The 72,089-nt window shown below is 41.8% G+C and overlaps 2 protein-coding genes across 2 annotated transcripts; both read left to right on the top strand.

Moving 5' to 3' along the window:
• Positions 1-16,663: 16,663 nt before the first annotated feature.
• Positions 16,664-32,887, top strand: LOC134465841 (GTPase IMAP family member 8-like). The gene is made up of 6 exons (XM_063219736.1): positions 16,664-16,821; positions 22,839-22,903; positions 29,073-29,759; positions 29,984-30,664; positions 31,403-32,110; positions 32,370-32,887. Exons 2-6 carry the CDS (start codon positions 22,879-22,881, stop codon positions 32,885-32,887), a joined length of 2,619 nt encoding a protein of 872 aa, XP_063075806.1. The 5' UTR covers positions 16,664-16,821; positions 22,839-22,878.
• Positions 32,888-32,896: 9 nt separating this feature from the next.
• Positions 32,897-62,505, top strand: LOC134466111 (GTPase IMAP family member 8-like). The gene is made up of 7 exons (XM_063220007.1): positions 32,897-33,054; positions 33,316-33,974; positions 35,764-35,908; positions 53,699-54,397; positions 57,591-58,271; positions 61,172-61,282; positions 62,288-62,505. The coding sequence occupies exons 1-7, from the start codon at positions 32,910-32,912 to the stop codon at positions 62,449-62,451; spliced, it is 2,604 nt and encodes an 867-aa protein (XP_063076077.1). The 5' UTR covers positions 32,897-32,909; the 3' UTR covers positions 62,452-62,505.
• Positions 62,506-72,089: the final 9,584 nt, after the last annotated feature.

Raw genomic sequence — 72,089 nt, 5'->3', positions numbered from 1 at the left:
TTTCCCTATGGGCTTTCACTTTTCACTTTTCACTTTTTCATCTCTTTCTCTATTGTATCCCCATGAGACTGCTCCATACATGTGTACTTTTCCCCCCGCATATCCCTGAAGTGTCCACCCAAGTACCCCTAGTGGTATGCAAACACCTGTTTGGGAACTACACACAGGGCTGCTGACAGCTTTGGCCGGGTGCAGGGCAAAGTCATCTGAAACTGAACCCCCAGCCGGATATACTGTATACAATGTAATGAGGACCCAATTCTGGGCCCCCTCTTTCCCTGGGCCCGGGACAACTGTCCACTTTGTCCCCCCCTGTCGGCACCCCTGACTGTACAGTGCCACTGAAAATAATAATAATAATAATACATTTATTTTGTATAGGGGTCATTCCACGCCAAATCTCCGAATCATCCCGCACGACCATCTCAGATTTGGCAGAAAAAATCAAGGAGGTTCACAAACGTCCCAATAGGAAAAGTGCAAAATTATAGCTCTCAACTCCTCATAGTTTTGTCATTAAAAATGTTTTTGTCAGGTACCCCCCTGACTCGTTTGGAACAGACTTCTCAGAGAGCCCACTTTCAGAGTGTTGTATCTAAAAAACTACTGTAAGTAGGTCCTTATGAATTTCAAGGGGTAACATTTGGAACATGTACTTGTGAAATGTGGATTTTCACACATCCTCTTGTCATTTACCACCGTTTTCTGGGGGCTTAAAGTTGCTTGAAAAATTCTCACCTTTGAATTTGTGGGCATCTTTGAAGGACTGTGGTAAGTGCAGTTTTAAAGACAGAAGTTTGATATGGACAATGTATGTTCCCAACCATTCTGTGCATGTTGTGTTGGAAGACTGATCTTCTGCGATGAACAGTTTAGAAGATATGAAGTCTTTAAACTGGAAAAACTGAAACTTGGTGCCATCTTTGCCACGTTATTAAAAAAAAATGTCACGACTCACCACCATATTATCAACAGTTTTGGAAACATTAGATGTCTGTTCTTAACATATCCAAAAACTGGGATGGTATTCTGCCTCATTTGGTCACAGTGATTTTTTAAAAACCCACTGTTGTGTGACTTCCACTGCTCTTATGAAAACCTGATATTGGGGGGCAACTTTGCCATGCTATACCAAAACAATGACAGCAATCACCACAATGAACTGATCAGTTTTGGAAAGATAGGATGTCTATTTGTAACATATCCAAAAACTGGGATGGTGTTCTGCATCAATGTCTTGTAATGACTCTTGAAAAACCCCTTTGCTGTTACATCAGCAGCTCCTGTGAAAATGCCTAAGTCACATGAATTACCAGGGGCGGAGCTATAGGGGGACAAGCAGGGCATTTGTCCAGGGCCCTCCTGAATTTGTGGTAGGGGCCATAATCATGACCTTTGCAGACTTTTGGGTGCCAATCTATTTGGGCTGACACTGTGAAAGACAGGCAGTTTGACTTGGACATTTTTTGATACAAGAAATGTGACTTGAGTATTTTGAAGCACACAATAAGAAACAGTTGAGTGATTTATATACCATTATTATTTTTCTTTTTCTTTTAGCTTTTAGGTAACTACATTTTTGGTAACTAAATATTCGTGAATTAAAGGTTATGGCCATGTGTTTAAACCTCAACACTGTAGGAGTTAACATTTTGCTATTGCAACGTAAAGTAAGTCTTGAATTGCAGTAGTGATAAATTAATTGAATCATTCTGATTTGTAAAGTAGCATTGTTAACATACAGTCTTGATACAGGATGTTTTACAGGATGAACTTTATTTCAGCACATAGTTTTTTAAACAAATTTATTTTAGCTGTAAATATATTTTGATATTTTACTTCAACACATTTCAAATTTTCCATCACTTCTGCAACTTTGCTCTGTTAGTAGAAGTGTATGTCGAATGATTTAACACATAAACCTTTGCCATGAACCAATACAATCCGCTAGGTTCCTCGGTCATGGTTAGGACTGGGGCGGGGCCAAGTTCTATGAACAGGTCACCTTTGTCATGGTTTTTTTGGGGGGTGGGACACTTTTGTAATGGAGAAGAGAAAAAAAACAGTGATGATACAAAAGGAGGAGACTGTTCGTAAGGAGGTAACCTGACTAAACAGCTGTCCTGCCCCTCCAATCACCATGACTGAGCTACCCTGAGCATGGTGCTAGACCACTGCAATACTGACTGAATGCTCGCCAAGAGTCAATTCTGCCACAGAGTTGAGGAATTTATGTATTAATGTTTAATGTTCTACATTAACCCTGATGCAATTGCACAAGCAGACATACATGTATACATGGAGTGAAACACAAATCAAATGTAGAACGACAAAAAGTAATATCTCATAAACAATCCAAAATAATCCACAGCAGGCCTCAGAACTGCATCAAAGTTGGTAAACAAGTTATTAAAATTTTTTATGAATTGTAATAAAAAGCATTGAGCTGTGGTGATAGTCAGGATGTACTTGTTTCAAGATCTACGGGGATGTTTCAGTGATTCAACATTTCATCACTTTATTCCGGTATTTGGTTTTCAGTGCCTAAAGATGAAGTTTACACACGTCTATAACCTTTGATTTACTGAAATGTAGTTACAGAAAAAGCTGAAAAAAAACTGTCAACAGCCACTTTTACTTTTTTGCCGTATTATATTGAGTGTGTCGAAAATGCTCAGGTCAAATATCTTGTATCAAAAATGTCTGACTCAAATTGCTCAAGTCATTCACAGTGGCGGAACAATTGCACATAGGGCCTCATGGCAAATACTGGTAGATAGGGCCCCCATGTAGCCTGCAAAGATCAGAGCAGGGGCCCCACCTCAATAGAGCAGCAAGCTGCAGATGTCACACAGCCGTTTTTACAAGTCTATTCTTAAAAAATGAGACGGAGCACCACCCCAGTTTTTGGATATGTTAAAAGCAGACATTGAGTCTTTCTAAAACTGTAAATGTCATAGTGGTGAGTTCTGTTATTTCTTTTGTATAACATGGCGAAGATGCCACTAATATCAATTTTTCATAGTAGCTGTGGAAGTCACACAACAGTGGGTTTTTGAAAAATCATTGTGACCAAATGAGGCAGAATACCATCACAGTTTTTGGATATGTTAAGAACAGACATCTAATTTTTCCAAAACTGTTGATAATATGGTGGTGAGTCGTGACATTTTTTTTTAATAACATGGCAAAGATGGCACCAAGTTTCAGTTTTTCCATTTTAAAGACTTCATATCTTCTAAACTGTTCATTGCAGAAGATCAGTCTTTCAACACAACATGCACAGAATGGTTGGGAACATACATTGTCCATATCAAACTTCTGTCTTTAAAACTGCGCTTACCACGGTCCTTCAAAGATGCCCACAAATTCAAAGGTGAGAATTTTTCAAGCAACTTTAAGCCCCCAGAAAACGGTGGTAAATGACAAGAGGATGTGTGAAAATCCACATTTCACAAGTACATGTTCCAAATGTTACCCCTTGAAATTCATAAGGACCTACTTATAGCAGTTTTTTAGATACGGCAATCTGAAAGTGGGCTCTCTGACAAGTCTGTTCCAAACGAGTCAGGGGGGTACCTGACAATAACATTTTTAATGACAAAACTATGAGGAGTTGAGAGCTATAATTTTGCACTTTTCCCATTGGGACGTTTGTGAACCTCCTTGATTTTTTTCTGCCAAATCTGAGATGGTCGTGCGGGATGATTCGGAGATTTGGCGTGGAATGACCCATAGCGCTTTTCACGACACCCAAAGACGCTTTACAGATAGGCCGAGGCCATAAACAAAGAACGTACAAACTCTCAAAGACATACAAAACTCAATATAAGTACAAAACAGGTACGCAACAAAAATAGACAGCAGTGGAAAGTCCATGATGAATGGAACAGTCACGTTTGGTGGAGATGATAAGCAAACCCACGACAGGAGCAGCGATGGAAGGCTGTGGGGATCTGAAAATCCGTAGCCTCCCGTTGTGGGGGGCGAGCTCGGCCAAGGGGAGGCAGGCGAACAAGCAGATAAGTTCTTTTAAACAACCGGCGAAATGCCGTGGACGGGGGCCGCCGAGACGCTGGTTAGGGAGGGAGGCATCCGAGCATGCTGTCAGTCAACAGAATCCAGTCACGAGGCTGGACGCCGCGCGACAGCAAGGTGTAGGCGGTTGGTGGTGCAGCCAGCAACCAGGGGACGGCACAAGTTGGTGATACCAGCAGCCACGCTGGCTCAACAGTAGACCACACTCCCTGGGGCAGCATTGGAAGTGGCGTTGGACGCAGCGATGGAAACAGCACGTGGTGTTGTGCAGCTCTAGACCAGCCACAGCAGCGAGCCAACACTATGTAGCAGGTAGGCCGTCACGATTTGCCCAGCCAAGCTTCGGTGACGAGTTGTTTGTCTGTCCAAAAAAGTAGGGATAATGGAGCCTAATTGAGTGGAAGAGTACGAGCAGCGGCTGCTAAAACGCGCCAGCCGCACCCATTCCGGGAAAAAACCTTACTGTAGTACAACCATAGTCCTACACCACTATGACAGTGCACAACCCTTTAGTTATACATTACAACTTGGTCATTGTCATTCTGGTAACAGTTCAGCTATAGCAGGGGCTGTGTCTTACTGGGTTAAAGTGACTGCAGTGTTAAATAAAAGAAGTTAAAAGCTACTGAAAAAGACACCACAGGACGGATAGACGCAAAATGAAGCAGCACGATTCTGATTAAAAAACAATTGTATGCAACCTGTAGGTAATCTGTGTCAATATAAAAAGGTATTTACCTCTAAAATAGGCCTACACAATGGGTTAAATATAAAATATTAGTCGCATAAAAGTAGTATAGCCGCAAAAATTGCCGTTAGCCATGCTGAGTAGCTACAAATGCTAACAGGCACGTTAGGATGGTGGCCAGACTAGGTATTGAAACTGATGTGCTAAATAATGAACTAATATTTACTAGTGTGACCAAAGTACAGTAAGTTTTGCAGCTAAAAATGGCAGACAATGGAGAAGATCCCCATTTTCACCTATGAAAAGCGCAATTTTCTCAGTCACATTGAATACTTAGAATTTGATGGTGGTGGTAAGTATTTATTCACAAAAAGGTAACATCTGTGAATGGGCTGCATGAAGTATGGAAATAAACTACTAAAAATAGTACACCTTTAAGGGTTACCAAATTACATCAAATGAAACACACATACTGGTACAAGGTAAGATCAGGGTTGCCAGATGAGTCTGATGATTTCCAGCCCAAAAATAATGCTCAAAGCCCGCCTGGAACCACTAAATCCCCACACAATTCTATTGACTTCTATGGCCATACATTTGCAGAAAATCCCGTCGAAATGCCCTTTTTGCCAATTTTTACCCGCAGACGGCCATCCTAAACAGCCCAATTGGGCGGGAAACAGCCAGATCTGGCAACACTGGGTAAGACTACCAAATAAAATGACCAGCGGCGGCAGCTGTAGCTGACACCTACTGAGGAGCTGATGCCATGCGCTGCTGCCAAGTTTTCTCAATAGACTTTCCATCCTGCTTAGACAGTCACTTCACCTTGGTCCTCACTCAAACACACACACACTCTCTCACACACACACACACACACACACACACACACACACTGAAGTGTACACACGCATGCATTAGGACACACTAAAGCGTGCGCGCACACACTCACACACTCTCGCACACACACACACACACACACACACACACACACACACACCATGCCCAATTCAATATCGCCACAGTTGAGGTTTTCGCTACTTGACAATAATCCCCCCTTCATCAGTGTGCCATGGCACACCTCCTCACGGCCCTGATTAAGTCCTCCATCCGTCCTAATTGATCGCCTGCCTCCTCTGCTTACCCTCATCTGCTTTCCTTTTCTGCTGGGCAGGCTTCACCCTCTCTCCACCTTTCTGTCTGTCTCTCCCTCTCTATCCCTCTCTCTTTTTCTGTGTGTGTGTGTGTGTGTGTGTGTGTGTGTGTGTGTGTGTGTGTGTGTGTGTGTGTGTGTGTGTCACTTTGAGTGTCCGCGAATGTTAGAGACAGAGACAAAAAAAGTGTTTGCATAATTGTGTGTGTGTGTGTGTGTGTGTGTGTGTGTGTGTACAATGCTGATGCATGCAAGACACAGCAGTGAGTTGTGCTCCACTGTAAACACATAGGCTATAGGGTCATTCCACGCCAAATCTCCGAATCATCCCGCACGACCATCTCAGAATTGGCAGAAAAAAATCAAGGAGGTTCACAAACGTCCCAATAGGAAAAGTGCAAAATTATAGCTCTCAACTCCTCATAGTTTTGTCATTAAAAATGTTTTTGTCAGGTACCCCCCTGACTCATTTTGAACAGAGTTCTCAGAGAGCCCACTTTCAGATTGCCGTATCTAAAAAACTACTTTAAGTAGGTCCTTACAAATTTCAAGGGGTAACATTTGGAACATGTACTTGTGAAATGTGGATGTTTACATATCCTCTTGTCATTTACCACCGTTTTCTGGGGGCTTAAAGTTGCTTGAAAAATTCTCACCTTTGAATTTGTGGGCATCTTTGAAGGACTGTGGTAAGCGCAGTTTTAAAGACAGCGGTTTGATATGGACAATGTATGTTCCCGACCATTCTCTGCATGTTGTGTTGAAAGACTGATCTTCTGCGATGAACAGTTTAGAAGATATGAAGTCTTTAAAATGGAAAAACTGAAACTTGGTGCCATCTTTGCCATGTTATAAAAAAAAAATGTCACGACTCACCACCGTATTATCAACAGTTTTGGAGAGATTAGATGTGTGTTCTTAACATATCCAAAAACTGGGATGGTATTCTGCCTCATTTGGTCACAATGATTTTTTAAAAATCCACTGTTGTGTGACTTCCACAGCTCCTATGAAAAACTGATATTAGTGGCATCTTCGCCATGTTATACAACAAAAATGACAGAACTCACCACTATGACATTTACAGTTTTAGAAAGACTCAATATCTGTTTTTAACATATTAAAAAACTGGGGTGGTGTTCTGTCTCATTTTCAAAGAATGGATTTGTAAAAACGGCTGTGTGACATCTGCAGCTTGCTGCTCTATTGAGGTGGGGCCCCTACTCTGATCTTTGCAGGCTACATGGGGGCCCTATCCACCGGTATTTGCCATGAGGCCCTATGTACAATTGTTCTGCCACTGTGAATAACTTGAGCAATTTGAGTCAGAAATTTTTGATACATGATATTTGACTTGAGCATTTTTGATATCAATATAATACGGAAGAAACGTAAAAGTGGCTGAGGAGTGAGAGTTTTTTCAGCTTTTACTGTAACTACATTTCAGTAAATCAAAAGTTATAGACGTGTGTGAACTTCATCTTTAGGCGCTGAAAAACAAATACTAGAATAAAGTGATGAAATGTTGGATGACTGAAACATCTCCGTAGATCTTGAAACAAATAGCCCTATCCTGACTATCACCACATCAAAATGCATTTTATTCTAATTCATAACAATGCTTAATAACTTATTTACCAATGTTAATGCAGTTCTGAGGCCTACTGTGTATTATTTTAATTTGTTCATGAGATGATACTTTTCAATTAACTTTTGTACATTTGTTTGTGTTTCACCTCATATATACATGTGCATTGACTTTGGCTAACCCGTCTAGATTTTGCAATTCATCAATTACTGTTGTGTCAATTGCTCAGCTCTGCAGCAGAGTTGACCTGTGATGAACATTCAGTGAGAATTGTAGTGGCATAGCACCATGCTCAGGGTAGCTCAGTCATGGTGATTGGAGGGGCAGGACAGCTGTTTAGTCAAGTTACCTCCTTACGAACAGTCTCCTCCTTTTGTATCATCACTGTTTAACTCTCTTCTCCATGATAATAAAAGTGTCCCACCCCCCCAAAAAAACCATGACAAAGGTGACCTGTTCATAGAACTTGGCCCCGCCCCAGTCCTCACCATGACCGAGCAACCTAGCGCATTTTATTGCTTCATGGCAAAGGTCTTTATTTTTAGTAATAAATTCCTACCCTAACAAACACACATTAATTACATCAGAAATTTATGAAGCTGCACAACCTGTGAAAGTTAATTACTTGACTCTCTGTCCAGCAACCACAGATTTGTTGAAGAAATTCAAGTGTTGAAATAAATTTAGGTAGACGTTCTGACTAAGACCTTGCGTAAACAATGCTATTAAACAAATCAGAATGGATCAATTCAGTTATCACTACTGCAATTCAAGACTTACTCTACAATATAATACCAAAATGTTAACTTACATAGTGTTGAGGTTTAAACTCATGGCCACAATCTTTGATTCAAACCTTTGATTCACAAACATTTAGTTACCAAAAAATGTAGTTACCTAAAAGCTAAAAGAAAAATAATAATGGTATATAAATCACTCAACTGCTTCTTCTTCTCTACCGCATTGCATGCTTCAAAAATACTCAAGTCAAATGTCTTGTGTCAAAAATGCCCAAGTCAAACTGCCTGTCATTCACAGTGTCAGCCTAAATAGGTTGGCACCCAACAGTCTGCAAAGGACATGATTATGGCCCCTACCAAAAATTCAGGAGGGCCCTGGCCAAATGCCCAACTTGCCCCCTATAGCTCCGCCCCTGGTAATTCATGTGACTTTGGCGGTTTTACAGGAGCTGCTGATGTAACACAGCAAAGGGTTTTTAAAGAGTCATTACAAGAAACTGAGGCAGAACACCATCCCAGTTTTTGGATATGTTACAAACGGACATCCTATCTTTCCAAAACTGTTTAGTTCATTGTGGTGATTGTTGTCATTGTTTTGGTGTAACATGGCAAAGTTGCCCCCAAATACCAGTTTTTCATAGGAGCTGTGGAAGTCACACAACAGTGGGTTTTTAAAAAATCATTGTGACCAAATGAGGCAGAATACCATCCCAGTTTTTGGATATGTTAAGAACAGACATCTAATCTCTCCAAAACTGTTGATAATACTGTGGTGAGTCGTGACATTTTTTTTTTTATAACATGGCAAAGATGGCACCAAGTTTCAGTTTTTCCATTTTAAAGACTTCATATCTTCTAAACTGTTCATCGCAGAAAATCAGTCTTTCAACACAACATGCACAGAAAGGTAGGGAACATACATTGTCCATATCAAACCGCTGTCTTTAAAACGGCGCTTACCACAGTCCTTCAAAGATGCCCACAAATTCAAAGGTGAGAATTTTTCAAGCAACTTTAAGCCCCCAGAAAACGGTGGTAAATGACAAGAGGATGTGTGAAAATCCACATTTCACAAGTACATGTTCCAAATGTTACCCCTTGAAATTTGTAAAGACCTACTTAAAGTCGTTTTTTAGATACAGCAATCTGAAAGTGGGCTCTCTGAGAACTCTGTTCAAAACGAGTCAGGGGGGTACCTGACAAAAACATTTTTAATGACAAAACCATGAGGAGTTGAGAGCTATAATTTTGCACTTTTCCTATTGGGACGTTTGTGAACCTCCTTGATTTTTTTCTGCCAATTCTTAGATGGTCGTGCTGGATGAATCGGAGATTTGGCGTGGAATAACCCTATACAGTATATGCCAGACAGGGGTGAAAGGAGATGTCGTTTATTACAGGTGCTACCCCTTTCCCCTAGCACTCCGTCAATCAGTCTGGCAAAAGCCATGAGGAATCCGTCTCCGTGGACGATAGGAGATGGTCTGATCTTACTCTATCATTTAAATTAATTGAAGTTCCAAACTCAAATTAAAACCCATATTGTGCTTTATTAGCATGCCTGTTTCGTTAAAGCGTTGCAAAAACATACAGTGGTGCTCATATGTTTACATACCCCAGCAGAATATACGCTTTCTCTGCGATTTCTCACAAAATATGACGGATTACACAAAAAACTTTTTTTCACTCATTGCTAGTGACTGGCTTAAGATATTTATTAGCAATATTCTGTGTTTACTCTTTCAAAAGCATGATCACAACCCAAACTACCCAAATGACCCTGTTCAAAAGTTTACATACCCTAATGTCTGATGCTGAATACGGCCCTGTTTAATATCAAGGACCGCTCTAAATTGTTTGCGGTAGTTGTGGATAAGGCTCTTAATGTTCTCAGATGACAAAACAGCACATTCTTCCTGGCAGAATGGTTGTTTCCTATAATATCTTTGGGTGTCTTGCTGGAACCTCACATTTGAGGTTTCCCCTGAGTGGCTCAATGATGTTGAGATCAGGAGAGTGAGATGGTCGCACAAAAACCTTCATTTTATTCTTTCTGAAGCTAATGACGGGTTGATTTGGCTTTCTGTGTCGAAATATTGTCATGTTGGCTCTGTTGGAATTTTAGTTCAGAAATGCAATATGAGGGGTTTGGTTGGAATCAAGCCAATGGGAAAGGGAATCATTGCATTGCAATGATCATTGCAAGGGAAATTGTTCAGGAGGCATAGGACAACCAAAAAATAACTTCAGGTGAAATATAGGACAACATGAAAAAATGTTTTAAACTGTACAGGGAAGAGGCACTTGAGGAAAGATGGGCTGTTGGGGGTTGCCAGGAGAAAGCCATTACTACAAAAATGCAAACATGTTATTTTGCATATGATACACCAAATAGCATAGTGAGAAGCATTAGAATGCCTGTGACAAAGTCATTTGGAAAATGAGATCAATATGGAACTTTTTTCAGCCACTATTAACAGTACAATTTGGAGAACAGTTAACGGAGCCTATGATGAAAGTTACACCGTCCCTTCTGTGAAACATGGTCATGGACCACTGATGTCATGGGGACATTTGAGTTACAAATGCACTACACTTTTGGTCCATACTCACAGAATGATGAATACATTGCCCTGTGAAAAATACTGGAGGAAACTTGACACTCATCAGCCTTGAATCTGCACATGGTCCATTGTTTGGACATGCCAACATGACAATATTTCAGCACAGAAAGCCAAATCAACCCATCATTAGCTTCAGAAAGAATAAAATGAAGTTTTTGAGCGACCGTCTCACTCTCCTGATCTCAACATCATTGAGCCATTCAGGGGAAACCTCAAATGTGAGGTTCCAGCAAGACACCCAAAAATATTATAGGACACAACCATTCTGCCAGGAAGAATGTGCTGTTTTGTCATCAGAGAACATTAAGAGCCTTATCCACAACTACCACAAACAATTTAGAGCGGTCCCTGATGTTAAACAGGGCCATATTCAGCATCAGACACTAGGGTATGTAAACTTTTGAACAGGGTCATTTGGGTAGTTTGGGTTGTGATCATGCTTTTGAAAGAGTAAACACAGAATACTGCTAATAAATATCTTAAGCCAGTCACTAGCAATGAGTGAAAAAAAAAGGTTTTGTGTAATCCTTCATATTTTGAGAGAAATCGCCAAGAAAGCGTATATTCTGCTGGGGTATGTAAACATATGAGCACAACTGTACAAATAAGTAACAAAACGAAAGTGTGAATATAGTTACCTTAACCAATCAGTAACGGAGCTCGCAGGTGAGTTCTACGTCACCACTCTCAACTGTTTGCTGATTGGCGAAACACTGAGAGAACTAGAGGTGCTTACCACGAATCTTTGGGGCGTCCGGGTTGATTGGATCATTCCAAGGAGGGAATCCGGTTTAGACGGATCACTCGGATCAGTCGGATCACTTATTTAAAATAAATAAAAATAAATAATAATAATGTATTTTATTAAAACATTTCTGCCGTTAAGTGGCTATGCGCCTTGCCTTTGTTGTAGCAATTTATCAATTCACGTTGATAAATCAAAGAGTAAGACAGTTTGATCAACAAAACTCACTTTATGAATCGTCACAGTTCCTAAACTCATGCTGCGATCCGACCCACCTGGGTCTCCTCACTAAACATGCAACCACGACTCGAACAGCCTTTGGCAGCAGTGAAACGGCATGTTCCTGATTTTGCAATAAATAATGTGTGTTTGTATGTAAGAAGACTAAAAGTCAAATATTTGGGAGCAGAAGTCTAGTTGAGCAGGGACAGTCAGGAGGCGAGCAGCAGATGACCACTCGCTTCCGCTGCCGAGTTGCCTTGCGACTCGCACACTCGTGGCAAAAACGAAATTTAAGCGTTGATCCGATCCGTAGGGGATTCGCTGCTACCAACAACTCAGTCAGGATTCGTCTCACCGAGTCGCCGAGGGCGCCGCTGCTGACTCGGACGAGGGGAGTGACAGCAGTGGCTTTAAAGTCTGTACGCTGTAACGCAGTGAGTGATAGTAGAGTCACGTCTGTAGACTATAATTTCCCTAAGAGTAGCCTACAGACTGAGATGTAAAAGCGTTGGCAGAGCACTGTTAACATTTAGAAATGTAGACCTCAACAGAGTCAGAAGCACACACATAGGGAGTGGGGATCCGCGACTCAATTGGCCACAACAGGCAGGACGAATCAAACAGGCTCGATGAATGAGGGCGGGAGTTGGTTCAGTTTTACTCAGTGAGTGTTCGTGACTGAACAGCATACTAGAGAGATTAGAGAATGGCTGTTGTAGTCAACTAAAGAGGATATATTCCGGTTTCACAATTTCTCGCGCTGTAACTGCCATTTTGTTGACATATTAATGAAATGCCGTCTGACCCGCCTTTGGCGGATCAATGCACGACAGCCATCCGATCTGTCCGGATGAGGTCTTGATCCGGCACTCCAACCGGATCGTCCGGGTTTTATATCAGCTCTAGAGAGAACCGAGCTCGAGACTTTTGCCACTCGATGTGCGGAGCCAATGGAGCCATGTGGAGTACATGAATGGCGTCGCCAGGATACCTTTCCCCCAACCTGGCAAACAAACAATAAACAAACAAACAAAATAAACATGTGGGGAGTCTCTTCATAAGACACTTGTTTCAAATGGCATAGTGTGGTTTTAAAGGGGTATGCCACTATTTTGGAGCTGAATATGGCGTTGCTCTGGATTTATAAAGGTGGTAGAGAGTCTTATTTTTCATGTTAAGCGTTGTCTTGATTTAAGGATGGAGTAAGTATCTAAGCTAGTGAGAGTGATCCATTGACTTTCAGCTTAGCTACATACTCCCTCTTTTAAAACTCGTCTTAAAGCAAGACAATGCCTAACATGAAAAATAAGACACTTAACCACCTTTATAAACTCCGGCCAAAGATTTTAACTGTATAAAGCCCCCAAATAGTGGCATACCCCTTTAAGTGTTTTCTACTTAAATAGCAGAACTACTTATTGTCATATGTGGGTTTTTGGGCAGCATTAAACCTATCCTCTTACCGGTACTGAGCACCAGCTCAACATTTTTATGCTGGTGCTACGCACCTGTCTACTTTCACCCCTTATCCCAGACAAGCTAAGCAGCTCTTAGTTCCCTGACTCTGACAGACCCAATGCTTGTTTTTAATGTTGACAAACGGACGCTAAAAATGTGTTATACTGCTTTTATTGAAAATGTTTTAACCTTCTGTATTATTTGCTGGTTCGGCAATGCCTCTGAGGCACAGAAAAAGGTGGTCAGAAAGATGGTTACTACTGCCAGCAAACTATGTAGGATCCCTCTGCAAAGCATGGACAGTGTTTATAAGGACAGACTTCTGAAAAAGTCATTGAACATACTGTCCTCTTGTTTCCAACTCTTGCCCCAACATCTTGGTGTTCATGTAGGCCTACGTCAGGTAGCCAGGCCATGCCCTCCTAGTAACGCAACACCAAAGAGGTTGGATATATAATAAAAGGAATCGAAACACGCCCACTCAATGCAAAAGCGTGTGCTCAAAATGTGGTCTCCTTCTTCTTCTCTTTTCGTGGTGTTTGCACAAGACCGCCATCTACATCGCTAAGGGGACTCCATTTATTCTCTACCTCAAGACTCCGAAGGTCTCCTAATCGAAGGTCTCCTAAGAGGGCGTTCACCCAACATAAAGTGGATTCCGGAAAATAACCCGCCTGCTTTATCTCACTCTCATATACGATTATCTGGTAACACCATAGCCTTTCTACCTATAGCCGTCCCACAGGCTATTCGCCCCATTATACAAAATTTGGCCGCAGTTCAATGGATTTGCATTAGGGGCGCTGTTCAGACAGAGCAGATTGGGGTTCCCCTATTGGGCTGGGGCTAATCGCCCACAATAAGTCCTCCCTAGCAGCTGAAACCTGGACATATTACGGTCGTCTCTGACTGCAAATTAAACATTAAAATTTAAAACACAGTAACCTAGGAGTTATATCCGTCTAGTTTCTTACAGCTTCGACATTTGTGAGTCAGTCTTCACTAGCTTCTAGCTAAGGAAATGACGACATCCAATTGGTGAATGGGGAACTAAACCGGATGCTAACGTCGGCGAGACGTAGCCTAGCCACAAGCTAACTGACAAACGTGAGGCCAACAACTCGGCCGATCGTGATGTACGCCACAAATAGACCAATCGACCTCATATTTAGACACTACAATGTTGATTTCTGCCTTCGATTTTCATCAGTTAAGAAATCTAGCGTCAGATTAACACATTTTTAAGGTAGTAAAGCGAGTTGCCGCCATGTTTGTTTTCCAGAATCACCCGGGTAGAGAGCTCACGTGCAGCATTCTGGGTAATTGAGTTTCACGTTATTCATGCACAAAATGCGTGTTTTTAAAAAAATGCAATGAGTTTAAAAAATCAAACCAAATGCCATTTGGAAGGGCAATTTACACTTCCTTTAGGAAAAATAAAATGAAAACCGGCGACCTTCCATATCGGACACATCAGTTGCGTCTATTGTGGAGCTTCATAGGACCCCCATTCATTCTGACGGCTCTCCTCTGCTTGAACATCGCCGCCCCGTGGACAGTACCACCCGGAAGAAGCTGCCAGTTTGGCCTCTCCTCTATAAATCCTCTCTGGTAACACCTTCAGCGGGTTACACCCCGCCTTTCAGATGCACCCCCCCCCCCCCTTTCAGCGTTGCTTCTAGTCAGGCCAAGAGCAAACAGTTTGTGCGCAGACACTGATTTTGACTGCACCATTGTGCAGAAATTATTCACAGACAAACCAAGGTGTTTTTGTCCACGTTTTCAGCATGCGGGGTGCCAACTTCACACAGGTATAAAACTGCAGTCGGTTTGCCCTGCTTCCAGTCTGAATAAACATTGACCTCATGAAAAACAGAACGCTAGCTGAGAAGCTGAGCGAGTTTTGTGCTCGCTGTAGAAACTATATTGAAACGGACCACGAAATAGCCCAAAGAGTTCAAACAGTCCAGTCGGCTTCTCCCGGACTGGTCATGGTACACATCAGGGCAGTTCAGTTTTAAAGAAGAAATCTGCACTCACAAACTGCGTCTCATTATTTATTTATATTACCACCATGTTGGACATGGTGGTAATATAAATAAATAATGAGACGCAGTTTGTGAGTGCGGATTTCTTCTTCCTTAAGTTGACGTTTTTTATCTCGCACCCAAAAGCTTTTCGGTTTTCCAAGAAGTTGAGCGCGTCCTCTGCCAATACTTACAGTTCAGTCTTAAAGACATTTAGAGTTGGGTGCCAGGCAGCAATAACTAAGATTGCCGTCGGTTTGACCTGTTACAAGTCTGAATAAGTGATCAGAAATGACCCAGTTCAGCACAAAAGTCATTTTTCTTATTTTAGTGCGCTTCTCACAAAACCTTATTTTCAAAACATAATAAAGTACAGTTTTTAGAAAAAAAGATCTGTTACTAGCCAACCTGGGGTTGGCACTGCGGCGAGTAGCCACTGCAGTCGACGTGTACGAGTGCCCTTATGTCCTCTTTTTAGGACATTTACTGTCACCTAAGCTCTGGAGCTCTGGAGTTCACTGTTAAACATGTATTTATCTATTTCAAACAGAGACATGCACACACACACAGACACACACACACACACACACACACACACACACACACAGACACACACACAAACACAGTTTTCTCAAATGTATCTCTAAATCAATCTCAGAGATGGTGTAACGCCGAGCCGCCATTGTTATGAGACATGCCAGGCACACACGCCCACACACACTTGCACACACTTTTGGTTTTATGTTTGTTTGTTTTTTAAACAAATTCTTCACTGCTTTTAGTTAGTGCTGGAAAGGAAAATTAATCACAACTTTTTAAAAAATATATTTTTGGGGGTCTTTTTTACTTTATTTATGATAGGACAGAGAAGGTGGTGACAGGAAGTGAGTGGGGAGAGAGATACGGGGAAGGGCCCATCGAAGGACATGGGCCGGGAATCAAACCTGGGCCAGCCGCATGGTAGACGAGTGCCCCACCGTTTGGCCACGGCAGGGCCAATTAATCACAACTGGTGATTTATTGGCCATTGATGTTTGTCACTTAACTTTTCTACTTCTTTTAATCTATCTCCTTTTATATTTCCCATATACAGTACTGTACATATTACATGTCAGATACATAAACTGTAACTGCCTCTGAATGAAGTGTGCAAAACAAATGAATGTGCCCGCCCTAGCCCTGTTTTGCCTCTTCTTTCCTTGCCAGTCATGTCATATCTTAGACATCATGTAGGCCTACTGTAGATATGAGGACATATGCAACCAAACAGGTTTTGGGCTCATTTCCTGTAAGGTAGAGTTGACGCACTTTGCAGTGTGTCAGACAAGCAACACATCCCAGTGGGAGGAACAGCATGATGTTGAATAGAACAGAACTGTATATGACTGTACGACTGTAATTATTATTATTATTATTATTTTAAACTTTATTTATAACAGGACAGTGAAGGTAGTGACAGGAAGCGAGTGGGAGAGAGAGACGGGGAAGGGCCGGCAAAGGACCCGAACCCGGGTCAGCACGACTGTAATTTTAAAAAGGTAAGACATCATGATTGCAAATAGATGTGACTGGTATAACGCCACATGTACACACACACACACAGGGCCGGTTCTAGTCAATTTGGTGCCCTCGGCCAGTGGTTCCCAACCTATGGGTCGGGACCCACCTTATGGGTCGCCAAAGATCCACAGGGGGTCGCGGAGCCCTCTTGATTTTAAGGGGTTTAATTTTAAATATATATAGCCCTTGTTGAATAAAAGACAAAGCATTTAACTAATAAATGCATAGACGCAACAAATTACATTAAACATTTATTCTGTATTTGACCAAAGACGAATTGAGGAATAAGATAACTAAAATTAGTCTTCGCAGGAAACAGAGGGCATCTTGTGACTCGCGTGGTTGGGTCACCAAAGCTTACAATAGTAAGAACATGGGTCCCTTAAGAAAAAGGTTGGGAACCACTGCCCTAGGCGAGCACCAATCTTTCCTTTTTGTGGAATTTGACATATATGTATATGTATTGAGTGCCCATTAAAAATCATTGTCAATGTAAAGTTGAATACTTTATTTTGCTTAAAATTGTAACTCTGTGGGACATGGCGCCCCCAAGACATTTGGCACCCTAGGCAACCGCCTAGTCTGCCTATGCCTAGCGCCAGCCCTGCACACAGGCCTACTGTACATTTATGCATTCTGAAATAGTTGTTAACTGTTGTTTTCCCACTGCTTAAAAGAGGTTTAATGTAATGTATTTCATTGTTTCTTGTATAATTATTAGTATAATATGAGAGCTTACTTTGCTTACACTTTCACATGAAAATATTAACATTAATGGTTGTGATATATGGTTCTTGAGATCCAAGAAGTATTGCAGTATACTACATAGCCTATAATGTAAATAACATGGGAAAGGGCAAAACAAATCCCAATGTCCCTGTGTGGTATTTGTGTGTCTTCTGACAACTGTGATGATGATATCACATCAAATCATTGGGCTCGTTCGTGATGAAGCATTGCTGCTTTTAATTGCCAGGCAGTGGGCATGCACACTTTTTCCAGTTTGATGCATTCTGGTTAGAATTTTCTAACCACAATGCATTAAACTGGCAAAGTGCGCATGCCCACTGCTTGGCAGCACTGCTTCGTCACGAACAAGCCTATTTTAGACTTTAACACAGGTTACCCCACCCACCTGAAGTAGTGCTGAGTTATGCAACTCCACACCCTCAACAAAAAGTGATATGTAGGGCCGGCGCTAGGCACGGGCGGTGACCTAGAGCAAAGATTTTCTTAAGTAGATCGAGATACATCATCTTGATTCATTTCCGGGATCCATTTCACGTTGGGTGAACGCCCCATTAGGAGACCAACGAATTTGAGAATAAATTACGCCCCTAGAGTACATGTGTGGAAATGAATCCTTGGATCACCGCAATTCCCTTAGCGCTGCACCTGGGATCCCTCAGCCCCTTAGATGGCGATAGTGCACAATCCATGTTGCTGCCACCAAACGCAACGGACAGAGAAGAAGAAGGGAGAGAGAACGCCCCCGTAGGAGACCTGACTTTGGCACATTGTTTTTGCATTGGGTAGGCGGGGTTTGGGATATCTTGGTTTGATGGAGTATCGTTGCCTAGAATCTTGAAGGCACCAGTAATGCCGAAAGTCCACCAGAATTAGAACATCAGCCAAAATACAACATTAAACATTTTACATTGACAATGATTATTTATGAGCAGGAGGTAGGGGTAGAGCAGTGGTTCCCAAACCTTTTTTATCTGTGTACAAGACAAGCCATGCCTCACCCCCAATCCAAAGTTTTACCTTTACAACACTAATTAATGTAAAGTATCAATTAAGACAACTCTTTTATATCCAAGAAGTAATACAGTATACTACATAGCCTATAATGTAAATAACATGGGAAAGGGCAAAACAAATCCCAATGTCCCTGTGTGTTATTTGTGTGTCTTCTGACAACTGTGATGATGATATCACATGTGTCCATGTGTGTAACTTTGGGCAAGATGGCGTCTGTGTGCTTGTTGGCCAGTTGTTAGCTCCAAGGGCACCTACCAGACTGTGACGGCTGAAATAAATATCACAAAGGAGCGCGTCACTGTGCTGCTAGTGTGCGTAGGCTGGTGAAGATTCTGATAGCTAAACTATGCTGTTAAACAGGATTAGGTATCGGTCTCATGCACACACGTCACAGGGAGTGGTGTAGTCTGCTTTTTTGAGGTCGGTATACTCTATATTTTAGCATTTTTGAGGTCGGTATACTGTGCTATTCTATATACTGAATCACTCAATTTTAGGTGGGTATATTCCCTGACATTTTGAGGTGGGTATACTATACTGCGTATACCCGCGTTCTACGAAGACTACACCACTGGTCACGGGTAAAATCACATCCAACCATTTTGAACTTTAATACATTATCGGGCAGCTATGGCCTGATGGTTAGGGAGGTGAAATTAAAGGTGCACTGTATAAGATTGTGGCCAAAATAGGTATTGCAACTCTGCTTCTCATTGAAATTGTGCTGCCTATTGCCAAATTTGATATTTTCATGAATATTTACCAAGTAATAAACTAGTATTTACTAGTATGACCAAAGTACAGTAAGTTTTGCAGCTATTTCTGGAAATTCAAAATGGCGGACCATGGAGAAGAACCCCCCTTTCCATGTATGAAATGTGCAATTTTCCCCAGCCATACTGAATATTTTTTGAATGGGGATGGGGTGGTAAGTGTTTGTTAAAAAGGTTTGTGAATGGGCAGCGTGGATTCTGGAAATGAACTACTAAGAATATTACGGTGCACCTCTTAGATCAGAGGGTTGCTGGTTTGAATCCCACCCTTACCTCTAACCCCACATCATTCAAGGCAGTGTTTCTCAACCAGGGTGCCTGGGCCCGCCTCAGGGGTGACGCGGAAACATATTTGTCTAAATTAATAAATTAATGCTTAGTCAGTGGAATCTTTCATCAACCATTTACGCATAATGCACTACATTTAGGACGCCCCAGTAAGCTGCAACTTTGAACGTAGGTTGTGTGACGTCTCCAAATGTGTTACTTTTCTAAGCTTATCGGATGCGATGCCATGTTATGGCTTGTTGGTTTGGGGTGCCTTGACATTTTTCATGAATTGAAAGGGTGCCTCGCCTAAAAAAAGGTTGAGAAACACTGATTCAAGGGACTATAACCAAAACCCTGTAAATATCTGAAAGTTGATTTGAGAAAAAAAAAGTGTCAGCTAAGTGTAATGTAATGTAACAGTTCACCTGTGTTCAGTGTGTTGTTAGTAGTCTTGTGAAGACTCTGATAGCTAAACTGTGCTGCTCAACAGGATTAGGTGTTGGTCTCATGGTTGGTTGGCGGTGACCTAGAGTCTTGAAGGCACCAGCAATGCCGAAAGTCCACCAGAATTAGAACATCAGCCAAAATACAACATTAAACATTTTACATTGACAATGATTATTTATGAGCAGGAGTTAGGGGTAGAGCAGTGGTTCCCAAACCTTTTTTTACTCAAAAGTCTCTCTTATCTGTGTACAAGACAAGCCATGCCCCACCCCCCAATCCAAAGATCTACCTGTGTATACATGGGTTCAGAGTGTTTGTAAACACGATGTTATGAGGAGGTCCAAGACACTGGCGGCCAACCATGTGAGCTAATTTTTTGACAGACAGCGGTTTCCAACAATCAGATGTTGAGTTGCAGTCGGGTTAAAACCAATGTTCCCTCTAAGCTGCGCGACTGCGCAATTGCGCACTGCTCTCACGTTCTCAGCGCAGAGCAAATCCATGCAGCGCAGGTAAAACAAGGCGGCAAATTTGTGTGGAGAGGCAGTTGATTGTTGTCCGAAATTTCCAGTCATTGTAGATTTATAACATCCACTCGAAATAAAACATATTCTTTAGATATGAAACATCTATCTTACAGCAGTTTAAGCGATCACACTAGACGCGGACTTCTGCTTACAATCAGCATTGCGCCTCCAGCTGCTTTTTGAATAGTGATCAGACAGAGCGCGGATACGCCGCGCTTCGAATGCTGATCTTTAAAACAGTGACCAGACAACGTTGTAACAGCTGTCACTCGCAGCCTAATCTACGGCGTTCGGTTGTGTTAAGTAGCCTACACAAAAAGCCTAAATCTATCTCTGTATAATGGATATAAGACAAGTTCTAGCTCTAGTAGAGCTCGATCGTGAATCTGATATGAATGTTGATAACGGTGTCGAGCATCTGGACCGATTTTAATGGATGCCTGTCATAGCTTTTCTCTCGCACTATTGGCATCATTGGAAGTGCGTGCTCAGCTGCTTTCTGCCAAAGAGTTGGTTTAAATTCGTCAAAATGGTGTTGATGAAAGCATTTGGAAATGTCTTGAAAACATATGAACTAATATGCCTAAACAAACTACTAGCCTACTGATAAGAAGGTCCATAAAACCCAGTTAGCCAGAAGGTCAGTCAGACTGTCCGGTAAGAAAAATGTTTGCTTCCCAAGATCTGAAGTTTCCACGAGCTCTTAAAGTGACAGTGCATACTTTTACTTCATGTAGGCCTAATTTAAGCTCAATATTTTAGTCTTTTAAATTTGTTACATAGGCCTGGCCTATTATAAAACATTTAAATCCAAATGAAATGATTCATCCTTTTAAACATAAATTCAACATTCTGGGCTATTGGGCTGCTGTAAAGATACTTTCTTTCCAACATCTTACAAATGTAGTCCTAGCCTACAATATATTGATGTTGGTGGGTTGATGATTAAGTAATAATCAAGATTTGGAAACATTACTTAACTGATTTTGTAATATTCACTATAGTGAATGACAATATAATCAACATATTATGAAGCATCAATGTTACCCCTAAAATGGAGGTGGTGGTGGGGGGGGGTGTCCGACCCGCTCACCGGGGTTATTGGCTCTGCTCAGTGATATAGTGCATTTCCTCAAGCACCGAAAAAATTAGAGGGGACATTGGTTAAAACCAAATTTAGAACCCTTGTATAGACCCTTTACACTAAATAATGTAAAGGATCAATTAAGACAACTCTTGAACTAGCAAATCCCTGAACACTTCCCCATGACTAGCCTATGACACTAAATTAATTTCATGTACTTCAGTATATTTATTTAATTGGTGAGTCTTCCTCTCTTCTTTCCGACATGTTATGAGCCAAGTAGATCTACTAACAACATTTCTATAGCCACATCTTTTGCATCTTTTTTCATTTTGATGTCATCTCAAATATCTGCGTGTATAGTATTTTGGAAAATAGCACCTCAAGTACCACAGGGATTTCGAACTAGTTCTGGCACATGGCCCATTGAGTGAGCAGACACAAGTGCCCATGGCCCAGTGCTTAACTTTTGGCTATCCACCAAAGGGCAAGGCCCAAGCAATAGGCTCCTTGTTGAAAGAGGTAGTAGTCTAAAAGGATGCGAGGCACTCTGATTTGGTGGAAAACAGTTACTTTATTGTAATGGATATCACAGTTAATTTTGTTTTCGCATGTACAGTATGTATATTTGTGGTAGTTAAACTGCATTCCAAGTCACAGATCACCTAGCCTGATTATCATCGCCTTTCAAATACGCTGAAGCTGTTGCGTCACTAGGAGGGCACGGCCTGGCTACAGACCACCAGCAATAATGACACGGATCACCAGTGGGCCACAAACTGTTGAAAAACCCCTGATGGCTAGTGGGAAAAGAACCCCAAGATTAGGAGTTGGTCTCATACATACAGACCTTACGGCTCACAGGTCACCATACAGACCTTACGGCTCACAGGTCACTACAAGTCTCTACAGGCTCCCTTGTCAACTTCAGCCGTGAGGAAAGAGGATCATTATTATGAAGGTTTATTAAGGTGTTTGAAGGAAATGGCAAACTATTGTGAGGATAGGTAACAGCACATTGCAAGGCATTGCGAAACAGGTTGTGTAGTCTAAAAATGTTGACCAATGTTACCCTTTATGGGATCTTAACTTACTTACTTACTCTGACTGTCTGTAATTGTGTATCTTAGTGCTTCTTGAATTTGTGAACATCCAAGACAGACCGAAGAGATGGCTGCAGGGGGGCTACCCAGTGGTGAGTGTAGAAGTCTACCATGTATTGTGGCATTGTCTCTTTGTACCGTGTGTGTGTGTGTGTGTGTGTGTGTGTGTGTGTGTGTGTGTGTGTGTGTGTGTGTGTGTGTGTGTGTGTGTGTGTGTGTGTGTGTGTGTGTGTGTGTGTGTGTGTGTGTGTGTGTGTGTGTGTGTGGGAGCAGGTCAGTTAGTCCTTTCCCAGTTCGACAGCAGATGTTTAGTCCTTTCTTGTTTTGGCAGCACATGTTTCATCCAACAGAGTGGTTGTACCATCCGCAGGGAGCAGTCCTTTGCGTTTGCGAAGCAACATGACATGGAAACGACAACAAAAGTTTAAAAAATTAAGGTTATTTATGGAAAGTAAATTAACAATACCAACAATCAAACAATAATGGCTAGGGGAAAATGATGGGTGTATGTGAGTGAACGCGGTGTGTGCAATGTCTGTAATGGGTCATTTCACGTGAAATCAGACACTTTGGGACAACAGATTGCAATTATACTTGTTGTGCCTTTTTAGTAGAAAGGTAGCACCCCAGAACTGCATTGGTATGACTCTGACACTATACACTTTTGACTGGGTTGTAATGGACTGATCAAAGCTATTTTCCGATCCACCTCGCATTTCCCCGTCGATCACACATATGCTGTGTAACACCCACCAATGTAATAACCTCCCACCAACGTAATAACCCTGCCAAAGTAATTAAAAAGTATGCCTTTCAAACGTAATAACCCGGCCAACGTAATAACTTCCTGCCAACGTAATAATTCTTGCCTCCTGCCAACGTAATACACAGCTTCCTGCCAACATAATAAGTGTTACATTGGCAGGAAATTATTACGTTGGTGGGAAGTATGACACCCACCAACGTAATAACTTCCCACCAATGTAATAATCCAGCCAATGTAATAAAAAAAATTGCATTTCAGACATAATAGCCTGGCGAACATAATCATTTCCTGCCTACATAATAATTCTTGCCTCCTGCCAACATAATAGACAGCTTTCTGCCAACTTAATTACGTTGGCAGGAAATTATTACGTTGGTGGGAAGTGTAACACCAACCAACGTAATAACTTCCAACCAACGTAATAACCCTGCCAATAACCCTGCCAAAGTAATGAAAAGTAATGTAAATAATTACAACCTGTAGTTAACCATGCAGTTTAACTTAAACTTTTGTTTAGTTTTGTATAAATTCCTTACAAAATTTTACCCATTTCTTTCAATGGCATTCAATACCCTATATGTCATGTTCCCCCTTCTACCGTTTGCTAAACTGACTAAAAATGAAAACAATGCAACATTATATTATTAATATTATTATTTAGGTATACTTATTATCATAAATATCTTGTAATGTGTCTGTATGCTGGTCGGGACCTGAAAAGCCGGCCTATTCTCATGCACTTGGTCAGGACTTGAAAAAGCTTGCCTATTCTCATGCACTTGACCTTCTGCATTTTCCAGGTTTTTGTCACTATACATGGGTTCTCAATTTTTGTTTTCCCCTGGCTGCGCACAACTCAACCTCTGATTGTTGGAAACCACTGTCGGTCAAAAAATTAGCTCACGTGGTTGGCTGCCAGTGTCTTGCCCCTCCTCACAACACCGGGTTTATAAACAACAACAAAAACATGTTTACTGCAGGACAATCAAAAAGTTAAGTAATTCTTAACTTTTTATTACATTGGCTGGGTTATTACATTGGTGGGAAGCTATTACGTTGGTGGGTGTTACAACTTCCCACCAACGTAATAATTTTCTGCCAACGTAATAATCATTACGGTGGCAGGAAGCTGTGTACTACATTGGCAGGAGGCAAGAATTATTACGTTGGCAGGAAATTATTACGTTGGCCGGGCTATTACATTTGAAAGGCACACTTTTTATTACGTTGGCAGAGTTATTACGTTGGTGGGAAGTTATTACGTTGGTGGGTGTTACAATGCTGTGCCTCAGAATTAATAACAGCCAATGGTGTGCTTGTTGACTTCACTTGGCAAGCGATTTTTGAGTTATGTCTGTGCAAAAATATGTAATTATTTGGACTACACAAGACGTCGCATGTCCGACGTGCAGCCACTTAAGCCGCAGTGCAGCGGTAGGGTTGGCTGTGCCTCGGTTCAAGTCAGCGCACGTGTAGTCTGTAACACAGTTTTGCACAAAAGCTAACATAACGTTTCTTGCGTGTCGAAAAGGAGTGGTCTTACGACGCAAATCCAAACCTTCCAAATTCACTGTCATCATATGTGAAATCCGGAGCACATGCCAAACGGGATGAGGATTTAGCTTGACTCGCTCCGTTAATCCTCATTCAAAATTTTGAGAGCTCCAGCCCCACGGATCGGAAGTAGAAGGGCGTGACTTAGGTGCCCCATACATTCGGCCTTGATTATATCGGTCAGTGTTAGTCACAAAAAGATGTCTGTGGTGTTGTTTGAAAGCTCTTTTCTGGCTCTACAAATTACACAATCAGCTTGGAAATACAACAACCCTCAGAGTATGAATTATGATAAATTGAAAAATTAAAAATTGAATATTTAAAAAACTCATATTTTAAAATGGCCAGTTCCGAAATACACTCACACATGGAAGCTGTTTTTCAGTTCAATATCCTGTACAGGTTTGACGCAATGTTTCTAGGAAGCATTGAATTTGATGACAGGGACCACAATGATAAAAGACTACTACTGATGCTTCTACAGGTAGTTGTACGTAAAAAGACTATTACTAGAAGATGGTTGAAACCAGATCCTCCTCAATTAAATGATTGGTTAGACCAGGGGTGTCAAACTCAAATTCACAGTGGGCCAAAATCTAAATCTGGGACGAAGTTGTGGGCCGAAATCAATGTTCAAAAAGTAGTTCTACTGAAATGGTGCATGCGCGCATATGCTTACAATACTCAAAAGCTTACATCTTAAACACTCAATCCCATGTAGTTCAAATGTGCCTGCACAGTCTGTTGTAAATGAGTGGTAGTCATCACTGATGCACTTGTATGAGCTTGTGTGACGCCCAAAATGTCATGTTCAAGTCATATTAAAACACATTCATGGGTAGGGGGGCAACTGTAATACACATTTGAAATGATCTCGCGGGCCAAATAAAATGACTCCGCGGGCCAAATTTGGCCCCCGGGCCTGAGTTTGACATCCCTGGGTTAGACGTTATCCATGACATATATGTGATGGAAAAAATGACTCATTAAGAATCCAAATTGAAAAATTCTCTGGAATTTGGATCAAGTGGACTGGATATATTTCACACATAAGAGAGGACTTTTGTTAGCTAAATTATTTTATCCTCTGTCTTTTCTTTTTGATTTTTGATTTCAATATACTAAAATTGTATATACAATGCACTGATTGAAATGCTATGTAAAATGTAAGCTCCCCATGTTCATGTTGTTGTACTTTTCACTTTTTTATTTTTCATTGTATATAAAAATGTATAAAACTATAGGCCTTCAGTGGAAGACTGATATGTGTAATGCAACTAACATATTCTTGTGCCTAAATAAAAAAACAATGACAAAAAAAGAATGAAACACAATACAGTTAAAAAAAAAAAAAAAAAAAACTTCTGCCCTTTGTCAATGGACACAGTGGAAGCTTGACCATTTTCAGCATTCAGAGAAGGCAGGGTTGAAAGAATAAGCTCAGTAAAGGAATTTTCAAAATGTTCAAGCATCAAAGGGTATGTTGTAGCTGTATATGATGGCAACTAGTAGCTAGCATGTGGAGGAATGTATGCCGAGCACTGGAGAGGTGAAACTGAACTTCCTGCATCCTCATGGACCATCTCCATCCTTCACATATTCCGATAGACATGCTGTTATGTGATATTACTATGGTATTACCATATTATTACTAGGGGATTTGTATGATGTCATATTTTTGAATCCCATTATCTCTGAAATTAATAAAGAACCAAACACTAGCATTTCAGGTGTACGGCTAGTTTTGGACAAGGAACTGGCTATTTTTAAATATGAGTTTTTTTAGATATTCAATTTTTATTTTTTCAATTAAAAATAATTCATATTCTGAGGGTTGTTGTATTCCAAGCTGATTGTGTAATATGTAGAGCCAGAAAAGAGCTTTCAAACAACACCACAGACATCTTTGACATCACATCACAGACAACACTGACAGATATAATCTACCCTCATTTGTAAACCTTCGTTAGTCTGTTTCTCCCTTAATATTCATGTCAGATTCAAACCAATGCAATTGTGGGGTGCTACCTTGCTACTAAAAAGGCACACCGATTGAAATCCTGGTCGGTCGGGTCCCAAAGTGTCTGATTTCACGTGAAATGACCCTAATGTATCCAATCAGTATCAGTACGTTAGTTGAAAAGAAAGGAACGAGGATGAGGGTGAAGTGAAGAGAGGAGAGACAGAAATGAAAAGTGCCAGCAAGAGTGAGGACAGAGTGTCTACTGATCTGCCCTGCAAAGGCAAAGTGCAGCAACTACATCAACACTGAGGAAAGGACCTTCAAAGTATTGGCATTAGGTTGGATATTGGAGTGCAAATTTGGCATAGCAATATCTGTAAACCGGGACATATTTGGACCCATTAGTGTATTATTTTTATGATTTGGACCATAAAGCTTTGTTATATAGACCATTTTCAGTCTAAAGTCAATTCTGACAAAATGTGTAGTTACTGCATTTTGCCTTTGTAGGGCAGTGATAGCTTTTGTAGCCTCCAGCTGCTTGCACAGGTGCTCAAGATCATCAATCTGTTGTTTATCCCTCAGACATCATTGTAAATTTAGAAAAAAAAAATCAAAATAAATAACACTTTTAAGGGCTAATTGGACATTCTTGGAAGTACTTACAATTGTTTCACCGTCTACTTCACCCTAGGCCTACTTTATCGATGAGCTATAAATGCGACTTGCATCTGAATAGAATTTAGATCCATCAGACATCTGCTACCTTGCCATCACCTATAATTTTTCGCGTGTTATGGCCTTTGTCACGGGTCATGACTGCGAAGTGGAAAGGTTTGCCAGTCATCCAAAGTGATCAAGACAACAAAAAGAACAAAGATGAAACAACACTTGTTTAATGCAGTAGTGTCCAGGCCAGGGCAACTAAGGGAGATCAAACTGGAAACACATCAGTGGTGAAACATAGCAAAAAATAGAATTAAAATCAAATATAAAAAAATAAACCAGGAAAGCAGTTGTAGGCTACTTCGCCCTGCTACCGCATGAATTGTGTAGTAAGGATTCCAAAAATATTCACACTGGGTTCAACATAATTACTATAGCATTTTGCATGTATATGCCTTGAAATGTTCAAGTTTGTGATTAAAGACTAGGTGAGAATCTTCAGCACACGTTCGAGACTTTGACAACTGTAGGGAAAACTTTGCATGCCACACTGCTGTGTCCATCAACAACCTATCCACAAATGACCTCCCTAACTTTTTGTTATTCCTTTACAACTGTCATATTCCAAGCAATCCAATTTTGCCCCTTCTGCATTATCTTTCCTCCTTGTCATGAAGAGAAAGGACGGTGCAGCAACTCACGGATACAAGGTTTCTGCGTCTTGTCTGCAGGCCGTTACCTCATGAACACCTTGTTTCAGGTCACCAGCTCCTCTTTAGACTATTTGTTGTGCGTACAGATGACAAACATTTCTGTTTGTGAAGTACACACAAATTTCATTTAATCACAGTTTAATTTGGTCACATTGTACTAGCATATTCAACACTAGTAAAATATTTTCATGACTACAATATATTTTCCAATCACATTGTTTTGATTTGTGGAACTGACACAATTAATAGTTGCTTCTTATTTCTCCTGAGGGGTCAGTTATAATGTTATTATGATGTCTTCACTTGTGTCCTAAAACAGAAACTTGAGGCACATGAAGTCCATGAATAGGTTTACCTACTGTATTTTCCCTTCATACCCTGTGGGTGTGTTTACTGTATCATGCTGTTATGATCAATCTTGGCGTGTTACGACTACTCCAGACCGAGTTATGTGTGATCCTACGATGATTCTTAGCTACGTAAGATGGTTTTGGGAACCATACCAGCATATCCCATCCAAATGCGCACCATAATTAAGTACTGCAAATTCTTGAATTGAGGAATGATGTGTGTCTGTCTACCTATGGTGTCTTTAGCAGGAGGTGGTCCTTATCCTCTAGACCTGAGGATCGTTCTACTGGGAAACAGAGAATCTGGGAAGAGCTTAGCTGGAAACACCATCCTTGGTAGAGAGGAGTTTGACTCCAATGAGATAACACTACAGTGTGTGAAGAGACAGGGAGAAGTAGCAGGGAGACCGGTCACTGTGGTGGACACTCCAGGATGGACTGACTACAATCTTCTGTTTAGTAAGGACTCACCAAACCTTATGAAGCAGGAACTAGTGCTCAGCGTCACTCTGTGTCCTCCAGGACCTCATGCCTTTCTGCTGGTCATCCATGAGAACATGACCTTCACAGAGGCAGAGAAAGATGCCATGTCAAACCATCTTAGTCTTCTGGGTCATGGAGCCTGGGAACACTCTCTAGTTCTCTTCATTCAGGAGAAGACTTCAGCAGAAGAGAAAGCCTTTGAGGTGAAAGGGAGAATGACCCAGAAGCTGGTAGAAAACTGTGGTAACAGGTACCATGTCCTCAACATCAAGAGCAAGGATGAACTGCAAGTCAGTGAGCTACTGGACAAGATTGAGAATTTGATGGATGCAAACAGCAATAATCATTACGAGATCAAGAGAGAGATAATGGACACAGTTGAAGGGAAGAGAAAAGAGATTACAGAGAAAGCAATGCGAGCAAAAGTGGTACCCTCTCATAAACCAACATCAGGTAATGTACATTCAAAACATTCAATTCAAAACTGATTTTGTTTTGGGTTGGGGTAGTGCTGGTGGTGGCTTTAAGAGCCTACAAAATAACTACTTGCTATTAAATAACAAAAATGGTGAAATAGCACTGTATAGAAAAACATTTCTCTTTGGTCACACATGCTATACATGTAGTATGTGGTAAAGAGTATTATTATGTAACTTGCACCATTTGCACTTCATTAGACACATCACACCTATCAGACATCAGAATTGTTTTACTGGGGTCTGACACTGCTGGGAAGAGCTCATCAGGAAACACCATCCTGGGCACAGAGGAGTTCCAGCCTGGGCGGAAATCTGCTGTCTGTGTGAAGAAGCAGGGAGAGGTAGCAGGCAGACGGGTCACGGTGGTAGACACACCTGGATGGTCTAGTTGTGAAATGTCCAAAAGAGCCATTCAGCTCAGTGCCGGTTTGTGTGACCCAGGTCCCCATGTGTTCTTATTGGTGATACGACCAGATATGTCCTTTACTGGGCACCAGCGATTATCAGCTCAGCAACAACTGGAGACTCTCAGTGCAGACGTTTGGAGTCACACCGTGGTGTTGTTTACCCATGGAGACTGGCTGGGAGAGACAACCATTGAGGAATACATAGAGAGTGAAGGAACAGACCTGAAAGGCCTCATAGAGAGATGTGGGAACAGATACCATCTTCTCAACAACCACAGCAGCACTGACGGCAGGCAGGTGACAGAGCTGCTAGACAAGATTGAAGACCTGGTGGAAGGAAACAGCGGTCAGCATTTTCAAGTTAACAAACAAGTGCTGATGAACTTAGAGGAGAAATTAAGGACGGACGAAATCAGAGCAGAGGAGAGGATAATCAAGATGAAGAAACAACAGGACTTGAGTCTGCAAAAAGGTGAGTATGTTTCAGAACATGTACAGTAGGTGTCTGCATTGAAAACATGATGCACTTTTGCTGGTGCTATCTCGAACACGACAAACCATGATCAAATGTGCAGTAGAAAACAGTTACCTGTTACTGTGCTATTAGTACTATAACTACAAGTGAAAATATATATACGCTGTATTTGTACAACATATAGTAGATTGTAAAATGATACTGTATGTCAGATGTCACTTGGTATCCATGCATCATTTATGGCAGGACAAAGATGACAGTTTTTGAGAAGAAGATACCGCACACTCTTGTCCATTGTGCTGCAATTTATTCAGAAAACATACGGGCCGAAACATTGTTTTCGGAATAAATTGCAGCACGATGGACAAGAGTGTGCGGTATCTTCTTCTCAAAAACTGATCTCGCACCCGCTACCTGCACCTCGAAACCTCTGGTGTGCGTTGGTTTCCTCCTTCAAAAGAAGGACGAAGATGACAAACATGGCCGATTTACTTTTTTCATATGTTACGTAAGAAGGCTAAATAGGGGGTATAATAGGCATCCCTATTACAAGATTCACAAATGTGTAACTGTCCTATGGAAATCTACTCATGTAGTAAGGTCAGGAACAACTTGCATAATTCAACTTGTTTCATTCAGTACCTAGAAAAATAAATCCCTGCTAAAAATCAATGCAGATTTTTTTTAGAAATAGGGGAACAAAGTTAATTGACATTTCTGGTCAAAATCCTACAGGTCAAAAACATCGGTCATCACTGAGAATATTCCTTTTTGGACTTGAGAACACTGACATGTCTTCAATAGGATACACCATCCTGGGCAAGCAGATATTTGAGTTGTGCTCCATGTCAAAGGGTGAGAAGAGGCAGGGAGAGGTAGCAGGCAGGCAGGTCACCGTGGTTACCACTCCAAGCTGGTGGTGGTATCAGACACACGCAAAAGCCCATGTTCCTGCAGTCATCAAACAGGAAACAATACTAAGTGTTTCCTTCTGTGATCCTGGACCACATGTGCTCTTACTACTCGCACCAGTAGATTATGGGTTCCAACATCAGCACAATCAAAATGTAAAGAATTATCTGACACTCTTTAGTGAGGATGTCTGGAATCACACCATAGTGCTCTTCACCCATGGAGACTGGCTGGGAGACACAACCATTGAGAAATACATTGAAAGTGAGGGCGATGATCTGAAATGGCTCATTGAGAAATGTAGAGGGAGGTATCATGTCTTCAACAACAAAAACAAGAACGGGGACACACAGATAACAGAGTTGATGGAGAAGATAGATGAGATGGTGGTAGAAAATAGGGGCTGTCACTATGAGATGGACAGGAAGACACTGGAGGAAGTGATGAAGAGGAAAGAGGAAAATGAATTGCGAGCTACTGCAAGACTGATGAAAGTGGAGGAGCAAAGACAGCATTTACAGTCGTTGATGCGTGAGTTTCTAGTCTTAAACTATTCTGAGGTGTAGTTGTGAATAGGATGAAATTAAACAATTCAGTTTGATATGGTGTTTATATACGGTATATGCATTATACATATGCATATAGTGCTATATGATGGCTATATCATCACAAATCAAACATAATTGATCTACTGTGTATTTATACACTGCTGTGTATTAATTCATAACTAATTTCCATATCATAAATCCAACACAAAACAGCTACAACAAAACACGTTTGTATTTCACAGGACAATTACCTTCACAGTCTGAGTTCAGAATTGTGCTGCTGGGAAACAGGCAGTCTGGGAAAAGTTCATCAGGAAACACCATCCTGGGCAGAGAGGAATTTGACCTGAAGAGAACTGCTCAGTGTGTTAAGAGACAGGGAGAAGTAGCAGGCGGACACCTCACTGTAGTTGAAGCTCCTGGATGGTGGGTGAATTATATTCTCAAATACACTCCTGAGCTCACTAAACAGGAGATTGTGCTCAGTGTGTCTCTGTGTCCTCCAGGGCCCCACATCTTCCTACTGCATGTGTCGGTGGGTTCTGCTACTTTACCACAATACATAGAAAACACAATGGAACATGTCACTTATCTAGGTGAGGAAGTGTGGAGTCACACCATGGTGCTGTTTACCAATGGAGGGTTGCTGAGAGACACACCCATTGAGCAGTACATAGAAAGTGAAGAGGCCCTGCAGTCTCTAGTAGAGAAATGTGGCAACAGATATCATGTCCTCAACAACAAGGACAGAAGTGACTGAGAACACAGAGCTGTTGGAGAAGATGGAGGAGATTATCTGTGGAAATGGAGGTCGTCACTATGAGATGGACATGAAGAGACAGGAGGAAGTGACGAAGAGGAAGGAGCGAGCTACTGCAAGAATGATGAAGGTGGAGGAGCAAAGGCAGCATTTACAGTCCCTGAAGGGTGAGTTCTTCCATTTCCATCTTTTGTTTAAATTGGAAAAAAATGGAAATGATTATTTCATCATTTTATAAGGTGCTGTAAACCTATTTAATATAAATAATACAATGTATAATGCAATGCTTTATATAGTCAACGAAAATGTGCATACATCACAAAAATGTATATCAGCTACCTGTCTAACATATCATTACATGGCCAGCATGTAAAATGAAAAATATTTACATTTTTGTTTCTTTTTTCTTATGTACTCTTGTTTAACAGGACAGCTAGGCCTACTACCTCAACTACAGTTCAGAATTGTGCTGTTGGGAACCCGACTGTCTGGGAAGAGTTCATCAGGAAACACCATCCTGGGCAGAGAGGCATTTGACCTGAAGAGAACCACTCAGTGTGTGACGAGACAGGGAGAGGTAGCTGGCAGACAGCTCACTGTAGTTGAAGCTCCTGGATGGTGGCGTTTTTGTGATCTTCAAACAAAACCTGAGCTCACTAAACAGGAGATTGTGCTCAGTGTGTCTCTGTGTCCTCCAGGACCCCACATCTTCCTACTGCATGTGCATATTGCTGACCCTAGTTCATCACAATACATAGAAAACACATTGGAACATGTCACTTATCTAGGTGAGGAAGTGTGGAGTCACACCATGGTGCTGTTTAGCCGTGGAGACTGGCTAGGGGAGAAACCCATTGAGCAGTACATAGAAAGTGAAGAGGCCCTGCAGTCTCTAGTAGAGAAATGTGGCAACAGATATCATGTCCTCAACAACATGGACAAAGGTGACCGAGAGCAGATCACAGAGCTGCTAGAGAAGATGGAGGAGATTATCTGTGGAAACGGAGGTCGTCACTATGAGATGGACATGAAGAGACAGGAGGAAGTGATGAAGAGGAAGGAGCGAGCTACTGCAAGAATGATGAAGGTGGAGGAGCAAAGGCAGCATTTACAGTCCCTGAAGGGTGAGTTCTTCCATTTCCATCTTTTGTTTAAATTTTAGAAAACACTATTGAAGTCAAGTCAGTTTTATTGTCAATTTCTTTGCAAGCATTGGTCATACAAAGAATTTGAAATTAAGTTTCTTACTTTCCCATGCAGACATAGACATACTTTAGGTATGGACATAGACAGTATAGACATAGACAGTACACATACAGACATTTAAAGTGCAAGACTGGACAACAGAAGACATGTAGAGAATATATATTAAAAAGAGGTATTTGTCCTATTGTGCCAATTTGACTGCATTGTTAATTAAATAAATAAATAAATATTGAAGTCAGTAATTTGTAGTGACCATTTTTTCATTGTCCTAGTATAACAGTCTAATTTAGTGGTAGTAGTATTGGCACCTATAACTAAATAACACAGTTTAAACCAGCGCTATACAGCTAAACGTATGTATATTTACATTTGTGCTTGGTAGCCTAACTAGTTGTTTCAGGACAGTCATTTCAGTATAACAGGCATGATAAGCAGCAGTAACATGTTTGTGTGTTTATGTTTTCATTTAGTGCCGGTTGAAATGTACATTAAAGGAACAGACCACCCTTTTTTGATTTTCACATATTTGCAGTATTTCCCAGCATTGTTCATGAATGTGCATATCATTTTCTTCTCTTTGTTTTCAGTACTTAGATTTATTGGATCAGAATTATTAGCATAGCTTAGCATAATCACTGAAAGTAACTGGTATCTTTAGCATCAAGCCACAAGTGATCACTGGACCGAATTTAATTGCTGTTTTATACTCTGGTGAATGTTACATTACTTTTAAAGTGGTTTATAAGTACATTTGATGATGTTTTATTTTGTACCATAGACTTGCATTACTATGCCTAATTTGGGTATACTGTCAAACAGGGCAATGCAAACACATAGACGAAAATGATATGCACATTCATGAATAATGCTTGGAAATACTGCAATTATGTGAAAATCAAAAAAGGGTGGTCTGTTCCTTTAAAATGTTACATGGTGCTGAACATCTTAACTGTAAATAATGACCTGTATAATAAGATTCGTTTTATATTGGAAGAATATATTCACAACAGAAATGTTATATAAGATACCATGACATGACCAGCACCATTATAGCATGATTATTTTTCTTAAATGAAAAGCATTTACATTTTTTTTATTATTATTTTTTTTTATAATCATGTTTAACAGGACAACTGCCTCAAGTAGAGTTCAGAATTGTCTTGCTAGGACACAGGATGTCGGGAAAAAGTTCATCAGGAAACGCCATCCTGGGCAGAGAGGAGTTTGGCCTGAAGAGAACAGTGCTGTGTGTGAAGAGACAAGGAGAAATAGCTGGAAGACAGTTCACTGTAGTTGAGGCTCCTGGATGGCAAAGTTATAACAACCTAAAACAAACCTCTCAACTCATTAAACAGGAGATTGAGCTGAGTGTGCCTATGTGTTCTCCAGGACCCCCCATCTTCCTACTGCATCTGAGTATGGGTCTGATGAATTTGCCAGGATGCATAGACAACATAATGGAACATGTTGATCATCTAGGTGAGGGAGTGTGGAGTTACGCCATGGTGCTGTTTACCCATGGAGACCTGCTGGGAGACACGCCCATTGATCTAGAAAGTGAAGGGCCCCTGCAGTCTCTAGTAGAGAAATGTGGGAACAAATACCATGTCCTCAAAACCAACAAAAATTTCAAAGATGGCGGAAAACAGATCACAGAGCTGCTGGAGAAGATGGAGGAGATTATCTGTGGAAACGGAGGTCGTCACTATGAGATGGACAGGAAGAGACTGGAGGAAGTGATGAAGAGGAAGGAGGGAGCTACTGCAAGAGTGATGAAGGTGGAGAAGCAAAGGCAGCATTTACAGTCCCTGAAGGGTGAGGTCTTCCATTCCCATCTTTGGTTTTAATTGTATTCATTATTTAAGAAATTATATGATTAATACACTGTAATGTAGAGCTTTATTGAAAAAAAATATGCATACATAACAAAAATGTAATATCAGCTACCTGTTTAAGATACCATCACATGACTAGCATGGCTGTTTTTTTCTTCAATGAAAAACATTTTTTTTTTTTTTTTACAACACTGTTTAACAGGACAACTACTGCCTCAACTAGAGTTAAGAATTGTGCTGCTGGGGCACAGAGGAGCTGGGAAGAGTTCATCAGGAAACACCATCCTGGGCAGGGAGGCATTTGACCTGAAGGCAAGAAGAGCTCGGTGTGTGAAGGGAGAAAGAGCAGGCAGACAGCTCACTGTAGTCGAGGCTCCTCCATGGTATCGAAATCAATACCTCAAAGCCAGTCCTGAACTCACCAAACAGGAGATTGTGGTCAGTGTGTGTCTGTGTCATCCAGGACCCCACATCTTCCTACTGCATGTAGATCTAGATGATTCTGCTATTATACCAGAATGCATAGAAAACACAGTGGAACATGTCACTTATCTAGGTGAGAGGGTGTGGAGTCACACCATGTTTACCGGTGGAGACTGGCTGGGAGACCCATTGAGCTGTAAGAGTGAAGGGGCCCCGCATCCTCTAGAAGACAAATGTGGCAACAGATATCATGTCCTCAACAACATAAACAAAGATGACAGAAAACAGGTCACAGAGCTGCTGGAGAAGATGGAAGAGATTATCTGTGGAAACGGGGGGCGTCACTATGAGATGGACAGGAAGAGACTGGAGGAAGTGTTGAAGAAGAGGGAGAAAGCCACTGCAAGACTGATGAAGATGGGGGAGCAAAGACAGTACTTGCAGTCATTGAAAGGTGAATTTCCTACCTTATATTGTTCTGAGCAGGGGTTGTAAATATTATATTACATACGTTAGAATAATGGATATAAAAACACTCATGATAGACATGCAAATGCCTTAGTATCAAAACATCAAATATAATTATTCATTTTACTCATTTTTGTTGTGCTGTCGGATACGAATTGAAATTATGCTTTAACTTTATAAATCCTGCATAATACATCTGCAAGACAAAAACTCTTCACATTCTTTTATTTCGCAGAACAATTACCTGCCCTGTCTGAGCTCAGAATTGTGCTGTTGGGACACAGCCAATTTGGGAAGAGTTCAACAGGAAACATCATCCTAGGTAGAGAAGCATTTGACCTGAAAAGAAGAACTGCTCAGTGTGTGAAGAGACAGGGAGAAGTAGCTGGCAGAAAAGTCACTGTAGTCGAAGCTCCTGGATGGATCATCAAAACCTCAAAGCCACAACAGAGCTCACTAAACAGGAGATTGTGCTCAGTGTGTCTCTGTGTCCTCCAGGACCCCACATCTTCCTACTGCATGTGTCGGTGGGTTCTGCTACTTTACCACAATACATAGAAAACACATTGGAACATGTCACTTATCTAGGTGAGGAAGTGTGGAGTCACACCATGGTGCTGTTTACTGGTGGAGACTGGCTGGGAGACACACCCATTGAGCAGTACATAGAAAGTGAAGAGGCCCTGCAGTCTCTAGTAGAGAAATGTGGGAACAGATATCATGTCCTCAACAATATGTATCGTGTTCTCAACAATCAGGACAAAGGTGACCGAAGACAGATCACAGAGCTGCTGGAAAAGATGGAAGAGATTATCTGTGGAAACGGGGGGCATTACTATGAGATGGACAGGAAGAGACTGGAGGAAGTGATGAAGAGGAGAGAGAAAGCCACTGCAAGAATGATGAAGGTGGAGGAGCAAAGGCAGCTCTTACAGCAAAGGCGATTGCTTCAAGAATACAAGTGAAGCTGAAAGTCCCTTGTCCTCCTGCCCTATAATATTAAAAAAAAAAATGTCCAAATACGTGTATGTGCAGTTGTGTGAATGTAGCATGTGGAAGTGCTCACGTTCCGTAATCACCTAGGGATGTCATTGATTGGTAGATGAAGCTGTAAATTAGTGATACATGGGCAGGTATGGACAGGTGAGTTCCTTGCTGCTCCCGGATGTCTGGGTTTGGCCTGGTGGTGCGGGCTGCGAGTTGGTTGCAGCCGCCATGATTGAGTGATTGCTTGTCTTGAAAGGGCTCCAGCTGATGGTCGTCTGATGTTAGGGCGTGAGCCTCCTGAGTTGCCTCAGACGCCAGCTGCGACTTCTGCATTCGCCACTCTCGGCGTGCGTAATTGGTCTTCACCTCATCGTGGAGTGGATCAGCTGTGCCAACCGTACCAGAGGTTGCTGCTTTGTTTAGACTACCCGCTCCCTCTCCACGGTGCTGCGCGTTCCACCCTGTACTGTGCGTCATAGAAGTTGTAAAGTTGTTGCCAGTGGCCATCCTTGCCACCCAGGATTGTCCATGGTGTCCCTTCTCAGACTCACGTATCCGCCTGGCGTATGACATGTACTTCTAACCAAGCTTCCATCTTTTGTTTTTGTTTGTTTTGAATGTTTATTTTATTGTTTGACTACGTAGACAACCAGGGTTCTGCCGTGGTTAACTATTGACGTGTGTAAAACTGCATGCTGTTTCCATCCTTTGAGTGAATAAGAGTAAATTACATGAGGTTGAATTCTTAATTACTGGTGCTTGGCTTGGAATTACAATGACAGTGTTTCCCACAGAAATTTTGGAAACTATGGGGGCGGCCGGGAATTATTTCTGTTTACAACACACTTTCATTCGTCCCTCATGCAGGGGTCTAAAGGTAAAAGGGCTGAACAACATATCACACACTTATGTCTATCCACATTCATTACACATTCATTTCTATGCAGCCCGATGTCTCCTCTGCTGTGTCAATGAAGGCCTGTCGCCTAACTCATTATCATACAACTGTAAAACAAAGCCTGGGGAGTGTCAGTAAACTCATCCCAACTGTCCCTTCTCCGAAGGTTTTTTATTGCTCCCAAACCCAAGATAACTACAACAACTTGACTAGGCTTTTAATCCCTCTGTCTTTCAAGCACTCATGGTTTTCTCTGTAGAATTTATTTACTCCAGGAGGAATCGTTTTTAAAATCGTTTCTTTTTTGCCATTTTTTTTTGCGATGCGCCATAGTTTCCTCAATGTATGGGAAACACTGTACTATATAGGGACAACGGGGACATGTGTTAATGTTTGCAAATATCTGTGATGAGACTACCGTGGTGTCTTTCACTCTGTGTACAAAATAAATCTTACAATATTTATGGAACTCACGTTGCTGTCCAGTGTAATATACGAACCTGTGTGCCTTGTGCATTAATTTTCTAGAGATAAAAACATCTTCCTCTAGTGGCGTAGTCAAGGTATTGTTAAAAATTGAGAATATCTGGGTTAAAATATGAAATGGTCCACAATACTGCATTAATATTTCATTGACTATGAATGTGTACCATTCAACATGAACAGGAGTTAATTCAGAATCAGCTACATACTTATGAAGTACGTAGTTAACTTGTCCGTACAGTCCCATACTGCTTTCTGGTCCATGCTATTCCCCATAGAGGTTTAGCGTCTCGGGGGCTGTATGGAGAATTATTTTTTTCATCGCCACGAAAGTCAACAGGCATTGGTAAAAAAAAAAAAAAAATGTTAGAGCGAACAACAGGTTTTGCCTCAGTGCGTCATCAGGCTCGCTCAGGTAAGAAAAAACGAGCATAAAGTCAAGAAAGTGTGCGGTATACTTCTTTCTTTTGAATGTGATGTGGGTTGCCTGCGGCTGGCCAGGACGCTGAGCAGTCCCCATGTTGATTGGAGGAATATGAATATGAATATGATTGACAGGAGAGTTGATGAATTATAACCCTCACTAGTGTTCCACTACTATGAGTCATCATCATGACCAAGGGCTTCAGTTTCATCAGTTCGATGGGAAGTTACTGAAATACAAGTTATTTACAAAAATGTGAGCACAGACATGAAAACGATTTAGCCATAACGACAGGATCCTGGCATGGACATTTGGACGAGTCCTTAAAGTGATACTGTCCCATTTTTGGAAATAAGCTTATTTTACACCTCCCCAGGAGTTTAATAATCGGGTTTTACCATTCTCCTATACTTTCAACCGTTTTCTGGGTACGGCAGTGCAAAGTTTACCTCCAAGCTAGCAGTTAACATTGACTCCTATGAGACAAGTTAGCCTCCAGCTGGTAGCATGGAGGTAAAATTTGCACTGCCATACTCAGAGAACGGTTGAAAGTACAGGAGAAAGGTAAAACCCAACTATTTAACTCAGGGGGAGGTTTAATATGAACTCATTTCCAAAAATGGGACAGTGTCCCTTTAAGATGACAGAAATGAAGGTAGGCCATAGGGCCGTACACACACATCGCTGCTTTTTACTAGCTTCTCGCTTGATCGCCTTGACTCGCCTCTATTTCATGAAAGTTCCCGCAGCTTTAACTGACAGTGAACAGGCGAGAAGTACCGAACTCTGCCTTCCAATTGGTTACTCGCTTACTCGCCTTGCTCGAAGATACAATATTTTCAACTTGGGATCCGCCCACATCGCATCGCTTGTACAGAACTCGCCTACTCGCCTGCTAGTCTCGCTGGAACACATTGACATTCTATTGAGTTCATTTGCTGAGCGAGTTACTAGCAGCCAGGCCCGTTGCATTGAGGTAAGCAATGTAGGCAGTTGCCTAAGGCCCCCAAGTACGTGGGGCCCCCAAGGACGACCGGTTATGTAGCCAACAGCAATGACGATTTTAAATAGCTTTACAATAAGGCACTGTCATCTGTATGAAGGGCTCTGCTGCAAGGAAAGCAACTGCGCCTCCCTAATACCCCCTTGCTCGAGGGGGGCCCCTTCCAATAGGTTTGCATCAGCGACAACGTGAAAATGCTAATTGCCGAACAGCGAGCGAATCGACAATTTAGTCAAAGTACCCCTATCTGGAGGGGGCCCCCTTCCAATTGGTTCAAGCGTCAAATCCAGCTCAAATACAAACTGAAAATTAATAGTCAGGGTCAATTTTCTCAAAAGATGAACCCTGAAGGCAAATTGTGTTAATTTTTGGTATACAACTGATTTAGGGGTATTCAAGGGTGCTGAATCCAAATCTGTTGTATACCGGGCGCAAAAATGTACGGAAATGCCTCAAACGGGCAAAATCCAATATGGCCGCCGACACCAGGTTAAAATCTCGCAATCCCTTTTCTTTTTGACTATACAAGGTATGAATGTGAAAATAAGACTTATTTTTATGTTTTCATATATGGGGAACCCCATTCTGTCATCAGATTTAAGGTCAGATTTGAAGAAAATGCTTATATAATTGGCTGGCAACTTTTTTAAAACAGGGAGCCTCATATTGTCAACGATTTTTAGCATTATGATCAAACTTTCAAGATCCACAGAAAATAATGTCTGATGTCTTTGTGAACACCAATACTACCACAAACTGCACTGAACTGTCTACTTTCACCTGAAAAAAGAAGTTTGTGTCTACCTATTTCCATTCTTTAGTTACTGGCAGTAGAACATGGGATGACGCCTCTAAAAAAGCACTGATTTCTGACTCAAAAATAGTACACTTCTGTGTCCATATTTTTTCTTTCAGGACAAAGTGCCTATTTATAGTGTTCATGTTTGGTATTTCCATGGGTTTTGAAATATGCTCTATTCAAATCTGTCGTATACCAGGCTCAAAAATTCCTATAATGCCTCAAAATGAAGGAATCCAATATGGCCGCTGTCACCAGAGATATACATATCTTTGATTAAACAAGGTGAACTCTTAAAAACATTATGTAGCTATATGTTTTCTTTTCATACATGGGGAAATAATGTATGTAATCAAATTTAAAATTATAATCAAAGGTAGTCAGTGTAGTCAGGCAGTTCAGTGTAGTCTGAATTCATGTTTACAACCATTGTTTTTCATGCCAATTAACTGACAGGCTAATTTCTATTGAAATGTTTTGTCTTATTTCAATTGCTTATGCACAATGAAATGTGTTCACCTCAGCCCACCTCTTCCATTATGACAAAACTATACACAGATAAATCTGTATGCCTGAATGTACCTTCATCTAATATGAATATCTAGTTTTGGGAAGTTATTGTCTGCTGATTTTATTGCCTTGTTTAGATTAAATCCTTGAACGGTAGAAAGGTGAAAGGTGGAACAAAAGACAGGTTGATGTCATTGTGAAATATTTACTTTCTTGATAGTTAGGCTATCTCCAATCATTATCAAGCTCCTCCTACTCAGTGATTTGGACACTACATGTTTAGACACTACATAACACCAGGCACTACATTGTAATTTTGCTGCAGATGTAGCGAAAGCAATGGAATTGTTTTGCAGTGATTAGTCCTAGTCATAGAGTCTTTGCTATCTACATCAGAAGCCACACAATGGCATATTGTGCCCCCTCATTATCAAGCCAATGTACTGAGGCAGGATCACATACTCCACCCTGTCCTCCTGTCAGTCACTGAAACGGGATGGATGAAATTGAATGGGGCATTAGTCCCACTACTCCTGTATCTGCCATTCACGAAGCATGAAAAGACATCACAACTTGTGCTCGCCCCAAGGAGTGCCTCATCCCCCTCTGGATCTGCAAGAAGAGGCATGGAGTACATGGAGTCATTCAGTTGCTGCAAATAAGATAAATTTGTCTTGGGCATACATAGCTGTCGCATTTAAGCAAACAACTCCTTCAAAATCACTGGAGAGGAGGAGAGGTAATTGAGAATAAGTTAACTAGGGCTCTGACTTCTACTCCAAAGGGCTTGGATCATAAGTGGGACATTCAGAGTACACCCACAACCCTAGTGATATCACGCTGCCTTCCCCTTACTTGCACTTCACCCCCATGGTGTCCCTCACACAACTGTGCTTCTCTCATCCAGTGTGCTCCATCATCTAAGCTTCACCTATCACTTGGTTCCCTCACATGGGATTACAACTCCATCACGTACAGTAGATAACCTATAATCCTGGGCAGTCATGGGTGAGCGGTTAGGGCGTCAGACTTGCATCCCAGAGGCTGCCGGTGTCCTGTCTATATGAGCGACCCGTCGAGATGTGATTCTCTAGGCTACTGAGCATGCGCACGCATGCGCACACCCTCGCGGTGGTTTTCGCGGGTGATTGCCCATCGAATTGTGAGACCGCAAGTTACGATACAGGATCCCCTGAGACTGTCAACTTTAGTGACTCAAACTGTAGCCTATGTCATCCTGAGGTTACCACCAGTCATCCATAGTCTAGGTAGCCTATAGCCTGTCCACCGACTGTCATGGACTGAAAGTTACGATATATCCCCTGGGGGGAAAACGGGAAATAGCGTGGATCATCCAGCAGATCATTGGAAAATCTGCGAAATAGCGTGGCCTCGTACATTTGCTACTTTGTTGCCTAACCGTAATCGCTCACACACTCAGCCTCGAACATTGTAACATCGATCAGAAAAGACTATTTATGTAGAAAAAATCGCCACCTCTAATTGAGCTGCAAAATGCTCCCTCCACCCTTTTCACTCAAGAATTTGCATCGACTGCATTGTAAAATGCCTGAACATGGTAAGAAATGCACTGGTGTGGGGATGTTATGAAATTATGATTCCGGTCATTAAAAGACAGACATCTGCCAAAACAAATGCCACAATACGCTATCTGCTATCTGGGAATATCTAAACCGCGCTTGTTTATCCCCATAGCACATGATTTCATGTGACAATTTGCCTTGCGAGCCCACGTCGCATTGAAACCAAACCAACAGCAAATGACTACATTAAACAACCCGTAGCCAGGCCCTGATCCCAAACACTTTCTCCAGTATTTGCGCAAACTCAACTCAGTCTCTTTCATATGGCACGTTTCTTAAGTTGCTCAAACGAGAGGCTCACGGTTTTTAGTGGTCAGCAGCCGCACGTTCTAAACTCCGCACGAAATAAACAAAGTAATGGTTATTAAAACAGTCCTACGTGGACCGATTGAAACGCCTTCCGCGGAAAATCAAGGTCGCTCATTTAGATGAGGCATCGCAAATCGATAGAACACCACTATCGAATAGGGCGACCGGTCGCTCATCTCGACGAGGCAACACATCTCGACAGAACACCGGTTCAACTTCCGACCTGCCAGGTTGGTGGAGGGAGTAATTAACCAGTGCTCTCCCCCATCCTCCTCCATGACTGAGGTACCCTGAGCATGGTACCGTCCCACCGCACTGCTCCCCATGGGGCGCCACTGAGGGCTGCCCCCTTGCACGGGTGAGGCATAAATTCAATTTCGTTGTGTGCAGTGTGCAGTGTTCACTTGTGTGCTGTGGAGTGCTGTGTCACAATGACAATGGGAGTTGGAGTTTCCCAATGGGCTTTCACTTTCTTCACTTTTTCATCCTTCGGATTCGCCCTGATCGCAAACCACAATACCGTAGAACCAATCAGGATCACTGATTTTTCAGAGATGTGACACAGTCAAAATGTATGGTGGTGAGAAGTTAAATAAGTGAAAAAGTAGTTCTTTCAGCAACAATGACTGCTCCAATTAGTCACTTTTCGAATCTGTGAATAGTTAAAGCGCAGCTCAGACAAATGTGACACAAAATGTGTCATAAGTGCAAGGATTTCTTTAAATAACTCCACTCTTTTGGACCTCTATGCCTATGGCGTAGCTCCAGATGGAAGTTGCTGTGGCCAGCAAAAGGTGGTAGTCTGGTATACAGAGAATCATTTCTGTATCTTTGAATGCAAAGAAAACCAAAGAGATAATTGCGGCCTTCAGGAGGCACACCTACAAGAGGAAAAAAGTTAGCCCCTCTCTAATCCTCCTGCTGCATCAACAGAGCTAAAACATTATCTAGGACAGCCTCCAACCGGGTCCTCAGCTCTTTGCCTTGCTGTCCTCTTGGTACAGGTGTGTCAAAGCAAGGACCAAACAACTCAACAAAGGGCCATAACCACATTTCACACGCACATGCACAGAATGACCATTCATTGGTATCCCTCAATCCAATGATCTCTTTCCATCCATCTGGTGTTCTGCAATAGACTAATTGATACAGCACAACATATTGAACTGAGGTTTGAAGTACCGTAATACAGAATGAACACGAGCCATGTAAAATAGTTGTGTTTGCAGAGTGGGCCACCGCTACTGTAATATCTACATTGAGCAAGACAATCGATGCAATAACTCTTGGATACCAATGAGTATGACATGAGTACCAATACATGAGTATGTCCTCTGTGTATATATTCACACACACACACACACACACACACACACACACACACACACACACACACACACACACACACACACACACACACACACACACACACACACACACACACACACACACACACACACACCCCGTATGCACTCCCTGCTCTGTTCATGGTTTTTTTGGCACTACTAATTGTATATTCTGCTCACCAAAACTGTTTTGTGAATTAAATGTGTGCTCTGAAGTGTGTTGCTTTCAATCTCATCGAACATGTGCATAGTGACAAACACCATTCTATTCTATTCTATTCTATTCTATTCTATTCTATTCTATTCTATTCCAATCTATTCTATTCTATTCTATTCTATTCTATTCTATTCTATTCTATTCTACACATCAGCTCACCACTCAATCCTCCTTTATTCATAGACTGAATGAGCACATCAATAAAATTGGCAAACAGTGATTTCCATTGTAAAGTTGTATAAAAAGAATTATTTAGGCAGACTCGTGTGTGCACTTACTTTTATGGTTGAAAAGATGGGAGCATGGGACGTGGTTTGAGATGGAAACATTTCATCATGGTATAATGACTCAATTATTGAATTGAAATCTGCCTGAGTGTATATTAAAGCGCCTGTATACGTACGTATGTGTACGTTGGTGTTCCAATAAGAATGTCTTCTCTGCCACACTTGTGTGTGTATGTACTCTCTCAATGTGTGGTCCGTCCGAACATTGCAATGTTATGCTTGATTGTTATTTACATTAAGAGTGGCGACAGGGTGGGGATGAGGGAGTGAATGTAGTGTATGTGGGTAGTAAGTGTTGTCTCTTCAGTGACAGTGTTCGTATTGTAATGGACTCTACCGGGGGCCTATTCGAAAACAAGATATGTTATCTAAGACCAATACATTTAATTAATGCCGGATTAAATTGAAATAGGGGAAATATTCCAATATAAATGATCAATTTATTAACAGTCTTAAACATGTATGCAGGTCTAAATCATGTGTTTTCATCCAAATCTTAAACCCGAGCACAGCAATGAATTCCCCATGTATGAAAACCTATAGCTGGCATAATATATTTAAGAGATGACCTTGTTTAATCACAGACATGTACTGTATATCTCTGGTGATGGCGGCCATATTGGATTCCTTCATTTTGAGGTACTATGGGATTTTTTGAGCCTGGTATACAGCAGATTTAAGTTAAGCATCTTTCAAAACTCATGGAAATGCTGTAAACCAAACATGAACACTAAAAAGACACTTTGTCCTGCAAGCAAAAATATGGACACAGAAGTGTAGCATTTTTGGGTCAAAAAACAGTGCTTTTTTGGTGGTGTCATCCCATGTTCTACTGCCAGTAACTAAAGAATGGAAATAGGTAGACACAAACTTCTTTTTTCAGGTTAAAGTAGACAGTTCAGTGCAGTTTTTGGCAGTATTGGTGTTCACAAAGACATCAGACATTATTTTCTGTGGATCTTGAAAGTTTGATCATAATGCTAAAAATCGTTGACAATATGAGACTCCCTGTTTTAAAAAAGCTGCCAGTCAATTATATAAGCATTTTCTTCAAATCTGACCTTAAATCTGATGACAGAATGGGGTTCCCCATATATGAAAACTTAAAAATAAGTCTTATTTTCATATTCATACCTTGTTTAGTCAAAAAGAAAAGGGATTGCGAGATTTTAACCTGGTGTCGGCGGCCATATTGGATTTTGCCCGTTTGAGGCATTTCCGTACATTTTTGCGCCCGGTATACAGCAGATTTGGATTCAGCACCCTTGAATACCCCTTAATCAGTTGTATACCAAAAATTAACATGATTTGCCTTCAGGACCTTAAATAAGCACATTTTCTGAAATTCTGCCTAGACTATAAGCGACTTAATCTCTCTCAATGGATGTTGCGCAGACAGTTTACATTACATTTTTGGCTCAAGACAGTTGCTTTTATAATAAAAGTTAATCTTGAAGACGACACATTAGGCTACTCTCTGTACTGCCAAACCACCAGACTGTCCCAGGCCAGTTGACATCGCACAGACAGCGAGATGCATCATTTACAGTGTATTATGTTTTCAAAAACGTATGTGAAGCATGAATCCACGTGCTGTAACAAGCACTGGGCAAACGTCGATTGTTCAATAACGCGCCTTTTTTCGACACGGAACTGTTTTGGATGTGGACAAACGCAAGAAGAAACGAATGAACAATGTAATGCCTATCGGATAACACGAGTCACAAGTGCGCTGAGTGGGATAGCTAAATTGTAGCACAATAGTCCCTTTCTTGCTATTACCATATGTGGATTACACATTGGAATTTGGGACCATGATTGCGGAAACGCGTGGATTACAGTTAGAGGTTGGGATACATTCTGCGGTCAAGACAACGCAAGGTAAGGGCACTGGGATATTGCTCCCTATAATTGACACAGTTGTCAACCACGGAGTAACGTAGGTGGTTGAGTGATCTTTGGTCGCTGCCTATTCGTGTTTGCTGCGGTATTAGGCCTACTAATATCACAAACATTTGGATTGTATTTTTAAGTGCATGATGGATGCGTGGGGGAGACCCCCTTGGCTTGGTTACAGAATTGTTGCTTACCAATATCACATCCCCCCCAAACCCCCACTGTGCCTGCTCATTCGTTTCTCAGCCTTGAGTTTCTGGACTGTACGCCTATTGTTTTATGAGTCAATATTTCGTTTTGCACAAATGGAGCACCCTCGGTTAGATTTTCAAAGTGGTTGGAAAGATTAGACCATTCTTTATTTGTGATTGGCAATGCAGATCATGATTTTCGTGTTAGGGTTAAAAAAACCCTGATTGGGCCATATAGGCCTAGGCCTACTTTCATGTGAGATAGGCCAGGTTAAACAACTGAACATTCAATTAGCCTACTTCATGAGAAATTATGAGCCTACTGAATGGAATGGGCTATATTTGCCCAGGTCTTTCTTCATAAAGTTTCATAAAATGAACTGTAGGGACTAGTTATCATAATAACTAAATTGCATTTCCTCACCGGAAATGCTGGTGTATGCGTGCTCTTAATGCATTCATTGCCCTTCATGCATGTGTTGCCCTGCATAGCCACAACACTGTCTAAGGTGACTTGTTTGTTCCATTAGGTTTCCATGGATTCTGTGACATTATGTTGTATTGGTAGGCTATGTGACAATGACTGAAGTGCCATCCAAAAATGGTCTGGCCCGAAACCGAAACCGAATCAATCCGAAACAGAAATTCTGGCTCCGTGGCTGCCCCGTCCAGGGGTCCCCAACCTTTCTGGGTCTGAGGGCTACCAAGGGCTATCCGTGGGCTACCGAGGGCTACCCGAGTTATACTTTTGTTCAAAATCCTCTACTGATGTCTTGGCATCATTCTCAAATCACACTATTATTGAATGATAATTTACTTATAGGTTATAAAGAATAAATAATTTCATATTTAAATCAAGAAAAACATTAACTGTGATTAAATCTGGTAGTCGTCACTGTTTATCAACATCCTTGGTGGGCACCTGAAAGAAAAAAAGCGTGAAAGCCCATTGGGAAACTCCAACTCCCATTGTCATTGTGACACAGCACTCCACAGCACACAAGTGAACACGCCCCCCCAGAAAACAGCCAATAAGGGCCAAAACATACCAAGGCGGAACAGAACGGTCGCAGGACGGACGCGGTCTTTCTGCTTAGTTTTGGCCGGCGTGCTTTTCTCTGCCTTGCACACTGACAGCGTCGGCGTGCGCGGCCAGTCCTGTTCAAAACCCTCCTCACAGCTAAAGCTAGCATGCTACTTTGCCATTCATTTGAATGAGACACCGCCGGTCGCCGGCGTGAAAAATACGCTCGAGTTCTGCAGTGAGTCCAATATGTATTTGATCCCTTGCTGGTTTTGTTGGTTTGCCTACTAACAAAGATATGATCAGTCAATACATGTTATGATAATATGTATTCTAATATGGAGAGATTGAATATCAAAAAGAAAATCCAGAAATTAACTGAAGAGAATATATATTAATTTATTTCTATTTCATCGAGCAAAATAAGTATTTGATCCCCTGCCAACTGATTACAGTTCCGGGCCCACAGACCAGATGGGCACTTCCGATCAACTTGTCATCTGAATTAAAGACACCTGTACATACTAACATGCATAAAAGACACATTGAATCAGCAGAATCAGTTCATAGTATGAGTGAATCAGTCACACTCCAACCTCACCAGTATGGGAAAGACCAAAGAGTGGTCAAATGATATCAGGGACACGATTTTAGACCTGAACAAAGATTAAATGGGCTGCAAAGCCACAAGAAAGAGACTGAGTATTAATGACCCAGCTGTTGATGCATTTCTTCCAAAATGTGAGGAATACAACATGACTATCCATCAGCCTGTCTGGGGTTCTATACAAGATTTGACCTTTTGTAGGGATTTGATAATCATGAGAACAGAAAGAAATCACCCTAGAGCTGTACGGGATGAACTAGGCAATGATATCAAAGCTATTGGGACCAAAATCACTGAGAAAACTACTGGTAGCACTTAATGCCACAGAGGTTTAAAATCATGTAGTGCACACATGGTACCTCTACTTCAGAAGGAACCTGTGCAGTCCCACTTGAGGTTTGCCAACGGACATCAGACTGGTTTAGGATATGATAAGGAGGTGCTGTAGCCAGATGAAACCAAAATCAAGCTGTTTGGCATTATCACAATTCAATGTGTTTTGAGAAAGAGTACTGCTGTCTATGATCCCAAGAACACCCTCCTCACCATCATGCATGAAAGTGGTATCATTATGGTTTGAGGGTATTTGTCTGGCCAAGGCACAGGACAACTTCACATCGTCAACGAATGGATGGAGGGAGACATGTAATGTGCAATCCTGAGTGCAAACGTCCTTCCCTCCACCACTACACTGAAGGGTGGGCCATTTTTGGATCTCCCAACATGACAATAATACACAACATACAGTCAAAGCAACGAAGGAGTGGCTCAATAAGAAGCATATTAAAGTCGTGAAGTGGCCTAGATAGTCTCCAAATATTAACCCTATAGTAATTCTATGGAGAGAACTGAACCTCCCATTTACCAAGCTACAGCCACAAACTATTAATGTTTTAGAGATAATGTGCAAAGAAAAATGAGCAAAAATATTTTCTACTATATGCACCAACATTGTCATCAACTAAAAGAAGCATCTGACCTCAGTGCTAGACAACTAGGACTTTGCCACAAAGCACTTTATCTTCTTTAGCTAGAGGGGTCAAATACTTATTTGCCTAAATTAAATACAAATAAATTAAAATATATTATTTTAAGCTATTCTCTGGAATTTGTTTTTGATATTCTGTCTCTCCATGTTTGAATACATATTATCATAAATTTATAGACTGATCATGTCTTTATTAGTGGGCAAACCGGCAAAATCAGCAAGGGATCAAATACATATTGGACTCACTGTATTTTCCAAATGCAGCGCGGCGCGGAGCCGGCTCCCGCGCCGCTGACGCCCGACTACCGCCGGTTGGTGTGTAAGGACAGATATGTTTCAATGTATTTTCACCGACGCCGGTAAAAAAACGCGGCCGTTCCGCGACGCTTTACCGCCTTGGTGTGTAAGACCCCTAATCGAATACGCCCCCCACGTGGAGGACGCTCATGACAATGACGTACACATCTGCGCCAGAGCCATTGGTCAGTGCTATGTTGTTGTTGAGTAACTGCCAGCGATTGGGTGAGAGGTGTCCAATAATTTCAAACCATAACTGAGTGCAAACTTCCTGCTTCCTGCAATCGCTTCAAAGCAAACAAGTGGCAGACCATGAATACGAAATTAAATGGTAGTATTATGGGATGGTCAGGACTAGGCTACACCCGTGAAAGGGGGCAGCCCTCAGTGGCGCCCCATGGGGAGCAGTGCGGTGGGACGGTACCATGCTCAGGGTACCTAAGTCATGGAGGAGGATGGGGGAGAGCACTGGTTGATCACTCCCCCCACCAACCTGGCGGGTCGGGAGTCGAACCGGCAACCTCTGGGATGCAAGTCTGACGCCCTAACCGCTCACCCATGACTGCCCACAACCTCAGAAGCTCCTGGAGGGCTACCTGGCGCCCGCGGGCACAACGTTGGTGACACCTGGCGTGCTCTTTTCCAGATAGTTTGTTGGCTTCTTGGGTTTGGGTGCCCTTTAGTCCAAGGTAAAGTACTTCCAGGATAAAAAAATGAGAATAAAATCTCTAAGGCACTCCAAATTAAAATGTCTTTATTAATATGACAGGTCCTACATGGACATATTAAAAACAAGGCCATTTTAATTCATGATTACCTAGGGGTATCTTTCATTAGGGCTTTCCGTATCTTAGATTGGCGGCAGCTGTAGCCTGGGGTGTTCTACACTGTTAGTAGTCGTCATCCAGCCTTTCCTGGAGGTGACTGCCGTGGTGTGTTATTCTGTTGTTGAATGTATTTAATGTGAATTGTTATTGTAAGCGGTATTACAACGCAAACATTAAGATCTTATCGTATTCTCAAGTGGTGAAGTGAAGGATGCAATATGAAACGCAGCATGGTAGAAAAAATGATTGAGAACTTGCAAGGAACTTGTCTGAAAAGCTCAAAATTCACCATTTAGGAGCGTTTTGTTAAAAAATTCTCATACGGGAAACCATGCCCCCAGACCCACCTAGTATGGCTTGGGTACAGGGTATCAGTGTCCCCTGTTATAAAGACCAGAAATCGCCACTGTCTAAGGGCCAAAACATACCAAGGCGGAACGGAACGGTCCCGGGACGAACGCGGTCTTTCTGCTTAGTTTTGGTCGGCATGTTTTTCTCTGCCTTTCACACTGACAGCGTCGGCGTGCGCAGCCAGTCCTATTCAAAACCCTCCCCACAGCCAAAGCTAGCATGCTACTTTGCCATTCATTTGAATGAGACACCGCCGGTCGCCGGCGTGAAAAATACGCTCGAGTTCTATTTTCCAAATGCAGCGCGGCGCGGAGCCGGCTCCCGCCCTGGTGTGTAAGACCCCTTACAGCCACTGCAGGGGAGGTTTCCTACAATTATAGGTCTGAGAGGGACAGATTTTCCCCTCCGGCCCCCGCACACTCCCACCAGTTTCGGTGCAGCTCCTGCCCGCACCAGCATCATATACAGCAGTGTTTCCCAACCTTTTTTGTCCCGCGTACCCCCTAGGCCTCTTCGTTGTGCCATGAGTACCCCCTAATTCATTTTCTATATCATTTTCTCTGTCCTGATGTGGCTGCTCCATACATTTGTAATAATAATAACACTTCCAAGTACCCCCTGCAGTGTGCTCGCGTACCCCTAGTGGTACATGTACCCCTGGTTGGGAAACACTGATTTACAGTATATAATATTTAGTCCTGCTCCCGCCCTGCAATCCAGCATTTTTCACCAAGTGCTTGTTGTGCTTCCATTATACCCTGCCAGAGATACCCTCCCAATGTGTGCACTGATTGCCCAACAGGCCTACTGTAGGTTAATAGAAAGNAAAACCAGTGTAATGGGATGCGGTGGTTAGTGTGGCAGGTTCTCATCATGTGCTGTGTCTAGAGAAAGCTCCGTCATGTAAGAGGCTGTGGAACTCAAGGGGTTGTCATGGGTTGGGTGTTAACACTGCCATGGGTAAAGTAACTTAACAGGAATTTGTTGTAATTAACAGAGAAGCCAACGTTGACGATCACCATCCCCGTCCGCAGGGCCTGTGGGTACTGTTTTGTCGGGCATACGGTCATGTGGACGTTCTTCGTTAGGTTGCACAGTCACCTGTCTTCATGTCATGAATGGATGTACGGCTGTAGCCACCACCCCATCAGCCAACTAAATAGGCTACGAGGTCAAAATAAAATCCCTTAAATGCGCATGAAAATGAAACCAGCATGCTATGAGTTGTAAATTCTATGGAAGAATTAATAGCCTAGGCTATGTTAGAATCTTCTCTCATGTTCGAGACTTTTGACATTTGTCTGGAAGAACTTTGCATGCCACCCTGTGAACGATCATCCAGTGTAGCGCAAACTCCTGAAGCTAAGCTAACATACCATATCTTCCCCAATAAAAAATACACTATTTGGCACTTTCAAGATACAAATTTTTATCATAAAAAAAGAGTACTGTATATAATGCAAATTCTCTCTGCAGGATTCCAGATAACATGCCAATCTCCCACTCCCGCAACCACACGTCTCCATTCCCTCCAGCTCCCGCAAGAGACAGATATTGCCCGTGGAGTCCTGTTCCGTTGCAGACCACTACCTACCATTTCTAATTTTTGTTTTGATTTTAGAAAAACGCTTTTGATGTGTTTAAATGTTATGCGACGCTGTGGATGTCTTTAATGTAATTAATAAGCTGTAGGCCTATATTTTTCTTCATATAGTTAAGATACTGTCTAAGATACCATCACATGACTAGCATTATAGCATGATTATTTTTCCTTAAATGAAAAACATTAACATTTTTGTTTCTTTTCCTCTTGTATAATACTGTTTAACAGGACAACTACTGCCTCAACTAGAGTTCAGAATTGTACTGCTGGGATACACGCTGTCTGGAAAAGGTTCATCAGGAAACACTATCCTGGGCAGAGAGGCATTTGACCTGAAGAGAACCACTCAGTGTGTGACGAGACAGGGAGAGGTAGCTGGCAGACAGCTCACTGTAGTTGAAGCTCCTGGCTGGTGGGTAAATGTAAACCTCAAAAACACAGCTGAGCTCCCTAAACAGGAGAATATGCTCAGTGTGTCTCTGTGTCCTCCAGGACCCCACATCTTCCTACTGCATGTACGATTAGGTAGTGCTGTAATACAAGCAGACATAGATAGCATGCTGGAACATGTTAATCTCCTAACTGAGCGAGTGTGGAGTCACACTATGTTGCTGTTTACCCATGGAGACTGGCTGGGAGACACACCCATTGAGCTGATCATAGAGAGTGAAGTGGCCCTGCAGTTTCTAGTAGAGAAATGTGGGAACAGATATCATGTTCTCAACAATATGGAAAGAGATGATTGTCAGGTGCTAGAGTTGCTGGAGAAGATTGAAGACTTGGTGGCAGGAAACGGAGGCCAGCACTTTGAAATTGACAATAACAAAGTCCTGGCAATCCAGAAGAAGAGAAGACATCTCATCAAAAGAGCAGAGGACAGAGAGGAATCAATTCACAAACAAAGGGATGTAATCCAATTTGTTATGGGTATGTTTCAGTTTGTTACCTTTCTTGGAAGTGAAGAGTATTGGCATGTTCATTCTCTTACCATACATACGTCAAATTAACAGTTAAAAAGTGCACTATTGTGAACCTTTAGCCCTATTCTGAATTTTCTGCAATGAAGTACTACAGTGGTCCTCACCATTTTTTTTTATGTTTGCTGCTGGCTCGGTTACAGAACAGAACACATTTGGACATGCCCATAGGCGGCCATTATCAAGCTCATTGAGAAAAAAATCCAAATAATGGAGACAGCAGCAAACATAAAAAATGGTGAGAACCTCTCTACTGTTTTGCTGACAATAGAGCTCGCAAGCTGGTGACATCAAGTTGTATGTGGTGGATTAGCATTTTAACAGCATCAGTTTCCTAAAGAAATTCCCACCATGTTACAAGCCAGAGGGATACAGGTTTGCCAAAAATACAAAAGACAGACATTAACAACGAACACTACATGGATGTGTTTAATGAAACATAAAGATAATCAAGTAATCTTGCTATTCCTTGGCTAATAGGGAATTTTTGAAAACTACATTTCACGTGAGCTAAAAGGACTTCCAGCTGTAGGGACGAGGTCATCCCTATGTTCCCTGGGTCCTATGTTCCCACCAACCGGGGAACTTATGTCGCATTGAGCTTCCCAATATGCAACCAGGAGGAAGCTACCTCCCACTTGAAAGCGTTATAACCAGCAAGTCAAACTTGAACTATTTCTATCACTGTGCACCCATGCTGTGCACTGTCATTGCTGTGTTGACGATTTCGAAGTCGGGGTACTTCAATTTGGCCCCAGCTCGTGACTTGTACATTCCGCTTTAACAGGCGTTCCACTGCATTTCAGCATGTAGGAGGTCAGAAATATCCCATCTCCCACCCTCGGGGAATGCACCATTAGGACCCTTTTTTCAAAAAAAGGTTCTATGTTCCCCGCTGCTTCCAAGAAGACTCCTGCCACAGGCAAAGCGCAGGTTGTTGTTGCACCTCTGACAGGTTTAGTTATGTTTAGGTCAGGGCACAAATTTACAATTCAGAAACATTGCATTACTGACAGGTTAGGTTTAGGGATGGGTTTTGGGAAGGGGGTCAGCCCAATGTTCCCACGGCCCATTGGTCCCACAGCCCATTGATCCCACATTGCTAAGACTTTTGCGTTTTTTCAAAATTAGGCCCAATGGTCCCACAGCCCATTGGTCCCACATCACTAAGATTTTTTAATTTAATTTTAGGTCCGTTGGTCCCACAGTCCATTGGTCCCACAGTCCATTGGTCCCACATCACAAACACTTCAATGGGCTGTGGGACCAAGGGACCCACTAGTTTGACGCCCTCTCGGTACTTCACATGGTAATCAAACATTTCAAACAAGCAATTTAAGGTTAGGTTTAGGGTTAAGGTTAGGGTTAGGTTTAAGGTAAGGGTTAGGGTTAGGGTTAGGTTTAGGGTTAAGGTTAGGGTTAGGGTTTAGGTTTAGGTTAGGTTTAGGGTCGTATGACGTAAGCGGTAAGTACCGAAAGGGCGTCGAATTAGTGAGTCCCGTGGGACCAATGGGCCTAAAAATTCAAATAAAAAAGCAATGTGGGACCAATGGGCTGTGGGACCAATGGACTGTGGGACCAATGGGCTGTGGGACCAATGGGCCTAAATAATGAAAAAAAGTCTTAGTGACGTGGGACCAATGGGCTGTGGGACCAATGGGTTGTGGGACCAATGGGCTGTGGGACCAGTGGGCCGTGGGACCAATGGGCTGTGGGACCAATGGGGCGTGGGAACATCGGTACGCTCCCTTGGGAAGGGCACAATTTGAAAACTCGTAAACATACAATGCGGGGAACATAGAGTCCTTCTTTTAAAAAAGTGTCTTACCGGTATGTTCCCCGGTGGAACATAGGACCCTGGGAACATAGTGTAGGACCCGTAGGGACTAGTCACATAAGCAAATTTCAGCTTGATGGTAAGTATTGAAATTACATGTATATTACTAAACCAAGGCGTTTGGACCTAATACTGTTATGGCATTTTTAAAGTTTAATCAAAAGACTGTTGTCAGGAGTGAAAACAATATGTATCAGGGCTTGTTTAGCTATATTTCCAAAGTCTTGTACGCGAGTATAGTATGTGGCGGCTACCATAGGTTACCATGGACAGGACACAGTGAAAATCCATACAAATCTCCCTCGTGTAGTCTGCCCGTTTTCCCGCTTTGGCATGTTGATAGCAACATTGTTTATGTTAGCTTTTGACGCCAAATTATCAACCCTGTCATCCCTACAGTCTATTTTTAACATCCTCCATAGAATGCCTGCGGTCGCTAATCGTGTATTTTCACCCAGACCTTATTTGAGACTGGACACCATTCATTATGCTGATGTTTGGGACCATCATGGCATTAAATGATAACAAAGACTAAATACTTCAGGTTGATTTGCGAATTCTATTCGGAAAAGGGGCTAAATGTTCAAAATAGCGCACTTGTCTTTTAAGAGTCAGTTTTTTTCTGGATTTACATGTGCCTGTTTAAACATGTGAGATTTGATTAATATGGAAGGCAATATTTACTAGTTTCAGAAAGCAGTGAGTTTCCCAGTGGCAATATTCACAATATGTTCTCATCAGAGTATTTCTTGAGCTAATTGAAAGCCAATGCCACTTTTTGAACATTCAGGATATATTATTATCAACGTTTGGTCATAAAAGTTTGTTAAAATGTGTTGAAACCTATACACAAATGCAGCATATCTGCCATATTACTGCCTATCAGCTTTATTTAGTCAGAAAAATAAATGTGCATGAACATATGGAACCCTAGGTACAATACCTGATTAACAGTAATCAATCAGATGCATGAAAAATACAACAAAAAGGATTTTAAGTGTGCTGACTTCTCACTTTGAAAACTACAGTTGACCAATTATTCACCAATGAACATAGACAGGCAGCTATTAAGAATAATAATAACAACAACAAAAATCTTTTGAAAACCTTGTAAACGGCGATGGAATGTGTTCAGAAATTTGAATGCACCTAACTTTTGTGCTTGTACACCCTAGAAAAAAAGTTGGGTGCACCAGTGCAACCAATGCAAAAAGTTAGTCTAGAGCCCTGCATATAACTGCCATTTGATGGTCAGGTCAGCCACTGAAATTGATGTTATCGTAACAATGAATTTTCAATTTTACAGGTGCCGGGCTGCCTCTACCACAGGTACGAATCCTGTCTCTCCAGTATATGGAGGAGTTATTATTTTCAGACCCAAATGGTGAGATGCTTTCAGACGGAGTAACACTTCAGTCTGAAACAAAACATTGTTCCATTGAAGACCAAGACATCACTACAGTCCTAGTCAAAATGTCCCAAAGTGCAAACACTCTACAGGAGACCAAAGATGCGTTTGTGTCCACCCTATCTCTCTGTGATCCTGGGCCACATGCCATCTTCTTGGTAGTTGAGATGTCCCTTCACTTCTCTGAAGAAAATAGAAGACGGCGACAGATACACTTAGAGCTGCTTGGAGAAAACGTTTGGGACCACGTCATAGTTGTGTTTGTGTCAAAGGAGTACCACTTAGCATACAAGCTGTACGAGAGGATTGAGGAGTACATTGAAATGGAGGGGGAGGCCCTACAGTGGCTTGTTGAGAAATGTGGGGGCAGATATATCTGTCGAAAAGATAAGAGCATGTCAGATGAACTCAAGAGAATTGGTGAGATGATGCTTGTAAACGGAGGCAGATATTTCCGGTACGAGGAGGGCAGAACCAATCAAACCACAGCAGCAACAGCAGACTGGAGGCGGGAGCAGATGCTGGAACTGAAGAAGAAGGAGGATGAGCTGGCTCAGAGAAGGAGGACATCCCTACAGTGTGAGTAAAAATGTGTTGAGATTGGGATATCCCTATGAAATCAGACTATTCATGAGGCTTGAGTGTCAAATTTTTAGGGTAGAAAGTTGTGTATTTCTGTTTAAAAAATGTCTTGTTCAGGCCTTACAACTGAAGTCTATGTAGAAATATGTTTCCACATCTATTCCATGTGTAAGAAGTCAACTTAACAGAATGCAGGAAATTGCACCTAAAAATACATAGCTTAGTTCTCACCGACGGTGCATGTGTGTACACAAACTACCCATTAACATGCTCTTCTCGAGTCAGAAAATAAATAGTGCAAAATATTGCAACTCACCACCAACGGGGGCAACCAGCCATTCCGACATACCGCCATTCCGACAGTATTTAATTGTCATTCCAAGCCATTTCGAGTCATTTTGCCATTGTTGCAAGTACGTAAAGGCGAGTGAACAACGTTCTAACTCAATTGGCATTTGCAACAATGTTGCTACATGAGCGGAAGTGGAGAGAGTGACAGCACAATTACAGGATTAGTGCATAATTTAGTGTGTCATTTTGTCACGGTCCAAATGCCCTTACATATAGGGTCTGAAAAAAGTTGCTGCAAGCTGGAAAAATGTTTTTTTTTTGCAATGAAAAGTCAATGTCGGAATGGCGGTATGTCTTAATGGCGGTATGTAACCCCACCAACAAATTCCTTCAAAAACGTTTTCTATTGATCTCTAAAGAGAGAGTATAGTCTAGAATCTGTGACCCATCAATGCGAGCTGCCATTGATTGTATTGTGTATTGTGCCCCAACTCTGTCCCCTGCTGTACGCACGGATTTCATGTGTACTAAGAGTGCGTATGCGTACGCTACTAAGGGGCAGAAAGGCTTCTACAGTAACATAAAACCATTATAAAGCTATGTTTAAATCTATATCTAGGCCTATTCATTTTAGTTAGTCTACTAATTGGTCTGTTGTCAGCTGTTGTCAGTTGTGTAAAAGCAAAAACCTTTGGTGTATAATATTGTTTCTTACTGCTTATACTACAACGCTTCACCAGAGACGGTTTCGTTTCGCGCTGTAATGTGCAACATTCTAGAATGAAATGAGCCCACTGAAGTCTGGCGATGGCTCTGCCTCGGCTCTAAGAGTGAAGATAATCTTCAGTTTTCACACTTAAAAAAACCCAAAAAAAAACGTTTTAACGTCATTTCTTGTTACGGAAGTAGTCATGGAAAATCATGGAATTTTATATCTGAATTAGAGTGGGAACCCTGAAGTTACTAGTTTTAAAACGAGTAATTACTGTAAGTTTGTAATCTGGTTGTTGGGGAAATGAATGCCTTTTCCAGTTTATAAAATCCCCTTCTACACCTTATAACCAAACCCCTTACATTTCCTAGAAAACACATGCTTTCTGCTGGTGTAAAAATCATCCAGATCCCATAACTAACTCAGCATCTTGTAATTTAGCTTTTCTGTCAAGTTATCTACAGCATAAATAGAAAACAGAGCTAATTTCTGCCCCTCACATGCTCAATTGTTAGCATGGCGCAGGGCCGGTTCTGGCTTATTTGGTGCCCTAGGCGAGTTTGATTTCTGGCGCCCCCCCCCCCAAAAAAAAAAATCTTTCTTATACCTCACAGAACACAAGACTAATATCCTTAGTAAGCTTAACTAAATAGCATCAAGAACAATAACATTTGCATGTAAAATGCATGTGTAGACAATAAGCCTACCAAGGAGGTCTGCATTGATCTACACTATCTACAGCATCACAAAGCATGGCAGCATAACAATTTTAATAAGTTACACATTTGTGCTGTCTTCCAAACCAATTTCATTTCTGGACTGGAAATAGTGGTGCATTTGTGAGTAGGAGAATGAGAAGGGGGCTATCTATGTGTTTGGAGGGACAGGGTGAGAGAAAGGGAGAAGAGCTGTCACGCTATTGAATTTCATAATATACAAAATATAGTAAATAGCCTCACTTGTCTGCTGTGCATGGTTCTGTTACATGATTAATGTAGGCTATGTCATTCTGGTCTGGAAATTAATGTTTTTTTAAGCTTACAACAAGCAGGTAATTCATGTGGATGGAAGGAGATATGGCAGCTAAAATTGTTTTAAACATTGCACCAGTCTTACTTTACATTGCTTGTCAACCTAAGCAAGTATTATGATATCAGGTGGGTGTTAGTGAGTAGTGAGTAGGCTACTAACAGCTACTTTACTGGATTTCATTGCTTGGCATACTTGGCTAATGTTAGCATGCTAACTAGCGATTTCTCTGATCAAAAACAAAGCTCTTTTTCTCTCTAATTCCAAATAGTAACCTCATAACTATTAGGCTTTCCATAATCACAAACGGTTGCTGATTAAATCACATAGTTCCAAAACACCCTCTGAAACTCCTGCATCATGCAATGAGTGGTTTAATGAGAACATAATCTCCATCCAGCAGAGCAGCACTACTGTTTGCGCTTGCCCCCTGTCTCTCGAGTGAGTCTCCAAATTCAAAATAGACCGCACGCTGTCACTCGTCCCGCCCCCTTTCTCAGAACTGTCTGTTTATTGGTTCACAGACTTCCCAGAGACAGTTGGAAGAGATATTACTATTGGCTGAGGGGCGCTTTGCCGTGAGGAGCGCTTTCGCCACTCTTTGTTGATTGCGACTTCATAAAAAAACTTCATATCGCAAAATTACGCATAGGAGAGCGCCATTTCGGCGCCCCTTCTTCACATGGCGCTCTAGGCGACCGCCTAGCCGGCCTATGCTAAAAACCGGCCCTGCCATGGTGATGTAGCTATGAAATCCATCAATATTGATGAATATTTTTGCCCAGAGTTCCAAAGAGTGCATCAAGTTACTCCCAGAATAACCAACCAGAAACAAACTTGTAATGACTTTTTTGTTTCTTTCTAGTGGAAAGTGAGGATGTAAATCAAGGAACGTACGACACACACATCTCAGACAAAGCCGTAGAAGAAGGCTCTGTGCTATCAGTAGCAAGGAGCATTATTGAACCCCCCAGGAGTGAGTATGGTACTGTAGAGGTACCCGCTTTTTCTCTGGTTAGTTATCATATGATGATTAAATGAAAAGGAATGTGTTCATTTGGTGGGTGGAGATGACTGTTCTGATATATCATCAGTCTAAAAAGAATATCTGACACAGTATCTGAAGTAGCCTGGTCCTGACCATCCCATAATACTACGATTTCATTTCGTATTCATGGTCTGGAGGTTGTTTGATCTGACACGATTGCAGGAAGCCGGAAGGACAATCTCGGAAAAATCAGAATTTAACTTTTAAGTTGTTGAACAAATGTGTCTGACGTCTATCTATGGTGATGTAGGACTGTTTAGGACCGTTTGTCAGAACACCGGCGCAAATCCTACCGGTCAACATCGCTCCACAGAAAACAGATACCAGACGTAGTGCGGAGCCAAGTCTCTTGGCGGAAGTACGTAGGATGGCGCGCGAGGCTGTATCTGAAGCCCCCCCAGAAGAAGGCTGTGGCTTATCGGTTGCCAAGAGCATTAAAGGGACAGTTTGGTCAATTTCAACATGCAGTTGTATTGCTCACGCTACCCTTGACTTGTCAGTACCTGTTGATGTCACATTTTTCGGCTCAGCCCTTTCCGAGATATGAGCAATTCTAATGGGGGCAGCGTTTGTTTACATTTTTAGAAAATGAAACATAGGCCAACTCCAAATATTTTCCCAAAAGGTACTGCTGTTAGCTAGTTGTCTGCTGATGTTTTATAACCTTTTGGATGTTTTTGGGAATAAATAAAAATGTTTTTTTGAAATGTAAACAAAGAGCTGCCCCCATTACAATGACCAGGATCTCGGAAACGGCTGAAGAAGAAGAAAAAAAAAAATCTCAGGCACTGACAAGTCCAGGGTAGTGTGAGCATTACAACTGCATGTTGAAATTGACCAAACTGTCCCATTAAGGAGGGTCTAGCTCTTATGAGTTGGAATGTACATCAATGAAGATGATATGAATTGATCCCATCTGTGCTTTTCTTTCAGTGGGTGGAGATGACTTCTCATTCTACAGCCTACACATCTCAGACACAGCATCTGAAGCCCCCTCAGAACAAGATACCGGAATATCAGTAGCTAAGAGCATGAACATACCCCCTATGAGTATGTCAAGAACAGTTGGAATAAACATTTGCAAAGATACTGTATAACATGCTATGTTGAATGTGAAATGATTTGTGGAAGAGGATGAGAGGTCTGACTTAACTTCGGCATCTTTGTCGTCTGAAGCCCCTGCAGAGAGGGACTCTGGGATTGGCTCGCTAACGTCTGGAACACTGGAGAGAAGACGAATGGAACTCAAGAGATCTGAAGAAGAGAAAGTCGTCAGCTGCTCAATTCAGAGGGTGAATACAGAAGAGGAGATTATTAGATACTATTAAATCTTCTGGTTTTGTCTGATATGTGTCTTTCTTTCTTTCTTTCTTTCTTTCTTTCTTTCTTTCTTTCTTTCTGGGATAGGCTTGTATCAGAAAATGGCATGAACTATATAATTCTATAGGGTTGGATTATTTTCTTAATAATATTAGATTTGTTTTGGTTCTTCTAATATTGGGTTAGAAATGTTCATGACTTAAAACAATGCAGTTTAATATATAGTTTTATTGAAGCTTTTGATGACATGGTGAGAAGGTGAACTCTCCTAACCGTTTCACTATGTTTATAGACCTTACGAAGACTTTGTAGGCAATGGACATTTATTATCGTTTGACCAGCTGTTTGTGGGCATGAGCTAGTAAGTACAGTATGTGACATTAAGCACCCTTTTTGGGGAGTAATTGCCATGATGTCACTTCATGCAATGTACATATTTATTATAAATGTTTTACCTGACACCTAGTATTTCTGTGTATTTGTGAGTATTGCAGTATTTTTAGGATTGACCGACGTATGTGTGTTTTGATGATTTTTGTACTCTCCTGGGGCCTCATGTACGAAGCTCACTTACGGACAAAAAAGCTACTTAAGTTGTTTTCCACGGCCACGGTCAGATGTACTAAAACAGACTAGACGTGGAAAACTGCGGATCTCCACGCGAATTTCAGGGCTGCTGTGGAAGTTTCCGTAAGCGTGGAAGTTGCTGTAACTGGTGCATTGCGTCTTTGTGGCGGCACACAGAGGCATGCAGTGCAACTACATGTGCTGTAGCCTACGCGGTCTGAAATATTGCAGAGATGCAGCCAGTTAAACGTGGATTTTAATGATGAGGCATGTGATTTAAGAAAGAAGAAGAAGAAGAAAACCACCTCAATATTGTTGAGGCAGCTGGTTAAAATGAAGCGGACTCTGAAACTATTCCAGAATTACAACGATATTGGATGCCCATCAGCAGTATTATTTCAAGTATTTGGCAGCTATTAACCATTTAATATTTTCTGGATCTGCGATGTGTCTTCTCGCATTTGTTGGGAACGTCCTCACCGCAGTGCTGGTCTCTTTTAATAAGGCTACTGTAAAATTAGTCCATCAATTAACAGGTTATTTTAACCATTCGAACAAAACGTTGGACCATTCGTATAAGGCAGGGGATCTTTCGTCGAGGACGTTCCGTCTACCGCAAAAGCCTACGAAAGGTCCTTAAAATTGAACTAAAGATCCTTAGGTTTCAACTAAACGTCCCTTCAGCCTGCCTATATTAGAAATGTAAATCAGCTTTTTTAATGCTCATTTTAACGGGTTTTCTTCAGCCTGCCTATATTAGAAATGTAAATCAGCTTTTTTAATGCTCATTTTAAGGGTTTTGTTTATTTAAATATGTAAATCAGCTGTTAAGTTTTGTTTTTGTTGATTTAAACATGTAAATCTATAAATAAAATGTATTTACTCATTTTAACTGGTAGGGCTATGTTGTTGGTTTTTTAACGTTTACGTCGTTACATTTTTTGACAATTTACGTTTACGCCCTTACATTTTTTGACAATTATCTAGACAATATTTGAGAAGCTTTTTTTTCACGTCGTTACATTTCTTGACAATTTACGTTTACGCCCTTACATGTTTTGACAATTATCTAGACAATATTTGAGAAGCTTTTTTGTTCACTTTTACGCCGTTACTTTACTCCCATCTGCGGGCAGAGAGGCGGGACCAAGCACAGCCTGCTCGCTTTGAATCAAAGCAGTGCGGTTTAATGCGTCTAGAAGTAGGCTATTGACCCTTGTGCTCGCTTTGAATCAGAGCAGCGCGCGTCTAGGCTATAGACTATAGTGCATCTAGAAGTAGGCTATTGACCATTGAGCACATTGTCATGCAGCGAGTTTTCTGACTTTCCGGTAACTTTTTAGATGCGAAGCACCAGCAACAAGAGAAAGCTGTCTCCCGACACTTTGATGTTTCTGATTCTGAATGACAACAAATAGTTCCCGCATGAGCCAGAAAACAATATAGGTCCTAACAGTGTTGAAAACATTACAGAACCCATGCACCTGTGTTAAGTCCATGGCTACAGTAGAGAGAGAGAGAGAGAGAGAGAGAGAGAGAGAGAGAGAGAGGTTAAATCGCTACGTTAACACTGCACAGGAGCGCGTTCTCTCTCCGCCGCGTAAAGGTCTTTGCATGAACAAATGAAATGGTAATTGAATAATAGTTTGCCAGTATTGCAGGGTGTATTAAACCCAGTGTACGTTGGGGTGCAAGGGAGAGCAAGGAAGAGAGCAGCATCTGTGATTAACCACTTCGAAATGTGTGCGTAAAACCTGCTGTTAACCAGTGGGTTTTGTGAAGCTTGAAGTGTACCGCATTAAAAAAAAAGCTTTGTTTGATTTCGTGTTTGTATTTTACTTTGACGTTGCCTATAGTCCTCAGTTTATGGGTATTTTCAGTTGACCCCCTACACGTTTTCTTTCTGTCATGTAGGGTTTTTTTTAGATGCGAAACACCAGCAACAAGAGAAAGCGGTCTCCCGACACTTTGATGTTTCTGATTCTGAATGACAACAAATAGTTCCCGCATGAGCCAGAAAACAATATAGGTCCTAACAGTGTTGAAAACATTACAGAACCCATGCACCTGTGTTAAGTCCATGGCTACAGTAGAGAGAGAGAGAGAGAGAGAGAGAGAGAGAGAGAGAGAGAGAGAGAGAGAGAGAGAGAGAGAGAGAGAGAGAGAGAAGTTAAATCGCTACGTTAACACTGCACAGGAGCGCGTTCTCTCTCCGCCGCGTAAAGGTCTTTGCATGAACAAATGAAATGGTAATTGAATAATAGTTTGCCAGTATTGCAGGGTGTATTAAACCCAGTGTACGTTGGGGTGCAAGGGAGAGCAAGGAAGAGAGCAGCATCTGTGATTAACCGCTTCGAAATGTGTGCGTAAAACCTGCTGTTAACCGGTGGGTTTTGTGAAGCTTGAAGTGTATCGCATTTAAAAAAAGCTTTGTTTGATTTCGTGTTTGTATTTTACTTTGACGTTGCCTATAGTCCTCAGTTTATGGGTATTTTCAGTTGACCCCCTACACGTTTTCTTTCTGTCATGTAGGGTATTGTAAATAAATCGACCGTATTTTTTTTATCATTTTGATTTCGGACTTAATTTAGCCCTTCAATCACCCCTCTCCAATTGCAAACTTTACCCTGATAGAAGAGCATTCGCTACCCTGCACGTAGGCCTACTCGTTAAGCACTTATTGTCTGACTGATTTTGGCTGCTGCGAATAAGGTAGGTCTATCTTATAAAAAAGGGTCTGTCACCGTTTTGGCTGAAGGTTGATACCACGAACCAGATGACAATTGCAGTCTTGCCGCGGGTCTTGAACAGTGCGCTCTCTTTCCTATTCAGATTGCTTCTTCTGAGAAGGCAACTGGCTGCCGCAGGAGAGGGGAAAGGTGGCAATATTATCCACAAGCTTGTTGGATAAATTGTGTTTAGCCTATCGCAGATGAGGCTCTGGAATATTTTGTAGTGCATGGGACATTGACAAGGAAAGGTAGCTATGATATCCTCGTGAATAGGTCTTCGACTTTTCAAAATGCCTCCTCTCAACATTCAACATGTAAATGGGTTATTCTGTAGTCCAACGCTATCCTGGCAGGAGAGTCATTTGTTACAAATACTGCATACACACTCAGCAATTGTGTCTGTTGGTTTTTGTCCTCCAGGTCTTCATAAAATCATCTACCACCGCTGTGATAATTTGACTACACACCGCTGAACAGTTAACAGTTTTTTAGGCTACTGCATTGACAATTGCAGTCATGCCGCTTGTCTTGAACTGTCTCTGTGACAGCCAGATGAGAAGCGCAAAGGTGGGGGCTATCTGCGATCACGGAGGAAGGTGTCAATATCCACAACCTCACTGAATAAATAGCCTAACCCTTGAACTGTGGAGCAAATACATATTGCTTAGGTTCTTGAATACTTGGAATTAGCATGGAATTAATTTTCCATTAATAAGGAAACGTGTAAGATTCATCCTCAATCCTCCCCGATAATGTTTTTGTCATAGGCCTAATGTTAATGCCCTCCCCAACACATATCCCCAGTACAATATTGCGACACACGCTTGGCACAATGATAGGCCCACTAAATGAGTTCAATGTTCTTGCAACACTTTTCCCAAGAAAAGTCAGTTTTCATTTCGAGATTCCAGAGCAAATCAGCTGGTATTGCGCTGCTCGCTTGCTGGTCAATAAACGTTGAACTGAACCGTGTTGTGTGCGTGTGTGGCTATGTGTGTACCATCGTATGTCCATGATCGTCCGTGCTCTTATCATGCGAATGACATGTCATGCAGGCAAGGGCGTCCGTTTGATTTCAAAAGTGCTGGCCCGGACAATTACCATGAACCCGAGTAAGGTGTGAAAAGTGCTGGGTACAAGATAAGGCTACTTCCGATTTGAGGTTTCATGATAAATAGCCTAATAGCAGTGTTTCCCATACATTGAGGAAACTATGGCGGCCCACCATAATTTAAATTTGGCCGCCACAGTTTACGAATTTTTTTTTTTTTTAACGATTTCCGTTTTTGATAAAAACGATTTGAATTACGATTTCCTTCGCATTTTCCTGGAGTAAATACATCCTACAGAGAAAACCACAAGTGCTTGAAAGACAGAGCCTAGTTAAGCCTAGTTAAGTTGTAGTTAACTTGGGTTTGGGCAGGGACGCAGGAAGTGGGGTGCTCCGGGTGCTGGACATCATAGCCTTTCTACCTACTGCATCACTTGTGTATTAGGCCTACCCTAAATTCATTCATTTTTTCCTCATTATTATTCTAAAATAGAAACACGAAATATGAATATTTTCTATGCTATTTTTTAAATACTTATAAGTAGTTTGAAATGTGAATGCAATTTTGGTTTGAAATGAGTGATAAACTTTTAGACCCCAACCAGACCGGAACAGTGGTGTAGAACGGTGCAGCCAGTGACGCGGGAGAGATGTTTGTTTTGTTTAGCTTGTGGTGTCAAGGTAGTAATAAATGTGGTATTAACCGCGATATGTTGGGCATGCATCAACATACACGGTCTTAAACCCATTGGAGGAGCTAACTTGTTGTGAAGAGAAGTCTCATCACTTTGGTGATCAAACACGGACCAACTAAGCAAGGAATTAGGTGAATTTAAAGTGCGACGGGAGAAGGGAATGTCACCAAAATTGTGCATCGTGTCAGGTAAGAAGTGACTTTTGTTCCTTGCGGTGGAGATTGGATTCGTAGTAGCACATTGGTAGGCTAGGTCTTGCCTATTGCTGGTGAAGTCTATCTTAGCCTCGGAGTTTGCTATGGGGTGAATCTGTAGCACAGCCGATGTTGTGCGTGGCTTGTCTATCAACTGTTGCCAAAGTTGAATTGCCGCGGTGTGAAATGGCTGTGCTATTGTTAGATGTTTTGGACTTTTGTAGTGGTGGCGATTTGTTCCTTTTGCCTCTTGCTGCTGATTTGACCACCGTTTAGCCTATGGCCTACGTCAAATGCAAATTAAAGGTGGCTTTCACACTCCAGCAATGGCACGAGCTGCTTTGGCGCTTAGCCTACTTCTCTCGCCGATCACAGCACAAACTCTTTGGCCGTCAGAGTGTAATCACATACGGGAAGCAGTATGCCTGTCTGTCTGTCGTGCGTGCTTTTGTGCGCGACAGGGAGACAGGGCAGTTGTCCTGATCGTATGCATCTTGAGATACACACAGTCGCTAGCCTAGAAATCTAGACGCCCCTAGCGACCGCAAATTGAATTTGCTCCCGGGGGCAGTCTAGCGGACCCCGGTCGTTTTGCGAGGCTGAAAGTTAACCAATGACAGGGCCAATCAAATCGCGAGGGGGGCCGGGCTACTTAGTAAACAGGAAACTTTCTAAGAAGAAGCATGGTGTCCGTCCGTGCTACGTACAGCACGAAAGTGCACTTAATTTAAAAAGCCTGGATGATAAAACATTTCGTGTCTGACATGGATTGATGTAATAATACACCATGAACTTATCGGACACAAATAGATCACAACACAATACCATTTGATCATTCGATGTTTTAAACCAGCTCGGTAAGCTAAGTTGAGCATTTTACAGGACCAGATAGTCACACGCTATTATCAGACCACTACTGTAGGTGTAGAATGAAATTGCTGCCCCAATTTCTAATAAGACATATGCCATTAAAAACGAGACATTTGGGAGCTTTGAAAGTCTTTGAGTAGCTTACTAAATAGATGGGAATGGCATAGTCTACCAAGCTAGTGGCTAGCTAACCTGTCGTCAATAACACAGAGCTAGGTATCCAGTCTTAATATAACCATTTAACAAGCCCCAAATGGCTCAACATTTCGCTGGTTGGTCAAGGAGGGTCGTGTGGTTGAAAACGAGGCATTTTTGAACTGTGTAAGTGAAAACACGATTTATTAGGACACTTGTTTGTGGCTGTGGTCATCACATGCATTCACTGCTACGACGGCTCGAATTTGCCGCTCCACCTACAAAGGGGCCCTCGCTGGCTAGCTAACCTGTCGCCGATAACACAGAGCTAGGTATCCAGCCTTGTATTATATGCCTGCCCCAAATTCTAATAAGATCCATGTCATTAAAAACGAGACATTTGGGAGCTTTGAAAGTCTGTGAGTCGCTTACTAAATAGATGGGAATGACACCTAGAGTCTACCGAGCTAGCGGCTAGCCAATCTGTCGTCAATTACACAGAGCTAATATCCAGCTGTGTATTAGTTATGGGTATACAGCTAGCTAGCTAACACCGAACATGCCATGTTGACAACAATCATAAATATAACCATTTAACAAGCCCCAAATTGCTCAACATTTCGCTGGATGGTCAAGAAGGGCCGTGTGGTTGAAAACGAGGCATTTTTGAACTATGTAAGTGAAAACACGATTTATTAGGAAACTTGTTTGTGCCTGTGGTGATCACACGCATTCACTGCTACGACGGCTTGGAGTTGCCGCTTCACAAGACAGCTGTGACGTTACACAGAAGTGTGTGGGGTAGGGGTGGGCGGTATGGACGGTATACTATCGTAAAAGGTATTTTTTCCATCAAGGTATGGATTTTGGCCATACCGTTCTACCGTGATATAGCGCATTGCATCCTGCAGATGGCAGTATAGACAACGTTTTGAACATCCACCCGACTGACTGCATCAAGTTGTAGCAATGTGGTTGTAGAGAAACAGCACAATCATTTCCTTTGAATAAGCTTCAAGTGTAAAATGTATGGTTAGTGTAGTGAACTATTGTTTGAAATGGTATGTGATGGCAACACATTTCGATTCTGGACTCCACAATTTACTGGGCACGAAATGCAAGCTAACTAGCTAACAGCCCAAGTCATTCGTGTCTATGCTGGTGTCTGACAAAATAAATGTGCTTAATGTGCTAACATTGGTTGCCTTACATTTAACACATTGCGCCAGCCGTAACAGCTGTATGTTACTGTTTCCAGTTGAGATAATATCATTCATGATATCTGACTGGGTGTTAGTAACTAAAATGACTGTTCACTGTTTAAAATGTGGCATTAGCGATTTCGCTAACGTTAGCACGCTAACAACTGGTGCAGTGAAAGCTGCCATTGCCATTGAAATGCATTAGTTCTGCAATGCATTGCTAACTGCCTCATGTGAAAGTTCGTTTTTCTTAACTTTAACAATGACAGCTTAAACCATTATGCTTGGCATAATCACAGATGCAAGCACACATTTCAAAATTACCATAAACAACTCCAGAAATAGAAAAAAAGGTGCAATGAAAGATGTAGTTGATACAATCCTCGTTCAGTTCTATTTACTCTCTCAATGTGTTCAGTTTGACACCCCTCCCTTTTCCCCCTCTCTACCGTAGTTTAACCCCTTCGACACTTGGTGAAATTGACAGTGTTCTATTGGGTAGCATTGCATTGCATTGCAAAATGCATTTTACATAGGCTAGTTTTTGCTTGTTTTTAAAAAATGTAATGGCAAGAATTCACACATATATGAAAGGACATTGTGTCATTTCCAAAAATCAAATGCAAAGGTTAAAAAAAATGTGGTTTTTTTTTTTGTCATTTTGCAACGCTTCAATTTTAAACAAATGTACAATACCGTGATATATACCGTGATATATAACGTGACTAAAATTATACCGAGGTATACATTTGGGGTGGCCATACCGCCCACCCCTAGTGTGGGGATTGGTTGTTTGCCATCCAATTGCATGGCGTTGAGTGCTGAAGCAACCGTTTATCCCGCCCACACTGCTGCCCAGCCCTCCTAGACCCTGGTACAGCTTTTTGCTGTACGGGTCTGGCTCGCTAGGCTACACAGTCGCAATTGCAAGAAAATCTAAATTGTTTGAAAGCCCGGTCACCTCTCACAAGTGCATCGCATAGCCTATAGTCATGCATTTCTACCAATTTCACACATTGTAGACTGCCCATGGAGAAGAGAGAAACTGTCACGGCAGCGCGATTTGCTCTTGAACCCTTCCACAAGAAGAAGGTAATAATTTTGAAGTGAAATTTTAAACAAAAAAAGGTAAAATCTAGTCAGCCTTGGTTAGACTACATAAAACATGAAGAAGTTAGTCAGATGGGATTCGCCATTCTTCATCCTAAAATTGATTAGAATGCAGGAAATTGCATCTAAAAAACACACTTTTAGCCTCCGCCGACCACATCACCCCCTGGTCAAAATGAGTTCCTGCGTTCCTGGGTTTGGGAGCAATATAAAAAAAAACTTCAGAGAAGGGACAGTTGGGATGAGTTTACTAACACTCCCTAGGCTTTGTTTTACAGTTGTAATGAGTTAGGTGGCAGGCCTTCATTGACACAGCAGAGGAGACGTCGGGCTGCATATAGAAATGAATGTGTAATGAATGTGAATATAGACGTAAATGTGTAATATGTTGTTCAGCCCTTTTACTGGAAGGAATTTGGAAAAACTGGCCCTGTGACCAGCACCCCTCATGTAGAATGTGTACGCCTATGTGTGTGGGGGAAAAGGCATAGCCTACCCTCTTAGACCCTTTTTGTCTATGCGTTACACACAGTGATCTTAAATTCTTATCTCTGCTCCTATTTTGTTTTATTATTGTCAAAAGCGCAGGTGGCTTTTATCGAAGCGTGTGTAATATCTGTTTACGTTGACATTCGCTTCCTGCCACACCTTTGTCCCACATCGCTTGCCGTAGCCTCGTACAAGTAGATGTAGGCCTACATTTGCACGAGAATCCAGTTCGTATCACGAAAGCTATCACACCGGTTTGTTCGCCGTGGTGCTCAGTGGTCTATATGACACCATGTTTTGAATCCTGTGTGTCTTGAGCATCCGCCGTGATGCTCAGTCTACATTGCTGCTGCTGTGTGGTTTATGTGAG

Source organism: Engraulis encrasicolus, chromosome 16 (assembly GCF_034702125.1).
Source record: "Engraulis encrasicolus isolate BLACKSEA-1 chromosome 16, IST_EnEncr_1.0, whole genome shotgun sequence".
Taxonomy (NCBI): domain Eukaryota; kingdom Metazoa; phylum Chordata; class Actinopteri; order Clupeiformes; family Engraulidae; genus Engraulis; species Engraulis encrasicolus.
Note: the sequence above shows the minus strand (reverse complement) of the source record. Positions and strands in the feature narration are given on the sequence as shown.

Coding starts and splice junctions, on each gene's coding strand:
- LOC134465841 (XM_063219736.1), top strand. CDS start 22,879: ATGGCTGCAGGGGGGCTACCCAGTG. Junction 29,760..29,983: donor CTCTCATAAACCAACATCAG/GTAATGTACATT, acceptor GCACTTCATTAG/ACACATCACACCTATCAGAC. Junction 30,665..31,402: donor GGACTTGAGTCTGCAAAAAG/GTGAGTATGTTT, acceptor AAAATCCTACAG/GTCAAAAACATCGGTCATCA.
- LOC134466111 (XM_063220007.1), top strand. CDS start 32,910: ATGGAGGAGATTATCTGTGGAAATGGAGGTCGTCACTATGAGATGGAC. Junction 35,909..53,698: donor GCATTTACAGTCCCTGAAGG/GTGAGGTCTTCC, acceptor ACTGTTTAACAG/GACAACTACTGCCTCAACTA. Junction 54,398..57,590: donor TGTAATCCAATTTGTTATGG/GTATGTTTCAGT, acceptor TCAATTTTACAG/GTGCCGGGCTGCCTCTACCA.